A 70608-nucleotide genomic window follows, 5' to 3' on the forward strand; every position below is an offset into this window, starting at 1 on the left:
GTGTGTGCGTGAGGCACGGTGAGGGTGTTGCTTGCAAATGGTTTTGAACGGTGCCATTCCCCCTGAGGGTGCTGTGTGCCATGCCAGGCAATGGCCAGACCAGCTCTTCTGCATCGCTCTGCATTTCATCCCCTTGCCAGCCTGGCCCAGCTAGTCCCTTCAGAGACCAGAGCTGCCCGTCTGCTGTGTGTTCTGCTGAGTGGGCTGCACAGGACCCCACCATGGCAGAGCCTGGGGAGCTCAGCCCGGGCCTTACCTCATTTCCGATGTTTTCTTTCCAAGAGACAACTGAAGAATGTTCCTAACCCTAATGCTATGCCTGGATTCATCCCAGCAAGGCAGCACACAGCAAAACACCAGCCCCTGCTGAAGAACAACAAAGCCCTGGAATTAGAGATGTGCTTGGGAGTTTGTTTTAGCGCAAAAAAATAGAAGTCAGAAATATGTATTGTTTAGATAGGGATTTGTTGGGGATATTTAGATAAAATCCTGGCACAGACCCAGCCTGGAGAGAAACAAAGCAGCCCCCTTTCTTCTCCTGAAGGACCTGTTATAGGAGTCAAAGCATTTGGGTAGATGGGACTCCTCCTGCATCTAGGCACCCGGCTGACCTACCATGCTAATGGGAGACAGAGTGAGTGAAATGGCATTCAGAATACAGCTGAATGTATGTGTCCTCAAGGACTTGAAATGCCAGTGGGCTGCAGAGTGATGTCTCAGAGGATTTCCAAGACAATATATGGCCAGGAGTCAGCACCAGAACTGGGGCAGGGCTCACTTACCAGCTTCCACTAGCCACTGACCTTTTGAAGAGAAGTGGCTACCCAGGCCAATTGACTCAAGGTCCTGGGGCTAGTGCTGCAGGGCTAACAACAGTGTAGGCGTTCGGGATCAGAGTCCATCCCTCCGCACCAGGCCCCAGAGCCTGGGCTCCAGCAGGAGTGTCTATACTGCTAGTTTTAACCCCACAAGCTTGAGTCAGGTGACTGGGCTTGGCGACTCACTGTCGCGGGGGTGTTTTGCTGTGTGGGCGCACCCAGATCACCACTACAATTTTGCCTTCAAAAGCAGAGACAGGAAAGCGGATGGAGACAGTGTCAATGATCTGGTTCTTGTGCCCATCACAACAGTGTCGAAGCGTCAGTGATCAGACCAGGATGCCTGAGTATTCTTCCTGCACTGGGCCTTGTGGGGGCAAGTCTGCCACTATCCTCGTCTGACCTGCCTCCCAGGGCTGCCCTGAGGGGTGACTAGCGAATGCCTGAGAACGGTCTGACCTGCTGAGCCGAAAGGTGCTGTCGGGCACTGTGCCGGTACAATGCACAACGCTTTAGCACCTGTCCTGCCGAGCCTCACACGCGGCTTGCTAGGGAGTCGCTTCCAGGTTAACGGGAAGAGAGGCTTTCAGGCAAGGTTTAGAAAGGGAAAATCTCAGCATTTTTCAGTAGGTCAGCAGCTGCCATCTCCCCATTGAGCTGACCGTGTTTCTGCATTAAGTCTGGTGCGGATGTGGAACGACTCCAACAGGAAATGATATTTCAAACCATGCGTAAAGTCAGCTCTGCCTAGCTGGCCTTAGCGAGGTGATCTCTGTCGTGGGGATATATGCTTAGTTAAGCCTTCAGCCGCCCAGTGATGATGAGCACTGACTAATAGAATGAATATGGACATCAAACATATTTGCAAACAGTATCGTTGGCGGTGTAGGGCTGATCTGCCGAAAGGTCTGCAGAGCAGCAGGCACCAGCCTGAGCTGTATTGTGCAGCCTGGGTGTACAGCTCTGGCCAGGGACCATGGTGGGGTACCCCGAAAGCAGCACAACACACATGAGAGAGCAATGAAAGCAGTGCCCCCCCTTCTATTTTACACTGGTTGCCAATCCTCCAGCACGCAGGGTCTGGCATGTACACGGACACCAGCCTAGAGGTCAGGGCCTTTATCTGCTGAGGCACAGGCCTCTAGCACATGAGCTACAAGAGAACTTGCCTTGAAGATGTCATTTGTCACTGGCCTCCCGCCCACCCAATGGTAAAGACGCTGGCATGCTGTCTGGCAGAGGGCAGGAGCAGGGCTAGCACAGGACCAGCCAGGCAGCAGGCTGACATATGGATCCAGAGCAGCGGGGATAAGGGCATCTGTCTTTCAGTGAGCGCTGGCTATTGTGCTGAAAAGCAAATTGCTTGAAGTGCCTTGTGGACTTCCTGTCGTGCTGGAGAATCCCGGGCACTTCCTCCCCGAAGGACCAGGCTCATGTGGCATTTTAGTCACGTTTCTAGCACTCAGGGTCACCTACTGTGGGGAGCTCGGTCACAGGGGCTGGAACTAGTGGTGCTGGGGGAGATGCAGCACTCCGTTACTTGACGTGGTTTCCATCATACGCAGGGTTTACAGTTTGGTTCAATGGCTCTAAACACCCCCACTATATACACTGTTCCAGCCCCCCTGCTTGGTACCAACCCAGCTCTTCCTGACCCAGCCAGTCCTGCCCAGCAGTTTGCGCTGATCAAGCGGCTTCTTCCCTTGGCTTATTAGTGTTCCCCTTGTTTCACACGTGCTTGTAATTCTGCTTCAGCTGCCTTCTGAGCTGAAGCAGGTTGCTAATGCATGCACGCGCGCACACACACACACACACACGTCAGCCAGGACTCTGGTCTCTTTTCTTTTTCCAGATTAAAGGGAAATTAGATTTCCCCAGAAACAAAGTTTTGGATCCCAGCTGTTCCTCGTCATGTTGCAAATCAGATCTGGAAATGGCAAAACTCTTTTTCAGGAACACTGACTGAGGCAGCATGAATCCTGGCTCCACAGAACCTCTGGCACCGGAGAAGCCATCTGCCTTACGTATTTTCCTGTACATAGTGCATTTAGGAGATGTTAGGCCAGGACTGCAGACCGCTTTTCAGCCTTTCCAAATCTCCAGCTGCTGGCTGAGCCTTGACTGAATGTATCAGGCAGGCTGAGGAGAAGGAGGCTGCTTACAGTTTGAGTGGGTATTCCACTTGAAAGGGCTCCAGTTGGCAACTGGCAACTAGAGACCCAAGGGACAGGTTTGTTTGGCTTGGTGGGGCCCCCAAATGAGGCCAGCAGAGTCCAGTTGATGGATTTACCGGAATCTGCTGTAGACAGGGATGAAGCTGCTGCCTACACAGCAGTCCCTGGCAATCAGCAGCAAGGCCACACATGTTCAGTGCTCACCTTCAGGCATGCAGAGCATTGCCTGGCTCAGTGTTTACTGGGACAGCCCCTCAGTCACATCCTGGGGGAACAGGGCTCTTTACAAACCCTACCGGAGCTGGCAGCCCTCCCATGCTGCAGCGAGCTGCTGCCTTGTCTCCCAGCAGGCACGTGGGAGTTGCATTCCCCAGAGTACAGACCCTCTCTGATGGGGCGACAACCACATCTGATAGGTCTCTTCTCATTTAGAGGGTTTGATTGTGCAGTGCACAAAAGAGACTCCCCCAGGCACCGTGTGCTCTCCCACAAAACCTTGCCTGTCTTCAGGCAAAACAACAGCGGTTTGCTGTGCACAGCTGCCTCAGAGCGTTACCGCCATGGACTGGTTACACAACCCCGCTCTGTCTCTCAGTCTCGCCCTCTCTCTTCACTTCTCCTGCTAGTCACACTGATGTGCTGAGGTTTCTTTCGGAAGATGATCTGGTGACGCAATGAGGTCAAGCGTGGCAACGTGTCCTCTTAGTTTATGAGACCATGGCTTGGAAACAAGTGCTTTGCACTAAGCTGCAGAGAGGCCTGGCTGTCAGTGGGTTGTAACTAGAAGGGGGCTAAGGTTTGGATCCAAAGCTCCCCAGCGTTCAGGGGTGCTTGCGGCCGGACAATGGACAAATGCCGCACCTCCCACCAGGAGTGTCTGGCCACGGTGTCCAAATGCTCAGAGGGCAAACTAGCTACAGGGCCCAAGCGAGACTGTTGGTGTAACTTACCCTTTCCCTGGGCAGAGCAGTGTTTGACGTGCCGGGTGCCATGAGCAGGGAATGGCTTGTCCTGCCTCAAGGAGATGTCAGCCCCTCTCTGGAAACAGCTGAATTAGCCCTGTGGCAGGGAGCCCCAGCCCAGCTCATGAAGATCTTTTTGCAGGACTCGTTTGCGCTGTCTTTTGAGCGCATCACAGAGCAGTTATTGCCATGTCTCCCCACGCCCCTCCTTCCCGTACAATGGCTTTATCCGTCCTCCCGCACCAAACACCGACCAGGACAGAAACACCCAGGGAAATACCCTTCTCGAGCCCTGCGGCAGGGACAAGCTGAGAGCTGCCCAGACGGTATCTCACCCTGTATGCTGGCTGCACAGCCGTTTGCTTCCCTGGCAAGCCCGTGTCATTGCCTCATGCTCTGCCTGACCAAAGCATTTGAGGGTCTGAGCTCTCCGAACCTGGCCTGAATGGAAAGTGGAAGTGACAGGACCTTTGCACTCACCAGGCCAAACACGTGTGGCTACAAAGACCCACTCCTGCGAGGTGCCGAGTGCCTCCTTAGCCACAAGGATGCCAGCGGGAGAGGAGGGTGTTCCACACCTCAGCACCTGGCAGGATGAGGTCAGAGGGGAGGAAATGAGGGTGTTGCTGTCTGCCAGGGGCCCAGTAGCCTCCTGGCCTTACCCTTGGTGCTGAAATGGCTCCAGGCTGGCACTGTGGTGGTCTCTGCCAAGGGTGGGGTCATTAGCCTGGAATCCCTGCGACAGGCTGGGCACAGGAAGGAAATGCCAGGGGAGAGGAGCCGGACTGGCTGAGCTCTCACAGAGGCGTCAGAGAAGGGAGCCCTCTGCACCTTGCAGGTCTTGCGGAGAGGGCCAGGAGCACGGGGGAAATTGTAAAAAGCCAGGGACTGTGACGGTGCTGGTGGCAGGAACTCAAACAAATGCCCAGTGGACACATGATCAGCAGAGTCTGAGCAGTTTCTGGGGGGCGAAGAGGCAGGCACGGCACATGCCCTCCTAACTTCCACTTTCAGCCATTGGATCGTGTTTGACCTTTCACTGCTAAACGGCGGGGCCAGTATTCAATGTCTGTACCCCGGGTAGATACTTCTAGACTGTGATCATGTCACCCCCATTGTTACACTAAATAGACTGAGATCCTCCAGTCTATCCCTGTAAGCAGGTTTTCTTGTCCTTTAATCGCTCTCATGACTCTTCTGGAAACCCGCTCCAATTTATTCCTGTCCTGCTTGCAGTGTGGTGCCAGCGCTGGGCAAGGATTCCAGCAGAGGTTGCACCAGTGCCAAACACACAGTAAAAGAACCTCTTGACGCCTCCTCGAGATTCCCCTGTTGAGGCATCTGAGGATCACATTAGCCCTTCTGGCCGTTGTGCTGCACCGGGAGTGTATGGTCAGCAGTTCACCCACCACGGCCTCCCAGGTCTTTCTAGAGTCATTGCATCCCAGAACAGTGGCACCATCCTGTATGTATGGCCAGAATTCTTTGCTCCTGGACATGTACATTTACATTTAACCTTATTAAAAAGCATGTTGTTTGCTTGCCCCAAGCTTACCAAGGGATCCTGATCGCTCTGCACCAGTACCCTCTCTTCTTCGGTATTTACCACTCCCCCAAGTATTGTGTCATTTGCAAACTTTGTCAGCAATGATTTTACGTTTGCTTCCGGGTCACTGATAAACATGTTAGTGTGAAGACAAGACTGGCTCCTCACTGGAAACGGACCCACTCAGTGACAATTCCCCATTTACAGTTACCTTTTGAGACCTATCAGTCAGCCAGCTTTCAACTCACTGAATGTGTGCCAGTTTCAGTTGATCCCATTCTTGTTTTTCAATCAAAATGTCATGTGGTACCAAGTCAGGCGCTTCACACCAGTCAAAGCACATTATGTCACCACCGGTAGCATTATCACCCAAACACACAGCTGCAGCAAAAATGGGTGTCAAGGGCTCTAGCCTGCTGTAGGGCTCTGCGGAGGGCTTTGGGGGCTCTGGTGAAGTGCAGGGTGGCAGGCCCCTCCCACTGCAGCATGAGAATGGGCACATGCTGGAGAAGCCAGGGCCGGGGCCAGTGCAGGGAGTTGTGCTCCACGCTCGTGGCTGAGGGAATATATATTTTTAGAATGATTTTACAATTCAGTGAGCAGAGGGAGGCAGCCCAGGCTGGGGCGGGGCTGCGCTGGGCACGGAGGGGATTGTTTAAGCTCTGCGTGTTCTTTGGGGGGAGGTCCCAGGGGTGGGTGGGAATATGTCCTTGGGATCCAGTTCTCATGTGTTCACACCACGAGACTTTACTGTGCGTCTCCAACCAGCACCCTTGCCCTGGGCTCAAGCATTAGGCGGTTGACAATCCAGCCTGCAGCACATGAATGGCTCTGTAGTCCCTCTGTTCTTCCATTGACAGAAGCGCCTGCATTTGCAGCCACCTACTACAGACAGGCTGGGAGCAGGCATCGCAAGCCCCTCTCTGTCGGAAAACATGGCAAGGAGCTTGCAGCTCCCCTGTAGCTGGAGCGTTCCCGGATTTATTTAGAGTCAAGTTTCCCATTAACCATGGTGACTGAGCTGTGGCTGCAGGGTGACACCATCCCCACCAAATGGGCACTGAACCAGGAATATTGGGTGGGCCATACAGAAATGCCCTGTAAAGACCTTGTGTCCTAGTGGCAACAGGATCTGGAGATTCACCCCAAGGGCTGATGGCCCAGGCTGGGAATGAGCACAGGGTGTATTAGCTAATCAGAAGCCCAAAGACAGGTGAATGCAGCTCTTTGGCTGCTGTGTTAAGCTATGGGCACTGCTTGGGGGGGCAGGGTTGTAGACATGGGAATGCACAGCTCTCCAGGGGCAGAAGGTAGCTGGGACCCTGGGGCACAGGGCTCCCCAGCGGATCAGAGTCTGGACCTAGAGAACCCAAGCCGCTGCAGGGAGCTCTTATGAACCATTGTTCAGCTGCAGAGCTTGTCTTTGCAAGACTGGGCCAGCACTGACCAGGACATGCCGGTAGTGGGGTGGGTCCGCAGACCAATGCTCCTGGATGAAATGACAGACAGAAATTGGGTTTTTTATCGTGTTATTTTTTTAATATTGTTCACTTCTAAGAATGACTGGAAATCAAGCCAAGCACTCCCTGGTTCTAGCCCTCCCTCAATGGCTGGGAGCCTGTGAACGCAGCAAACACTGTCTGGCCAACGTACATGGCTTGCCATTTGCAGCCTTGTTCCCTTGCCAGGCGTCATTAATCTAAGTGGAGTTAACAGCCAGCACTGGGGAGCCTTCATTTGCCAGGTGAGTGTTGCTGCCCTGAGTGCACATCAGTGGTAAGCTAAGAAGCTGCAGAAAGCAGAGACAGCTTGATCACATCTTCTAAACTAGCAGTAGGTGGTTGCTGCTTATGCCAGGATGAAGTAACCCAAATGAAGCCCTCTTGCCGGAGCGCACTCAAACCCCTGCTCTTGGGGCATCAGAGTAAGGCCGATCTGCAGTACAGCAGCACCCGTAGTGGCATATTAAGGCACTTGTACGCATGGGCCGCTATGATATTAAAGGAAATGCATTTTGATGATGGTCCTAATGTGCTTGCTGTGGGACTCCAGGGGCAGCCTGGGCTGGAAGAGCTGCTGGAAAAACTCTTCCCCCTTGAGAGGTGCAAGGGGGCACTGGAAGGGGTGCCGCACACCCAGGAATGGTGGAGGTCACCTGCCTCTGTGATCGCAGCCCTCAGCTCTGAGCAGCCTCCCCATGCAACCAGCACGCCGATCCTCCACTTCCTCCTCATGGCCTTCCCCAGCACTGCTCTCTTCCCAGCCTCCACCTTTCCACTTTCCTGGGCACAGAGCTGCTCAGGGACATCCGGGGAAAGCTTGTGGCTGACAAGAGCTGCCAGAGACTCTGCTGCTGACTGACTCCAGCAGTGGGATGAGGCGACCTGGCAGCATCTCCCCCACCCAGGTGTCCTGGGGACGACCAGTGATGGGGGAAAGTTTAGCAGGGCTCGGGCAAAACCCTCAGAGATTGTCTGAGTGCCTGGCGCTGCTCCCACTCCCCTCAGTTGGAGTATCAGGCACAGGCTGTGAACTCAGACCTGTGCCAGGGAGAGCAGAGAGATTCAAACCAAACCCTGCTCTTTCGAATGGCCAGCAAAGAAAAACAGCCCGTGTTCCATGCTGGGAAGCACAGTGAACCTTCCCCTCGGGAAAGACATTTCTGTGCAAACCTCTGTGTTAGTACCAGGCCAACCCCATGCAAGATCAAAGCCATCTGTGTCAGAGACCAGTACTGTTTTAGGGGGTGGGAGTCAGTGCTAATGTCTGCCCTTCTTGCCTCTGCCAGCTTTGGCTTTATAACCTTCCCACGAGCTAGAACTAAAATGTAGCACCAGACGCAGAAGTCGAAAGTCTGTCTGGACCCTGCTGGTGAGCCTGGGCCTGGGAAATAGCTGAAGGTCCTGGGGCCCGGGCTGCGCGGGCCTCCCGGGCTTATGGCACAGAGAGGGCCAGCCGCTCGTGCCTGCACATGGCTGTCGAACACACTAGCAATGTCTGCTTAGTGCGCTTTGTTGTGGGGGAGGGCACATCAGTACCAAGCTCATCCCATGGACACCCAGCCACGGGGGATCACACGGATGGCCCAAAGCACACACTGCCTGCCGGGGCCAAGGGGAACTGGATGGGCATGTGGGGCTGCTCCCTCCATCTTGCTGAGTCGTGTTACGAGGCAGCTACACAGACACAAAATATTCTCCTGACCCCTGTTCCTGGGGAGTGCGCTGTGGTGCTGCTGCTGCGGAGGGGCACTCGGTGTGGGCTCCGGCAGAGGGGGCAGGGAGCACAGTGCTGTATGCAAGACCCTGAAAGGCCAGGTTGGCAAAGCCAGCTCTTACCCAACGTCCGCAAAGGCTCTGCCCTGGGCCAGTGACAGCCAGGTCTGAGGATGGAATGCTTGTAGGAAGTTTAATTGGTTGGGGGCACTGCCAGTCTACTCGCTGGGTGAAGTGCTGGACAGCTGGTTTGGGCTAGTCTCTAGCTTTGAGAGATTCTTCTGCTCCAGTAGCCGAATTCATCTAATTATCTGCTGTGTCTTTCATTCCCCTTTGGGGTCTCTACTGCAGGCAGCCATGTCACCAGAGGCCGACCACCAGCTGTTGCTGGGCTCGGGAGTAGACCATATATCTAACCATTCTCAGACAGGATTGAGGGACGGTAACCAAGACTTAGATCCTGTAAGGGGAAGGCAAACAGTGGGACCCTAGGGGATGTCCTGCTACAAAGAATGCTGATGTTGCAAATTTTATGCACATGAAATATCGTGAATGTGGCAGGCTCTGGGCAGAATGGGCACCATGCAGGCTCCATGGCAAGTGCTCTGGGCATGGGGCATGATGCCCATGTCACCAAGCCACTTTGAGACACGGCGCCTGCATTTCTGCTTGGAGGGCTGCAGCAGGTGCTGCTCACCCTGTGAACATAACAAAGCAACTGGCAGCAGAAAGGGGAAAACAGAAAAAGGATCCTAACTCCTGCTAGCAACCCAAGATGTTCAACCCTCTGGGGTTACAGCTGCAGTGCAGAGCCAGAGCAAACCCCTCCCCCCCCGCTGGGCGCTCAGAGATAGCTCAGTTCCTTCCAGATTTACATGCAATGAGAGCTCTGCTCACCCCACACTGGCTGGGGCAGTGGACAGATGTGGAGAAGGGAGCAACAACGCTCCAAAATCTGGCAATCGGCACCACAAGCTACAGCTTTGCACAGGAATACACGGGGTCACTATTTACAGGAGCCAATGCAGAGTATAGATCAGCGGCAGGATGGCTGATCATTTAAATAAGACCTTGCCTTATGTGGACGAGCCTGGAAATGTACTGGCACCCAGTTGCCAGCAAAGTTCCTATCCCTGGTGTCAGCACCAGGACTTACAGAAAGAGATCCCCTGGTCATTTAGGTGTGGTTACATGAGACAAGCGATTTCAGCAAATGCTGAGGTGGCTTTCAGGAATGAATCTAGGAGGCTGACCATTGAATGAAAAGGGCTTAAAGCCATCGGTTGGTGATGGAGGAGAATGGGTCCAATGCTTTGTAGGGACTGAGTGAATTAATACCACCATGGCTGTGCTTCTGCTGGAGGGTGTATGGGGAATTCTTCCCCCAGCCTCCAAGCTAGGGCTGGAATGTAAGGAAACGACGTCTCTGTTACCTCCACCCACCATGTAAAATCTGCATGTGCAATACTTTAGCACTGGACTTGGACAAGAAGGGTGGAAAGCTGAGCCCAAGATGCTGAGCAAATGGCTGGTGTTAGAAACCTAGGGAGAGATCCTATTTACACCTTCCCCCAGCTACCACCTGGCTCTGGAAGATCCAGGGAGAATGGCTAAGGCTGATTGTAGGAGGGGAATGAGATTTGGCTGGTTGGAGAGCTCTTTGGATCTGGTGCTGGGACAGCACCAAGGTCTTCTCCTGCAAGGCACTGATCATGGCCAAGGCCTGGCTGCACCAGGCCAGTTTGCCCGTTTTCTGGCAATGACTAACTCGCAAAGGCTGTTAAAGGTCCGTGGCAGTGGGTGGGCGAGTGTGTGGATTTGTTTGCAGCCCAAGTACAGAAGAGGTGTGAGGCACACGGAGGCGCCTTGCCCCTGGATACACAGCTAGAAGTGCTCAATGGGGTAGGACCAACATATGCCGAGACACATGGCCCACTGCTCAGACCACAAAGTGCAGCCTGTAGGTCAGTTGGTGGCCGTTGTCCCAGGCATAGAGGACCTTCTCCTTGGGGTTGTAGTCGATCTGTGTGGTGAAGGAGTACTCGTTGAGGAAGGGCAGCCTGAGGTTGGCCTCAGTGTCCGTGTGGGTGTCGTAGGCATAGGAGATCTGCCCATCCTTCTGGTTGTATACATCCACGGCATACAGGATGCCACAGACAATGAAGCAGTTCCCATAGGAGTTGCGCTTGAGGCTCGTCTTCCAGGTGGTTTCCTTCTTCACGGAGAGGTCGCTGGGGTCCAGCTTGCTCAGGACGATCACCTCCAGCTGGGAGTAGTCATAGTCCACTGAGGGGTAAATGACCCACAGTCCGCTCTCGTCCACTGCAAAGTCGATGTCCGAGTGGCCCCTCCACTTCCAGGGTGTGGTGTCCTCGTACATCACGTCATGAAGCAGGGCCCAGGCAGCCACGAAGCGCTGCTTCAGGTCGTACTTGATGATGTTCTTGGTGAAGGCACGGTTGTAGTAAAACGCCCCCTGGTAGACCACGTGGCCGGTCCCGATCCAGTTGTAAGGGAGCTTGTACAGGTTGCTCCAACGACCTGTGGTGAAAGTGAAAGCTCTTTAAGGCACAAAGACTAGGCACCTGAGCCAGGAAAGGCTCCTTACCTCCCACTGGCCACATTCCCTCCCCCACATCCCATTGGCCTCTTCTGCACATTCATTTTCTGCACTACCAGCTGACTGCTCCTACCAGACAGGCCTGAGATGCCAGCTTGCACCCACCTGGGCAGGGCCGGGAGGCAGAAATGGAAGCTGGGACTGAGGATGTGACTAGCTGCTGCTGCTCAGCAGAGGGTGACTAGAAAAGGATTCTAGGGAGAGCAAACTGCTTTTACCGAGTTCCAGACCCGGCCAGAGCATTCTATAAACCAAAGCCCATAAACCCGCTGGCAAAGTTCCAGCACAAGTTCCCGCCTGCCTAATAGGCATTAACTCTGGGAAGAGAATAAACCAGCTTCTGTTCAAGCCAGAAGAATCTCGTGTTTAGAGTTGTGAGCCGTGCAGCATTGATAAGGGCGGTAAGTCCTGCTACAGGTGCTAAGGAGAGACCTTCTGGGCAGGTGGGCCAGGTGGCCCCTGCTCTGACCCCAGGTGGTGAGTCCCATGGTCCTAATGGGAGAGATTCCCTCTGGCTACTGACTCCGGCCCTGGGCAGGCTCCGAAAGAGTCTGTTCTGTTGGTTCATCTCAGGCCACATCCGTGCTGGATGAACATGGACAGGTCTGGAGGCTGGGCTCAGAGAAGCCCCAGGATAGGTGAGGGATGGATAACAGGGAGGGAAGGCTTGGACTTTCTGACGGGTCACAAAGTGAGCTAAAGAGCCATACCCGTGAGTCTCTTCCTGAGTTGATCTGGGCTGATGAAAGCTCTGGGTTCAGTATGAGGCAGGTGCGGGGCTCAGACTGAGTCCCATTTGTACGGCTCCTACCGCAGCCCTGAAATGGGACGGGAGCTGCTTCTCTTGTTCAGCCCTGGGAAATCAGCCCCGTTTCTCTACATATCTGCAGCATCCAGGCCTCATTCCTGGGACGTTCTCCCCAGGACCCCAGGACTCCCCAGCCAAGTGAACTCGTATAACCCGACGTCCAGGTGCCAGGACCTGCCTGATTCCCCAGGCACTGCTCCAGTCTCCCAGGCCCTGTCCACGCCCCAGAACTTTGGAAAGCACCAGATTCTCTTTTATCTTGTTTCAACATGCAGATTATGTGTACGGCTCCCAGCAGCTCTGACCTCCCTGTGCCGCTGATGGCGCAGTCATGCCAGCCACCCTGATCCGCTTCCATAGGCTGGTTTCATCTGCTGTATGGGAAAAGCATTTCGGTGTCTGCCTTGGCACGCAAACACAGCTCTGGGGACGCGGGGTCTGTCGAGTGGCAGCAATCCAGACGCCGTCAGTGGGAAGAGGAATCCGATACATGGGGCACAGTTAATGTTTCCAGATGTGCTCTCTGCTCCGCGAGTCTTACTGCTGAGCCCTACCACAGGCCAGGTGCAGTTGGGAACAGCCCGAGGAAGTGAGGACAGCTCCCCTCCCCCAGTCCACCCCTGCCCCTCCCAAGCAGGGGGCGAGGGAAGCATGTCAGCCATTCTCCCATGGGTGATTAGAGGTGCTACATGAATTCACTGCAGCTCAGCCTTGCCCCCTTTGTGTGCGCTCCCTGCAGCTGCCCTCGCACTGGGGCTTTCAGGGGATGCCACATGCACAGTCACCAGCGCAAGGACCTTTGGGAAACATATTTTACATTCTCACGCCATTAGTAGTTATACTCATCCAATCAGGAGACAGAAACAGCACCGTGTGACCTATTGAGCGGCAGTGGGTCTAGCGGCTGGGGCTAGCCCCAGACCTGCCCCTGGCCTGCCGGATGACCTTGTGCAAGTCCCTCCCTGTCTCTACAGCTCTGCCTGCCCTCACTCCCCTGTCTTGCCCACTGAGGCTGTGAGCTCTTTGGGGCAGGGTCGGCCTCTCACTCTGGGGTGTGCAGCGCCTAGCGCAGCAGGGGCCTGAACTTGGCTGGGGCTCTGGGTGCTACCAGAATAAAACCGGAGTGAGAGCCAGTCTCTAAGAACCAAGCAGCACAGTGTGAATCCCCTAGTCACAATCCTCCATCTCCAAAAAACCAACCAACCTCCAACGTGCTGAGTAATTGGGGAGGCGAGGCTAACTAGGTACATCATTCCCTGCGGCTCTGGCGGGGAGCCCTCGCCTGGCAGGTGTCCCCAGAGCACCTCACCTTGCTTAAAGTTGTCGAGGCTCCTGAACTCCACCAGGTTGTTGCCATAGTAGTAATTGGTGACATAGATCCTGTCGTCTCTGGCCGCGGGGTCCTTCATCCACGCCCCCTCGTTACGCCCGTAGCTGTGGTGTTTCACGGGGGTTTCCACAGACTCGATGGTGCCCTCACACTGCATTTCTTTCACTGCCGAGCCAACAAGAGCAGCTAACTGCTATGCCCTGCTCCCCCAGCCAGTGTCCACAGCAGCCAGTCAGGCCCACCCTCAAGGAGACCTTTCCCCGCCCTTGGAGAGCCTCCCCTCTTTATCCTGCCAGCCGGCTTGTTTCAATGGGCCAGACAGAGGTTCAAAACCTCTGCTTCTAGGAGCTCCCCCGCCTCCTCAAGTCCAGAGATGTTGCCTTCTCCTCACCGTGTGACTGGATTTCGTGCCACCCGCCCGCTCCAGGGACTGAGCCACTCTAGCCACAGGACAGGTACAGCATGGACAGCTTCCCTGCCCACCCCCTACCTTCCCAGGGCCCCTCAGCCCCGCCTCGGAGGGACCACAGCTCCAGCAGTGTCACCAGGGCCCACTCAGCTACGTGCCAGTAGCGGCATGTCCACAGAGCAAGTCCTCCAGCCGCAGTCTGGGCCTGGCCCCACTTGCCCACCTGAGGGACTTGTGAGGTGCCCCCAACCCACCTTGGTTAGTCGCTTCCAGCCCCTCAGTGCCTTCAGCATTGTCCCCCATGGAGAGGACAGTGACCGGTGAGCTCCAGGTAGTGGTACTGGGGGTCCGGGTGGTGCTGGGGGTCCGGGTGGAGCGGGCAGTGGTGGTCTCTGACCGCTCGCCGACTCTCCCCTGGGCCTCTGCAGCAGCATAGGACTTGGGGTTCCTCTCCTCCGGTCGGTCCATCCGAGGGCTCCCCTTCCCGGGGCTTTCTGAGGAAAGAAGCAGAACCCTTACTGCCGTTCCCTTCTCTCAGCTTGGCGCTGTCAGACAAGGAGTGCCAGGAGGGTAGGCCAGGAGCTGTGCTGAGGAACAGGCCAGGGCTGTGGAGAGTCTGTCTCCCACTCCTCCACCCCACCCCCAGTCCCTACTCTCTGTCCTGTGCTGAGCATCTGACCCCCTCCCTTGCCCACCCCATCCTGCCCCCTCCAAGGCAGCGCATGTCCCACGCCGCTGGGGAGCTGACCGTGAAGGGGAGGAGATGCCGAGAGTCCCATCTCTTCCCTACTCCGCTGCTGTCTTGCTTCCACAGCACACTGGGGGGCAGGGGGGGCAGAGGCAAGGCAAGAGGGCAGGGGAAACAGGATGCAGGGCCTGGGCTCCCCAGGTTGGATTTCTGCAGCATTTAACTACATGCACCCTCCTTTCTACCTTCTTCATTAAACTAAACCAGCTGCCCCAGACCTAGGAAAACACTGTGGGGCTCAGAGAAGAGCTGGGCCTATGGGGCCCCACACCTGCCCAGGAGCTGTGTAAAAAAGGGGGCTGCTTCCTTCTGAAATCCCTCACTCATTCCACTAAGTGTGCAAACAGCTCCACTGAGTGTGCAGACACGGTGTTTGAGAGAAGCAGGGAGTGCAGCGCAGGCGGGGACAGGATCAGCATCCAGGGAATGGATTTACCCCGAGGCTGGAGGCCAGGAAACTTCCCAGCGGCTGAGTGTGGGATTTGCTTTTCAACCTTTTATGCCACTAAAGGTAGGGTTGCTCACCACAGCTTTCCTGATGCATTTTGGTCTTGTCCTGCAGCCCCCCATTTAACCCAGCCCTGGGCTCCTCGCTCTCACCCCCTCACCCACCCATCCACAGCTCTGCTGGTGGCCAGACCTGCAGCCCGTTATCCCATCCCTGGGTCCCCTTTGAGAAGAGCCCGTGCCTGTCTCGGTCGCTGAGGTGGTTTTGTGATGTGCCCAAATGCTGGAACTCACTTTCTCCTGTGCTCTAAGACCAGGCCTTGAAGCCAAATCCCAAGAGGTAAATGCTGAGTGCCTGGCCCCCTGCACTTCCCTGCCCCACAGGAGAGAGCGGGGGGGCACACAGGGGCTGGGTGCTCACAGCAGTGGTGGACCATGCAGATGGCTCTGAGGGGGAATACCATGGCGGACTGGTGGGGAAGGGTCTGAGGCTCCCCGAGGATGGGTTGGCAGGGCCTCCCAGATACACCCTCTGACTTCCCCAGCCAGCACAGTCCTGTCCCCTCAACCACATGCCACGCTGGGCCTGCTGAGGTGCTTGTGCCTGCTCCAAGGGGCCTGGGCACTTACCTCGGCTGCTGACCAGGCTCTCGGCCTCCTCCTGCTTGGCAGCCTTATAGTAGGTGATGCCCCGGATCACTGTTTGCTGGTGGACAGAGGGCTTGGGCTTGGGGGTGGGCTGCGATGCGCCCAGTCTGACCCTCAGAACCTCCTTCTTGGGCTTCTCCGTTTTCGGCAGCTTCTCCTTGGGGGCTCTCACAGCTGCTTTGTCCCCCAGGCTCTTGCGGGCACTGGGATACTTGCTCGCCTCCTTGCCTTTGGCCCTGGCCGTGTCCTAGGAGACAGAGCCAGGCTCAGAGGCACCTCTGTGGGCAGCAGTGGTGCCGTGTCTGGCCAGGCTCTTGCATCGTGTGGGGCCAATGGCTTGGGATCACAAAGCACCTGCTGCAAAAAGAGGGGCTCCAGGCAGCGCAGCCGGCAGGAATCCTGCTCTGAGGGGGCTCAGATACCATGGTGATGGGCATGAGATGAACTCTGAACAGAACAGAGGCTACCTGCAAGATGGCAGCAGCCAGGGCAGCGAAGACGGGACGGAAGAAAGACCAGAGTATGCAACAGGCCCACTGCATGCTGGGCTTGGCCCATGTCCAGGCCTGGGGGGCCCTGACTGACTCTATCAATGGGCCAAAGGGAGTTAATCATTTAGTACAGGTACTGCCACCCCAGCAGTGCCAGAACGCAGCAACGCAGCACCTCCTCTTGGCCCTCGCTCTGCCCAGCGTGCGGCCCCCTCAGCTCTGCAGCCGGCGCCAAAGGGATCAGGCTAGCACCTGCGAGCGTGTGCACGGTGATGAGGGCAGGGAGTTACCTGGGCCTTGCTCTCGGGGACGGCAGCAGCATCCTTCTGCAGCAGCTGGTAGCCGAGGTTGGAGATCTCTTTCTTGATGCTGACCATGATGTCGGAGTAGTTCTCATAGCGCTTCATCTGGTTGGCCAGGTGCATGACACTCTCCTTCATGAAGTCATTCTCCCTGCTCAGGTTGGTCTTGATGGTCTGAGCAAGTGGCGGGAAGGGAACAGGGCGTGAGTAGCTGAGCCCTGATGGGGCTTCCATCATCCTTTGGTTCAGGCAAAAGGTTTCACGTTTCTCTATAAACCAAGGGCATGAAGGAAGGAGGAAACCTATCCCACTTCCAGGGGATGACAACAATGTCTACTGGCTGGGGCAGGTGGGGCTGGGAACTAGGACTCCTGGGTTCTATTCCCAGCTCTGGGAGGGGGCTGGGAACAGGATGGACAGGGAAGTACTGTCCTGCTCAAGTCCCAGTGCCCAGGGCCCAATGCAAACAGCCTCTCAGCTGGGAGAGGGAGCCAGCGCTGCTAACCTGCTCAGGTGATGCCTGGTGGTGACTGGGAAGCATCACTTCTGCAGGTAGCTGAAGGATCTCTAGGTAGGCGATTCCTTTCTCTTACTCCCTGCTCAGTTACTCCCACCCGACACTCATAATAGCCCCCAGGCCTCAGCCTGTGTAATTGACCAGGCAGAGCACAACCCCCACCTGGGTCGTTACCCTGGTGCCTATCCCTTCCCCTGCCCTTGGCTGTGTTTGCGTCAGTTTCACTGTGATCTCTAGGGCAGGACCCACATTTCCCCCTGTGTTGGTGCAGTGCCCGTCCCCCTCCCCGCCATGGGCCATGGGAGTGGGGGGAGGTAAGGAACTGGCCTGAGGGGCAGCACAGCCAGGGTCCCCGACTCTCCAGATGACAGAGCCACAACGGCAGGTTACAACCTCTGCTGCCCTAGCCCTGCCCGCTGGCCCTCAGCCACTGGAGCGCTCACAGACCAGCTGTCACAGCACAGCAAGGCCCATCACTGCCCGGGAGTGGGGAGCTTAGAGCAGCTGACGCACAAGCCACTAGAACCAGCGCTGGGCGGGGCCAGGGTAAGAGTGAGCCACCCTCGCTCAATCTGGCAGGTGAGCGAGGCAGACTCCCATGAACTCGTTAGCTGCCCTGGGAAAGGACATGCTCTCACAATCACCGCATGGCCCAACACACCTGTGCTGGGCAGGGGCCAGTCCTGCAGGATCAGATTCATCCCCATGTGCAGACTGTCAATATGATCCTCTCAGCCCACCCCCTGACCAAAGCCCGGATGCCTGCACAACTGAAGTGTGAGGTGCCTGTAGCCAGCAGCTCAATGAAACAGTGAAACTTGGCTGTGTCACATCTGCCCTGGCAACGGTGAGGAGAGGCCAGGAGAGGGTTAACTCATCCAGTGGTTCTAATGGCCTCAGTGGAGATTTCCATCCCCAGCCAGAGGACAGGGAAGAAGGACGTTATCAGCGCTCGTTTCCTGCTAGCAGTCTCTGCATCCCATGGCAGAGTGGTCGCTGGGCAGCAGTAGCAGGTGCTGGCTTTTGTGTTTGCTCATCTGGCTGCACTGCTTTGGGATGGCTCTGAAACAGCAGTGCGCAGGATCTGCTCTTACCTCCTCCAGAGTATTCATCTGGGAGACCACTTTGTTGATGTATGAATGGACCTTCATCAAATCCATGCTGTACAGCGTTCCCTCCAGCAGGTCAACCATGGACTGCAGCTGTGAAGGAAAAACCTTGAAGCTGAATTCCAAGAGCAGCAGGTGACAGTGGGGGCTGCAGTAAACAGGGACCCCAGAAGGAAGGAAAATTCAACGTGGCTTCCTGCAGATCAAAATCACACAAGTGGGCAGAGCAATATAATGCAACAGGACTCAATGTTGGGAGCACCACGGGACTGCTACGGTCCCAGCACACGATGCCATAGATGCAAAATAGGTAGGCAGCAGCTTTGTGGGGCTGAGATGCTGTGTAGAATGCGAATCTGGTGCAGGAACCCACAGAGAGAGAATGATGCCCAGCTACCATATCCTCTGGGATTTCTCACTACCAATAATCCCAACCCTGATTTTAATTTCATGCCACTTTTCTGTCTGTCCCTGTGCCTCCACCCTGCCCACATACACACACTTCCAGAGAAAGGGCCCCACCCACCCGGGCCCCACCCACCCCAGAGCCTTACGGAACCGAGGCAGACTTAAGGAAGGGGAAACGGGGGCTGAGGAATGATAGAGGGAGGGGACACCACAGGCACTAACTCCGCTGAGTCTATAGTACCTCGGCCCGCTGGGAGCTGGGATCAGTCGTGTGCCTTGCAGTGCAGCTGCATAGGAGCCGGAAGCATTAAAGGTGAAATGTATCCTTGGGTGGGGATGAGCCCAGGCCTGGAAACTGCCCGAGGTGACTCAGATCCTCACTGAGTGACCCTACGGCGTGGACCCTCTTTGGCCTTGGTCTGTCGGACCTTGCCCATGGGGTGCAGGGCAGCCCATGCCCCTCCCTGGCCACTCCTTTGACGCAGTGCCCGGTGGGCCGAGCCGGCGGCCTTCACAGCTGCATGGAGGGAGTGAGCAAGGCACACACTGCCTATTGTTAGCTGGTGACATTTAGCCACCAGAAGCTCTCGACCCTGCGCCATCTCTCACGCACAAAGGCCAACAGAGCTGCAGCCTCCCGGGAAGCCTGCAGGCCCCAGCACAGATCTGCTCTTGTCAGGGAGTCAGCGCTGCTGGGAGAATCTGCTGTCTGGTCTCTGGGGAGCAGGGATTCCTGCACTGTGGAGTCACGGCCAGCTGTCGGCTCTCCCTCCCTCACCCCAGACCTCACTGATGCCACACGGCCCAGCTCTTCCCGCCTGACGTGCCCCAGCGGGGCTGGGCGTGAAGGGCCCTTTGTGCCGTGCTGCGGACGTGATCAGCCCATGATGGGTCTGGCTGGGACTGGGAGTCAGTCTCTTTTCTTCCCAGCCCCTAAGAAATGGCCTTTTCTCATCAGGGCACTGCATGAGCCTCTAGAGCAGGAGTGCTGGAACCAGCCTCTGGTGCTGGGGTACGAAGGGTGCAAGGGAGGGGGTGGGAGCTCATGCGTCCATGCACCCAGGGCTGGACGCAGCGTTCAGGGCCCAGGTCAGCGTGTGGGAGCGAGCCGTGAGGTGGAGGCTGAGGCTGAGGCTGGTGTGCAAGACCTGCCTGAACCCAGGTACCTTGAAGAGTTCCGGCGCCTGCTTCTTCAGCTTCTCCATCTTCCACTCGTTCTCGCAGGGGTTGAGCGAGGAGGGCGGGGCCGTGCAGGAGCACTTGCAGTCGGCCCCCGAGCTCACTGTCTCCACCGTGTAGAAATCCTCCACCCGCATGCTGCCATCCTTGATGCGGCTGCAGGCATCCTTACTGAGAGGCCGCAGGATGCACTTGCAGCGGCAGTCAGAGCCCTCGGACGTCATCCGCACTTGGTCCATGTCGCCAAACACCTGGGCAAGGGCAAGAGGTGGCGTGTAAGGACAGGTGGGACTTGGCCTGTCCTGGGTCACACCTTAGGCTCTGGGGTGCATGGGAGACACTGGGGGAGGGGTCAGGAAGGAATTCCTGCCAGTGTCCCAACACCTTTGGGGTTCACCTTCCACCAAAGAGCCACCCCACAGCCAGGTGCCCTGCATATCCCTTGTGTCCCCGGGCTGGGGCTCCCCCAGGAAAGTCTCTGCTCTCTGGTGCATCAACATGGAGTCCTAAAGACCCCACCCACAAGCACGAACGAAGGGCCAAACCCCCAGCTGGAAGAGTTGCCATAACCAAACCCTCGGCCATTGCCAGGGACGGACCCTGGCTCCTCTAGAGCCCAGGTACGAGCTCTACAGCCTGAGCTAACGGACTAGCCACCCTATGTCCATTCCGGGGCCCGTGTTATCCCGGAGTAGAGAATCTCCTTCCCCAGCTGGCGTCTCTGGGAGGTGGGTTTCATTGGAATGCCCATTCTGTCACAGCACGTTCCCAGGGGTGCAGGGAGCCAGTTCGTTACTCTCACCTGCTCAGCTCAGCCCATTTCCTTGTATTTGTTAAACGCTGATGGGTTGGGGGGCAGAGGAGCACAAGGGAGCTTGCACCTCTCCTTCCCCTTCTGACACCCTCCAGGGCCTTCCTCCTCCTCCAACAGATGCCAGGGTGGCTGGCTGGCTGGGAGTGGGGCCCTCCTCCTCTGACTGATATCAGGGCACCTGCTGGGCATGAGGAACAGGGATTTTCAAAGTGGCCTAACTCCCAATCTGGGCACCTAAGTCCCTTAGGCTCCATCAGAACCCCCAGCCTTGGCCCTGAATGTTCAGGAGCAGGGCCAAGGGAGGTGGCCGACACCTGGTCAGTGAGCAAGCAAGCAGTCAGCCTTGTGCAGGGTGGAGAGGACTCGTTCCTAGGCAGCTGCTCAGAGCTAAGGAGCATTATTCATTATTGCTGCTCAGCTCTGCGCAAGACACAAATACCTAGTCCCTGCCTGGAGGCTCCAGCCTAGGAGACTGACAAATAAGCCGCTGGGAGGCTCTGAGCAAGGAGTAAATGGTTAATTCCCCTCCCCCATCTCCTCTGCTGGGGTGTTTCAAAGGCCCCAAAGCAGTGCCTGGGAGGACTGCTGGGCGAGCTCAGAAAGCACGAAGAGGAGACGGAGGACTGTAAGACCAGAAAGGACCCCAGCTGATCATCTAATCTGCCCTCCTGCCCAGCACAGGTCACTGGTGCCCCTCAGCTCCCGGCCACCATTGGCAGCAGCTTGTTTTTATTTATGAGGGACTAAGGACAGCAGCAATTCCTTGTGTTTATAAAGCATCCCCTGCAAAAGCACTCGGGCTGCTGCCCAGCAATCCTAAACCAATGGCTCATGAAGTAACCCACACGCAGCGGAAGCAGCTCATTTATACTTCTCAGAAAAGCCACCGAGAGGCTCATCCGGCCAGAAGAGCCGGTCTGAATGGGTTTCTTTTCAAACCACTCTCTATGGGTCTCCAAAAAGGCCAGTTCATTCTGGTCCCTGGCTGCCCATCCACTGGGGGCTGGGCACGGCACATCTGGTACATTTCAGGGGCTCGAGCTGCTGTTCTGGAGAAAGGGAAAAAACGTTTGCACTCTAGGGCACGAAGGTCTCGTCATCTCCCAGGAAGGAGCCCTGTGTGAAATGCCCCCTGTGCACCAGGCCAGGGGGAATGGGGAGCTCAGACTGGCAGCCTGAGCTCCTCCCAGCACTTGAGTGCTGTACCTATTGGCATACAAATGTACGTCCCCTTCTGAATTAGAGGCCAGTGCCCTCTCCCCAGAGCCTGCCTGTGTCTCAGCCATGGCTGAGCCCCGCTGCACTGCAGGAACTCCTGCCTTTGACAGCTCATCCTTACCCTGCAGCCACAGCCGGTGGGTGGCCCTTGGCTCTGAAGACCTTGCTTTGGCCAACTCTGCTTCACTAGCTGTGGCCATGTTCCTCTCTTGTTCCCATGCCAGCAGACATCACTTCTCGCAGTGTAATCCTGGCCGTGTGTGCGGCTGTCGTAGAAACGATTCCCACACACCGTGATCTAAAGCAAGGACCTTTAATCTCCCCTGATGCCCTGGATCTCACAAGATGTGGCCCTCTCTCTGCTTAGCCTGGCTGACAACATGGCACATCATCTCTGACCCGGACAGGGAAATCCACCTGCCCCAGCATGCCAGCTCCATGGGTCACAGCAGTTAAAACCACACAGCACCACCACTTGCGGCTGTGTGTGCAATTTGTGGTTAGCATTTATTTGACCTACTTCTGTGAAGCTTTTTCTAGCCTACTCTGGATTTAGCTAACGGGGCAGCGTGTGCAGAAAGCGCCTGTGTGCCCAGATATAAGGATACCGAGCTTCCGTTTCTGTAGCACCTTTCCTAGGGAATGATTCCAAAGCCTTGACAAACTTAAGCCAACACCAGCTAGACACAGGGAACTTTATTTGCCACTAAAATGCAACCACCACTGGGATGGAAATCAGCTCCTGTTTGAGAGCGAACAGCTTCACGCTACCGTTTTAAGGCAGGAAGTCAAAGATCATACTGTTTCCAGCCAAGTCCCGACTGATTCTGTTCAATGAAGTTCTCAGAGACTTTTTGGCCAGATTCTCTCTGATTTCCCCAGCTATTTCAATTGGAAACAATATTCATCATCACTTCCTGTCCTAAACTATAGTATAGGGCTGTGTGCTGCTGAACAGCTGCTATGTTTCACCCCAGAGGTGGCTGCATTTCAGTGGTGGCAAAATGATTCCAGTATGCATCTTCGCCATTCTATATGATTTGTAAAGCAATCGGGAGGTTTGGGAGTTAGCAGGTGCTTTAGAGACGTTAGGGGATATTACTGCCTTTGGAGAGATCCAGCTCTGACACTCATTACTCCCAGTTCCCTGTCTGTAATTTGCTTTAGGAAATGGACATTCAGTATTCGTCACCTGTTAATTATTAGCACTAAACTGTGTGTCCTCTACATTCCTCACCCCCCTGCCACTTGCATGGGAATGGAGACTTCAAAGGCTTCCAATGTGGCACCTCTCTGAGGAGCATGCGGAGCCCACAGACCTCTGTTTTCTGTCAGATCCCTCTCCTCTTCCTTGGTTCCAGCCTTGCCTCCCAAGCTGAAGACCTGAGCTGGTGCCAGTAATTGAGAGTGATGTGTGCGCACACACCAATCACACAGGGCTTGGGGCCTAATCAGTCACATTCAAGCTTCTCCCAATTACTGGCCTGGAAAAGCTACTCAAATCATCTGTAGGAGGTGGGACAAGCTGCTGCTCTCACTGGCTAGCTGATGAGGTGTGACACTGGCAGAGGATTTAGAGCTGGCGGTTTAGCTTTAAAGCATTCAGTGCACCCAGACCATGTTTAAAGTCTGGTTCTGCTCAAGCCAGTGATTCAGAAAAAATGGCATGTCAGTGCCCCACGTTTATCCCCCATCAGCGGCCTCTCAGCTTCAGACAGGTATTCCCAGCTGCTGGCTCAGCCCGAGCGGTGGAGCCTCGACTGACCTAACCCCTCCGCTGAACCCTGTGGGCCCAGCTGGAAGGGTTCAGGAGGCAGCAGGGAGCTGCATACCCGAGGCAGAACAGAATCCAAGTGTCTTTTCCATGGCTAGGCCTGCACTGCAGGGCCAGCAGGAACAAAAACTACTGGCCATATTTTCAAAAGAGCTCAGCACCCAGCAGATCCCACTAGGGGTCCTGGAGAACGACTCCACCTCCAAAGGGAGAACAATGGGAGTTGCTGGGAGCTGAGTGCTTTTGCACTGGAGAAAATTCAGACCTGGCGCATTGATATCAATGGAGCTGCACTAGTCCCCACCCATTCATACAGGGGCTCATTTTTCAGTGGGAACCCCATTGCAGGACAGTGGCATTTCAGGCTCCAGCGCTGTAGGGAGTAGGCATGATTGCTAAAGGCCTGTTTTCAGACTGCTGTGTAACTCTCAAAGCCAGCTAGGCAGCAGGCCAGGCCCAGCAAAGGGCCCTGCACCTTCGAAAGGGCTTGCTAGTCTCAGGGGACACCAGGGTCCCAGGCCTGGTCAGCAGAACTGGCTTCCCAGTTTAGGCGAGGCAGACTGAAAGCTTAAGGGCTGTCCCAGGCCTACAGTGTCTGCTGATGCCTGAAGAAGAGTGGATTCCTTCACAATTGCACAGAAGCCATTGGGAGCAGAAGAGGGTATGGAGGCTGCTGCACATTGCGTTCATTCCTGTAGCACAAGGCTGCCCTGCAGACAGCTATTTATAGAGAATACTGTTCAGTGACAAGAGATACCAGAGCAAAGGCTGCTAGAGAAACGTCACGGACCAGCACAGGGGCAGGAGGTAGTTGGAATATTTCTGCGTTCCTCAATATCATCTCAATTCACACACAGCTCTGGGTTGGCACCAAGGTAATTTTCACAACTGTGAATGAGTAAATCCCAGCCAAGGACAGAGACCTGCCTCTTCACATTGTGTTCTCATGGCCTGGAGGAGGATCTCCCCAGTTGTAAGCAGGTTCTCAGCTGGGGTAAACGGGTGCAGCTCCATGGAAGTTGATGGAGCTGGGCCCACTGTGGCAACACAGGATCTTGCCATAGGTTTGAGGGGAGAGGAGTTAAGGGGGTATAAAAGTTTCCATACCTTCAACCTTCATTATTTTTCTTTATCGCAATTATGGCCTGCTTACAAAAGGGTGAGTGACAGACAATTTCCCCAAGAGATGCATGTGTGTGTGTGTTTTGTGGGGGTGGGGATTAGAATTCCTTTCCTTGTCAGTTTTGAAGCTGCTGTGGGAATGCAGCACAAGGGCCGATCCTCTGAAAAAGGGATCTGGGTCCATTACAGCTGCTCTTCTTGCAAACCGTCCATGCACAGCCAGAGAGTGTTTTCCTCATATCCTTGTTAGGTTTCCCCAAGCCACTAATCACACCTCGTGCTACATAAAACTTGACATTTTTCATGAGTTATGTATGTAACAAGCCGCTTGACTCATGCTGGAATCAACAAAATCATGGAGCAGCCGGAGTGAGGTCCATCCCTTTCAGATAATAAAGAAGCAAGGCTCAGTAATTAGTAGATTTCCTTACTGACCTTTGAAGAGCTCACTGGAACTCCCACCTCCTAATCCCCAAGTGACCTGCATTTCCTGGGAACCAGGCCTCATATGGCCTTTAAACAATGCTGTATTTCCTGACACTTCCCCACCTCACTGAAGCTAACAGGCCAGACCTAAAAGGTGCAAGTCTCCAGGAGTGCTGAGCTATGATGCTGACATAATTCCATGCAGCGAACTGATGTGCTTCAGTGGAGTATCACTGCCAGGGGATTGGAAACAGATGTGCACATCTTCTATCCAGAGTCATGGGAAAACTCAGGCCTGCCAGATACTGGAACTGCCTGGTGGGCAGCAGAAACAGCAGCGACTGAGCTGCCATATGGGAATATCCAGAGAAGTGCCAAGAGACCACAAGGAAAGCAGAAATACCAGTGTGGGACAAGCAAGTCACCAATAGGGTCATTCAGAGTAACCCTGTCTAAGCCACTCCAGAGGAGAAAGCCCAGACTTAGTAACCCGTAGCTCTATCCTGCGCTTTTGGTAAAGGATCATGTGGAATGGGGGGACAGTGGGAAAAAGCCTCAGGCAAATAACTCACAAGCAAAGCCCAACTCCGACTGGATGGCATTTGTGACCCTTTTGTATTTGCTTCCCACAAACAGAGGGGCTGTCAGGCACTGCAGCACAAAGGCTCAGGCTAAGGTCAACTGCTCGGATATTCATGAAGGCTGCCTAGAGTCAGCACAAGGTCTAGGTATCACCAATGTCCCACTACACCCCAAAGTGCCTAGGCCTCGTGGGATTTTAGCAGCATCCCAGCTGTGATCTGTCCCCCGACCCAGCGCTGAATTCCACTCAGATTCTGAGCTGCAGATCTGACTGTGACATTACACCACTGACAATCGAGCTGCACCAAGTCCAACATCCAAGCTCAAACTTCAAACACTGCCCCCAACCCATTGGGGGGGGCAAGTCCCCAAACCATGAGAAGAATTTTCCTATCAGTTCACGAACAAAAGAAGGTGAATATTTTGCTCATCTGTCCTCCCAGCTCCTGAGCAAGGCCAGTGTCAGAGGGGGGCTTGGGCTCAGCATTCCCTGGCTGGGAACAACAAACCCAGGACAGAGTTCCAAGGCTGCAGCTGGCTGTGCTTCCCCTGTGACAGATGTCTCTATACCATGTCCTTTGCCTGAGAGGTCACCCTCATTGGGCTAGATTCAGCCATGGATCTCAGTGGTATTATGGCAGTTTGCAGGGGGGCTAGATAGAGCCCTTCAAAGAATAATAGAATATCAGGGTTGGAAGGGACCTCAGGAGGTATCTAGTCCAATCCCCTGCTCAAAGCAGGACCAATCCCCAGGCAGATTTTTACCCCAGTTCCCTAACTGGCCCCCTCAAGGATTGAACTCACAGCCCTGAGTTTAGCAGGCCAATGCTCAAACCACTGAGCTATCCCTCCGCCTTCATCTTATACATGAAGCAGCCTGTCAAGTCAAGATGAAATTCAATAAAGAAAATTATAAAAGCACTTCGCTTTGGAAGGAAAGTCAAATGTACAAGATGGGGAATAACTGGCTAGGCAGCAGTACTGCGGAAAGAGTCTGGGGCTTATAGTGGATTCCAAACTGAATACGAGTCAGCAATGTGATGTGGTTGTGAAAAAGGCGAACATCATTGTAGGGTGCATTAACAGGAATGTGGTAAGCGAGACTCAGGCGGTAACTGTCCTGCTCTGCTCAGCACTGGTGAGGTCTCAGCTGGGGCACTGTGTCCAAGCCTGGGTGCTACACTTTAAGAAAGATGTGGACAAACTGGAGATAGTCCAGAGGAGAGCAACAAAAATGATCAAAGGATGAGAAAACCTGACCCATGAGGAAAGGTTAAAAAATTGGACATGTTTAGTCTTGAGAAAAAAAAACCTGAAAGGGGACCTGAAAACAGTTTTCAAATATGTTAAGGTCTGCAATAAAGAGGACCGTGATCAGTTGTTCTCCATGTGCACTGAAGTTAGGAAAAGAAGCAACGGGCTTAATCTGCAGCAAGGGAAATTAGGTGATATTAGGAAAAACTCTCTAACTCTAGAGGGAGCTAAGCTCTGGAACAGGCTTCCAAGGGAGGTTGTGGAATCCCTGTCACTGGAGGTTTTTAAGACCAGTCTGGACAAACACCCGTCAGGGATGGACTAGGTTTACTTGGTCCTGCCTCAGCACAGGTGGCTGGACTAGATGACTTTTTGAGGTCCCTTCCAGTCGAACATTTCTCTGACTGTGAGGACTCTGTCCTGGCTCACTCTGGCTCATCCTAGAGCAGTGGTCTCCAACCGTTTCCGGGTGGCGGGCGCTGGACGACGAGCCACCAAGGACCGTGGCCGGCAGACAAGCATCCACCAAAATGCTACCGAAAAGCGGCGTCATCAAGAGGCATCGCTGCTGCAATAGCGTCATCAAGAGGCGTCGCTGCCAAAATGCCGCCAAAAATCAGCAGCGTTTTGGCGACAGCGCCTGTTGGTGATGCTGCTTTTCGGTGGCATTTCGGCAGCGATGCCTCTTGGTGATGCTGATTTTCGGTGGCATTTCAGCAGATGCTAGTCCGCCAGCCACTACGCGGGCACATATAGATGCCCTGGCGGGTGCCACTGCACCCATAGGCACCGCATTGGGGACCACTGTCCTAGAGCAACATCTCTGGCTTGGTTAACCTTAGTGGAGAATCTCTTTCAGCTGATAGCAGGAGCAGAGCTTAGAGCCTCCCGCCAGCGGTGAGCAAGACTTGGATGCTTTGGCCAAGGAGGGGACATACATATGAGTGCCCAGGCATGAAGCGCTAGCTGTCCCCAGCACAGCCCACATGTGGAGTACAGGTGGCACCAGCAGGAGCATGCTGAACTGCAGCAGACAGGAGAGAGAGGTGCCAGCTTGTAACTGGGTGCCAGCATGCGGACTTGCTCTGGATCTGAGGAGCTATGGCTGCCCAGAGCAGCAGATCTACGACAAGCATCGGTATTATCAGTGCTAAGTAGAGATGGACCTGAACTTCCGGGGAATTTGGGTTTGGATCCAAATGTCATAGCTGGCCCGAGTCCATGACCCTTTCTAGCAGAGAGATTAAGCAGTGCAGCATAGTAAGTGCGGAGCCACTTCCTGCCAAGTCTGGCAAACTAACTTAAAAGTCTTGTCCTCAGAAGAGAGAGAAACCCCTCAGTAAACAGCTGGAATCTGTGTGGAGCCCAGTTGGAACCATTTGTCACCCACTCTGATCCTCATCTGCTGGACAAAGCTTGCTGAAGTGGTGCCATAGCAACAGCCCTTCTGAACGGCACTGCTCAGCAGAAAGGAAATGCACCAACCTTTTATCTCAGTCTCTGGCACGCCGATCCCAAACCCACCCTGCCCAGGAGCAGGCCAGTCTCCTAGCAGCTGTTGGGATTTTCATGCCCTTGCCATGCCACTGAGGGTATGGCTACATCTGGAATTTCAAAGCGCTGCCCCGGCAGCGCTGCGGGAGCGCTGCCGCGGCAGCGCTTTGAAGTGTGAGTGTAGTCAGAGCAGCAGCGCTGGGAGAGAGCTCTCCCAGCGCTGCATGTAAACCACATCCCTTACGGGTGTAGCGTGCAGCGCTGGGAGCCGCGCTCCCAGCGCTGCTGCCCTGATTACACTGACGCTTTGCAGCACTGTATCTTGCAGCGCCCAGGGGGGTGTTTTTTCACACCCCAGTTGCAGCGCTGTAAAGTGTGAGTGTAGCCAAGGCCTGAATGTTCCTGCAGAGAATCTTTAAGAACGACGACAGAGTGTTTCAGGGAGGAGGGTAAATATTCCTCAGCTTTTAAAATGTATTTTATTTTTACAAAAGATCAGGTGGACAATTGATGGCATGTGTAGTGTGTGTGTGCACGTGTGTGTGTTTCAGTGTGGGGAAGTTAATGCTGGTGTTTGAGTGAGGCCCTGTGTGTGTCTGTGCAGGCCTCAATCAGCAAGTACTTTTGTGTGCAGCTGGCAGTGTGTGCAGAACTGTGTGTAGCTGGCAGTGTGTTGGAGGGTGGATGTGTGTGCTCTGCAGGGAGGCTGATGCAGCTGTGCATGTGCAAACATTGTTTAAAGCCAGGGCTTCATGGAAAGGGGCTGAGCTGAGCTTGTCTGCACAGACCCAGCAGCTGGGGCCTTTCAGATTGACCGTGTCTAGTGCACTGGGCGGCACTGCAGGGCACTCACCAGTGAGATGGGAGCCAAGTGTGGAAAGGCAGAAGTGCATCTGCTTGAAAATCTTACAAAGAGACTGGAGCCAAAGCAGTGCACCGAAGAGCAAACAAGGGGCGGATCATGCAGCAGAGTCTGAGACCTGGGAAGGCAGAGATGGTGCCCAGGCTGGGGGAGCAATACTCTTTTTAAAACGTGGACATGAGAAGTGGACATAATATTCCAGGACTGGTCTCATCAATGTTGTAAACAGGTAAATCCCCTGAGATGAGGAGGGGAGGGGACCCTGGGCTGGGAGACAGAGATAAGGAGCTATGGGTGGCAGCGAGGGAAACTGGGACTGGGATGAGGATCTGAGGCTGCTTGAGTTTGAAACCTTTTAACGCAGTTTTTTGTATGTAATATATAACAACTTTACAAACACGCACATGGTGACCAATAAAGCTACCTGCTGGGCTCAATCCATCCCCAGAGTAACTGCACAGAAGCCAACGGAGTTAATTCGATGACCAATCTAGCCATACTCCACCTTCTTTGGTAGCTAGCCATGGCTTTTTGGCCCCCTCTCCTCTGCTAGCCGCCATTGACAGCCGTCCAGTTACCTCTTCCACTGAATTAAAAGAGCCAACCCACCATTGTTTGGCTAGTGCACTGAGCACCCAGTCCTGCACCCCTGCTTGGCTGAGCACCCCAACAGCAGTGCTGTGGCAGTGGGATGATGGTTGGTACAGGCCCCTACGGGCAGCGGAGCAAAGCCACAATGTTCCACTGCTGCCCTTGAAATGAATGTACATTGTGCCCAGCGTCCATGTGCCGCTTGTTTTCCTCTTGTCACTGGGCATTGGGTGTCTTAAGGTGACTGAAGTGATGTCTCCCTCACTGGGCAGCACCCAAGGGCAAACAACGGCTGGATAACGAAGTGCCTGGGTGCTGAGCAAAGACACCTGTCAGCACCTTCTCATCAGCGTCTTCAGTCAGCTGTGCCCACATGAGACACTGGGATTGGGGCTGGAGCAGGTTGCCTGCCCCAGCCATTGTTCCATTTCCGGGGGACAGCCCAGGGAGGGTTTGCCGCCGTTTCACACACAAGCCCTGGGGGCATCACATCCACCAGACAGCGCCAAGGAGCTGCTTCCCTCTAATCTCCCATTATGTGAAACTGCTCTAGGGTGTGACTCCAAGCACTCTGTTTGCTTAACTGATTTAAACTCCTGAGGCAGTAAAGCCAGGACACAGTGCTGGAGACGACACTGCAACAACAGGGTCACCATGAAGGCGGCTCCATTGTCCCTTATTACAAGTGACTAAAACCTACAGATGTGTATCCAGCTTCCACCAGTGCCACGAGACCTTAATACAGGAGAGAACATTTACAGGAAGACTCACACTGGGTCAGGGAGAGCATCGGTGACCAAACGAGAGCTTTGCTAGGGGCTTTGCTCAGAAAGACGCCTGACCTGAATCTTACGTAGCAACTCGGCAGTGCTGGCTCTTTGACCAGGGAGCTGTAACCACGAGGGTATGGCTCCTTAGGGGAGCAAAACCACAACTCACCCAGCAGGAGTTATTCTTCTCTAATGCCTGACTGAGAAAACAGCGAAAGCCGGTACATCCTGCTGCTCTCACTGGTGCTGAGCAAAGGGAGGGTGGATCACACTGGTAATAAGAACTGAGCTCACCCAGGGGACAGGAATTTTAAGGGGTGAATATAAGGTAGTAGGAGCCTGTTCCAAGACATTAATTATCACCGAGAGGCCTCAGCCAAGCTCAGGCCCCATTGTGTAAGGCCCTGTACACACACCCAGGCCCTGCTGTGAAGAGTTTACAGTCTATAGAGACTAGCAAGACAAAGGGTGGGGGAAAAGGTGCATTATTATCCCCATGCTACTGATGGGAAACTGAGGCACAGAGCGATTAAATGACCTGCACAGGGTCTCACAGGGAGTCTGTGTCAGATCTGGGAACTGACCTGGGGTCCCAAGTCCCAGTATAGGCCCTTCACCCCAAGACCCCCCTTCCTTCCATCAGACCCCCTCTCCCTTGTGAACGTCTGCAGACCACGCGGGCAGGAGATGGGTGTTTGGAAGTTCTCCAGATTTCTGGACCCACCCGTAGCAGGTGATGTGGTGCTGACAGAGGCAGATCCATGAACAATATACAAACCTCAGACTCACTGGAACTATTTCAGCCTATCTCCAGGCAGGACTCATTACAACAGCCAGAGCAGGGCTCAGATCCTAAGTAGGCACAGGCCTTATTGCGATGACTCATATGTAAAGCCCTTCCCTATTTCCATGCCAATCTCACCATGTTTACACTACCACTGAGATCACCATGGCCAAGAAATTGTAACCCAGGGATTACTTTCCCCTGTGTGGTTGGGTCTTCCAGTGCAGCACAGAAAACATCTGCAAGATTCCCACAATCTCTAGTAAACAATTTGCAGTGCCAGGAGCTTTCATTCATTAAACAGAGGCAAAATGTTTCCCATGTTTTGCATTTCAAACAAGCCTCCCCCTTTCCATCTGGAATCCCCAGAAAAGAGGAGAAGAGTGGGGGACATGTCACTAGACAGAATGAAACCAGCGGGGAGAGCTGTACATTTTAACAAGCTCTAATAAGCCCTTGCCAGGAGTGTAGCAGGAGGAGACAATGGCAGGGGGGAGAGACGGGAGAACGCAGCTGGTCAATGGGATTCTTTTACACAAACACAACTTCTCAAGGTTCCAATATTTTCCTTGTGCATGGCCCTCTGCCCTCCCCATGGCAATGGGGTCTGTTTATACAAACAGCCACGACGATTCATAATCCCGCAGAGGGCCGTTTCGTCCTTCCTGGCACAAACAGCAGTGCTCCTTCCACTCTCTCAGAGGTTATTTATTTTTGCTTTAATCAACGTTGTCCATCATCTCACAAGGGGGCTTGACTAACGTGGATCAGTTTGCGTGTGCAATTCAGCCGGGGGCCAGCTTCCCTCCCAGCTCTACACATTCAGTGCCGACTGGGTACGTTGGGAGCTCCAGGTTTTCTTGCTTAGAGACCATGTTTCCAATGACGAACAAAGCTGAAATTAATGAAGTGCAACAAAAATACCCCTGGAACATCTGAATCGGATCCCGTCCCTTGTCGGGGTGGATGTGGTGTCTCAATTAACATCTCCAGGGAGGAATGACTCCAGCTTCCTGTACTAAAGCCACCCACTCTCAGTGGAGGAATTGAGCAGCAGCTCTTGGCTCTCGCTGCTGGGCTGGGCTGCCCTTGTTTGCCACTAGAGCTCCTTGGCAGCTTTGTCCTTCGAGGGTGAAATTCACCCCCGGACGGAGAGCCGGACCAGCCATCGCACTTCAGTGGGCCCTAAGTGGGGCACAGGCCTTCTGCTGGCCGCCCTGCCCAGGAGTGAGTTTAGTGAGTTATTACTTGCATTACAAGAGCACCAGAGGACCCAGCTGAGATCAGGGCCCCATCATGCTAGAGACGGCCCTACCCAACAGATCATTGCCAGCAGATGTCTGTAGCGTACAGCTGGCCACAGCCATCACACCTAGTGCTTTTAAATCTGTATTTGAGCAAATCACTCCCTGGATCGGGGGCCCCAGGTTCTCTTCGGCTGAGACACACAAGGGCCACTTGCCAGGAGCCCAAGGGCTGCAGCCCTTCCTATCATACCTTAGCACAGGCAGTGGACAACACTGTTCAGCTCACATCAAGATGGAGTCTGGCACATTGGGCCCTGTAGCTTCTGCTGGCCGTACCTCTGGCAAAGGGGGACTGCAAGCAGTGCCAAAGACCCTCGTAGGCTGCCTCTGGCTGCACTTTGCCCCCTCTACCTTTGCTGTGTAAACTGCTTCTGGGTAGGGAATCGGGGCATTCTGCTTTCCTTTACATAGAAACCAAGGCTTTGCCTTTTAAACAGCTTCCTTCAACCGGAACCATGTGTTCTATTTATACAACAATGCCTCCCTATAAACAAGGAAGCCTTAAAAAAAACCTCTCTCTGAAGTTTATTCCATAAAGGTCACTCAGCTGCAGTGCATTGCACCCACCCAAGAATCCATCTCTTGAGCACAGCCCCCTCCTGGTCACATCACCTGCTCAGAGGTGTCTGGAAGGCTGCAGCGGGCAAATGCAGAGGGGCTGAGCTCAGCTGATAGCACTGTAAACCCAAACCCTATGTTCAGATGGTTGTATTAAAGGACCCCCTCTTCCTGATAACATGCAGATAGGTCATTAAACCATAAGGGCCCTGACATAAGCAGATGCCATTTCTGCTGAAGCTAGTGGGCGCTGAACCCAACTGCACAAAAGATAAATTTGGCCCAACTTTTTTCAACAACAAACGTCTGGGGAGTAAGCAGTGCCGCTGTTGGGCCCAAACCATTCCTTCTGGGAGCCAGCTGCAGATGGCTTATTTCCTGTGCAACCAGCACATACGACTGAAAAGAACTGAGCCAGGCAGCAAGTCTGGGGAGCCACAGACATGAGGAGTAGGATATTCTCCCACGCCATTTACTCAAAATGACTTGGGTGGTTAATGGGAAAGACTAAGGTGTCCTGCACTGGTGCAGGTGGTTTTTTCAGCCAGCTGTCATCCCTGGTGGCAAGGGAATCCCAGGCTGGATTTTTGTGCCCAAGAACAGAAAAAAACAATACTCCAATTCAGATTGAAACAGAAGAAAGGAGAGTGTGCTCTGGGCTGGGTTCCCTTGATGGGAAGGTGGAGCACTTGCAAAGTCAAGCTGTTCAAATTGACAGTGAAGAAAGAGAAGCAACTCAGCTCTGTCCCCTGCATATTGCTCACTTGGCTGCTTGTATTATTTGCTGAGGAAAACTTAGCAGACAATGTAGCTGTGTTGAAAGAAACCTTTCTGCAATGCCTCTCACTGCAAAGCCACAAAGAATGGGCAGTCAGAAAGGTCTCCTGGGTGTGCAAGGGGTCTGTAGATAGGACAGTATCCAACTAATTTTAGTGAGAAGTTCTCATCCTTTTTGATCCCTGCACTTCACTATCGCCCCATTCCCTCCCCCACACCCCAACGAGATACATCTTTGTGGCTTGCTTATTCCTGAACGGAGATGCTCCCACAGTAACAGTGGTATCACATGAGACATGGGTAAGAGCCTGGGTAAGAACAATGCTTTGTCCTGTGTCCTCTAGACATGAGAATTTGGGGGCTTTCGGCAGATTTTTGTTACGTGGTATGTAAATTCTCACATCTTGTGTAAGTGTAAGAGTAATGCAGCTGGAAGTGGATCCAACTAATCAGTGCCCACTCTTTACTTTGTGTCACTCATTGCTCCAGATACCTACAACGTTGCCTTCTTCAGCAGAAGACCAGATGCCCCTCACTCTGGAGAAGTTACAGGTGGGGAACGTCACTGTAGTTAGTGCTCTCCCCTTTCTACTGCAGGACTCTAGTGACTTAGCCAAGTGGTGTTTAGGTTCTGCAGCCTTTTAGCATCAGTCCTCTGCATGAACATCTAAGAGACGCCATTATTTTGAGAGGCACCCTTAGAAATGAAATCTCCCCCAGTTTCTTTTATTCCGCAGGCAGGGGACTGCCTGAAAGGAACAAACACTTTTGTCAACACTTCTGCAACACAAAGACAAGCAGCTGTACTCCCATCCCATGCAGCTGGGGGCTGCTGGAAGGATGTTCTCATCAAGTGGTGGAAACTGTGTAATTCTCCCCTTCCACTTCCACCTCCTACCCTGCATTCATAGGCAGGCTTGGCACAAACTGTTCAACACCATGTCGTCATGGCCCACCAGGGTCTATGAGAGAGACTACGTGCAACAGAGGTAGGCTCAATGACATCAGAAGTGGCAGCAGCACCACCTTAATCTGCATGGTGTCCTCAGGTGCAGAGCATCTGGAAAGCTCAGCCCTTTTCTCACCATGAGGGCAAGACCCTCCAGACTCACTCCATCTGCCTACCTTGGAGAAGAATCCCTCTTTTGTGCTGCGCATAAGGAAGCCAAATGTTACAGAGCAAGAGAATCTACTACGTACAGCCAACTTTGAGTGCCTGGATTCCTTAAAGAGGAATCTGGAAAACTTCTCAGTTTATACACCTGCCATCTTTTGACTTATGCCTCAGAGGATGAAGTACCCAGGAGATAGCTTGGACAACTAAATTTATTCCTGAAGCCTGGACTAAATCCTGACTATCTGCGAAACGTCTGTAAGTAACACATCTGGTTACCAGCTGGCTAGCCAGCAAAATACTGCACAAGCTGAAACACCTGAGTGCAAGACAGGCAAAGTAGTGCGTGCACTGCTATACAGCCCTCTGCAAAGCCTATCACAGGCTAACGTGCTCCTTGCACGAGCGGGCCAGGCTGTTTCTCTTGTGGGCACTTGGGTAAGGACAATATTTAAATCTTAACCCATCTCTCATGTGGGTGGCCAATGACTGACTCTTATTAAAATCACATGAGAAGAATATTCTCATGGCTGCAGTTTTCAGCTTAATTAACTTCATGTGAAAAGCAACTGAAGTCCTTAATAAACAGCAGGATGGGATTTTCAAAGGCATCTTTGGCAGTTAGGTGCACACTTCAGCAAGGTGTGGGTGGATTCTTTTGAAAATCTCATCCAAAGTCCCTATTCCCCCTTAAATAACCCCCGCAAGCCCATGTTAGCGATGTTCCAGTCACCTCAGAAAGAACAGATGCCAGTACTAGCTGTGCTTTAGCTTGATGACATTAATTGTTCTAGGGCCTTTGGCTTTTGTAATTCTCCTCAGCTGTGCTGGCATTCAGTCATTCCTGTAATGACTGCTGCTTTGCACAGCTTCTTGTGGTGTAATTGTTACAGCTCAGTCCTGGGCAGTGGATTGGAGCAGCATTACTGTACAACACCAGCTCCTTATGAGTGACAGGCAGTGGGAAATCCAGAGAACAGCGTGCCTGGTATTGCGTCTGGTTCCTCTCCACACAGAGCTTTCCCATCCCCAGGGCTCTCCCCTCCCCCAAGTGGAAGTGTCTTAGGATGTAGGCCATTCTATTTTGACATTAAAAGGGTCTAATAACAGAGCTTACAACTGCAGACCCCACTACTGAGGCAGGGCTTCTCAAGCTTCGTTGCACCGTGAGCCCCTTCTGACAACAAAAATTACTACAAGATCCCAGGAGTGTAGACCGAAGCCTGAGATTACCCTGGGGGAAGAGGAGGACAAAGCCTGACCCCACCACTGGGGGGGCTCAAAGCTGAAGCCCAAGGGGGCCTGTAACCTGAGCCATACTGCACAGGGCTGAAGCCCTAAGCTTGGGCTTCAGCCCAGGGCGGTGGGGCTCAGGCTCTGGCCCCAGCAGGTCTAAGCCAGCCCTGGCGACCCCATTAAAACAGGGTCGTGACCCACTTTGGGGTCCTGACCCACAGTTTGAGAACCACTGTACTAAGGGATCCTGGTACTTTCCAACCCAACAAACATCCCCCATTTAACGACCAGCATGTCAGTCTTTTTCTACATCTTTGCACCACGTGCAAACTGAGTAGCCACTATCTCCAATTAGCCAAATACACACTTGAAAAACAAGCAGGCACTATTCTGATTCTTACTCTGTTTGGAATTTGGTCTCACACCAAACATTCAACTCCACAGTCTGTCCTCTGTGGATGTTGGGATGCTTACACACTTGCTCACACTCCTTTCATTCAAGCTTGTGCTGGTGGCAGTAGGATTAAACGTTTGCTAGGGCGAAATCACTGCAACAAAGAGTTCAGCTCACAATTCTGCACAACCAGCAGCCGGCATGTTTTGATAGCGGGATTATTTTCTTGTAGTTCAATTCCACGCACAGTTTGTTTAAGCAGCTTCCAACATTTCTCTCCCCCCCCCACCGGAAAACTTTGCGTGAGCAGGGGGTGTTGTTTCACAATCAAAGAAAGCTCATTCCTCACTGCCTGGGCTTGCTGTGTATGGGACTTGTGAGCGCTTCACACAGCCACAGGGTTTCACTTAAACTAAAGCAGAATGACTAGCCTCCACAATGCTATTTTTTCAGAGGAAGATGGGGGTTCTACAGGTCAAGCGCAGGGATCAGGGATGGATGCACTGTATTTCTCCGTGAAAGGCCTTGTGTGGGGCTCCCACTTCCAAGGACGGCTGAACAGCTCCAGAACTTATATTTGCAAATCCAGAACTAGTGGCCACTCATGAGCCATAAGAAGTCCCAAGATGTGAATCAAGGTTTTCCTTCCCCACAAGGGGCTGAGCCTATGAGTTTTCCTTCGCAGCACAATTAAGGTCATCAAGCTAAAGCACAGCCAAGATTTGCTTTTATTCTTTTTGAAGTGAGTGGAACATCCTCACTCAGGATTCCCCACATGCGTTTTAGGAGTCAACAGATCACGTGTGCGCAACTGGTTGCCTGTCCTGAGCTTACTCTGGACTCTCTTGCACTGGGCAGCCAGAAACCTGCACCCTGCACTCCCTGAGTGGATGGAGCGTTAGTGACTCCAGAGCACCCCTTAAGTGTTGTGTGTCTGAACATCCCTCCAGCATCACAGCTGCTCTCTGAGCTGGGGCAGCAGGAGCTGCCGTGCAGATATAAAGGGAGAAGGTCTGCTGGGCTGGTGTGGGTCTCAGCACAAACCCAGGACAGAATGAATACAGAATGCCTCAAAGCGCAGCTCAGGACAGTCAAGCAAGCCTGATGCAACACCATTCAGACGAAAGAGCATTGAATGAATCCTGCCAATGGGAGAATCTGATTCCCAGTGATAGGGCACAGGAGCAAGTCATGCTTCATGTGAACATGCTCATGTGGGTGCCCAAGTTGGGATGAAAAGCAGTGGAATTGCTGTGATTCTGCTGCTTAGGAGAAGGCCACATAGGGGCATTTTATGCCAGGGCATAGGCTTTCCTGCAGCTCTTTCTGGGGCAGCGCAGGGAATGGGGAGAGTGGGAACACTGGGGCTACAAACTATGTGGTGCCATTAACCCAAACCGCAGCATGACAGCAAACCACAACCGCTCTCACTGGGCTCACAGCTGTCTATGGCAAGGCAACTAATAAATCCCAATGGAATTCACTGGTCCCAGATCTGCACTTTGGTGACTCAGTCTGAATAGACTGAGAACTGAAACGTGAAAATGGCCTGGCATGAACACGGGGCCTCTCAGCCAGTGAAGGGGGTCTGGGGGGGTGACGCTAGCCCTGAGGACCATGATAACATCGCAGACTCTTCATTAGGGTCTCAGCTCTCCTGGTTTAAGCAGGGAAGCACAAAATACCTAGCCCAGAGGGATGAGAAGTAAAGTCAGAGCTGTGGTGGGACAGCAAGAAGAGCCTTTCCGGCATCGTTGTGTGAATGATAATGAACATCTGTCTGTGAAGCACAGACCCCCTGTGTTTATTCAGGGGTTCCTGGCCTGGCTTCCCCTCTTGTTCTGTGCTTGCACTGGCCTGTCCCCTAACACGCAGCACAGCAGGGCTCTTCCGCACTGCACCCCTCCCCAAACCCACTAGCCCCAAGGAGCAGCGCCACCCTCGCGGGTCCCACTTCTCAGCCGCACCAGGCAGCGACCCACTTGCCACGGCCCGCGGGCCAGCCCCGGGGCGCCTCCGCCTGGGAGAACCAGGCCCCCCCCGCGAGGCGCGGTTGGCCCGATCCCCAAATGCACCTTCGCTGCAGCCGGGCCACGCCTGAGGGTCCCTCGCCGGGGCCGCGGGCGCAGGGAGCCCCGTGTGGACACGCCGGGGCCCCGCCCCGCCAGCAGCCAGCGGGACGTCGGGGCTTTGCCCCCGCCAGGCGCCTCGCCCGCCCGGGGCACCGGCCGCAGCTGCCCGCCCGCCCGCGGAGCCCGATCCCGGCGAGCCCCGCCGCCTTACCTGGCCGGCGGCCTGCGCGGCGGCGGCGAGCAGCGAGAGGCGCAGCACGGCCAGGCCGAGCGCCCCCATGGCCGCGGGGAGGTGCGGGGCCGGCCCGGCCGCAGAGCCCGTCGCTCACGGCCGCCTCGTGGGCTCTGCGCCGCCCGGCCCCTTCCAGGCGGCTCGGCCGGGGGCAGCGGGAGGCGGAGCCACGAGTGACAGCCCAGGGTCCGCCGCCCCCGCAGGGCTCCTGGCCCGGGGCCCGCCCGTCCGCCCGCCGCTCCGCAGAGCTCGGGGCCCCCGCACGCGGCGCCCTGGGCAGCCTCTGTCCCAGCGCCCTGCCCCCTGCACCTCGTGTCCTCTGTACCCCCTGTCCCCAGTGTCCCCTGTGCCCCCTGTGTCCTCTGTACCCCCTGTGCCCTGCCCTCTGCACCTTGTGTCCTCTGTACCCCATGTCCCCAGTGTCCCCTGTGCCCCCTGTATCCCATGTCCCCAGTGTCCCCTGTGCCCTGTGCCCCCTGTGTCCTCTGTACCCCCTGCGCCCTGCCCCCTGCACCTCGTGTCCTCTGTACCCCATGTCCCCAGTGTCCCCTGCGCCCCCTGTGTCCTCTGTACCCCCTGTCCCCAGTGCCCCCTGTGTCCTCTGTACCCCCTGTCCCCAGTGTCCCCTGTGCCCTGTGCCCCCTGTGTCCTCTGTACCCCCTGTCCCCAGTGTCCCCTGTGCCCCCTGTGTCCTCTGTACCCCCTGCGCCCTGCCCCCTGCACCTCGTGTCCTCTGTACCCCGTGTCCCCAGTGTCCCCTGCGCCCCCTGTGTCCTCTGTACCCTCTGCGCACTGTGCCCCTATGCCCTGTGTCCTCTGTACCCCGTGTCCCCTGTGCCCCCTGTGTCCCCTGTGTCCTCTGTACCCCCTGTGCCCTGCCCCCTGCACCTCGTGTCCTCTGTACCCCATGTTCCCAGTGCCCCTAGTGCCCCCTGTGTCCTCTGTACCCCCTGTGCCCTGTGCCCCCTGCACCTTGTGTCCTCTGTACCCCCTGCACCCTGCCCCCTGCACCTCGTGTCCTCTGTACCCCGTGTCCCCAGTGTCCCCTGTGCCCCCTGTGTCCTCTGTACCCCCTGCGCCCTGCACCCTGCACCTCGTGTCCTCTGTACCCCATGTCCCCAGTGTCCCCTGCGCCCCCTGTCCTCTGTACCCCCTGTCCCCAGTGTCCCCTGTGCCCCCTGTGTCCTCTGTACCCCCTGTCCCCAGTGCCCCCTGTGTCCTCTGTACCCCCTGTGTCCTCTGTACCCCCTGCGCCCTGCCCCCTGCACCTTGTGTCCTCTGTACCCCATGTCCCCAGTGTCCCCTGTGCCCCCTGTGTCCTCTGTACCCCCTGCGCCCTGCACCCTGCACCTCGTGTCCTCTGTACCCCGTGTCCCCAGTGTCCCCTGTGCCCTGTGCCCCCTGTGTCCTCTGTACCCCCTGCGCCCTGCACCCTGCACCTCGTGTCCTCTGTACCCCGTGTCCCCAGTGTCCCCTGTGCCCTCTGTGTCCTCTGTACCCCCTGCGCCCTGCACCTCGTGTCCTCTGTACCCCATGTCCCCAGTGTCCCCTGTGCCCCCTGTATCCCATGTCCCCAGTGTCCCCTGCGCCCTGTGCCCCCTGTGTCCTCTGTACCCCATGTCCCCAGTGTCCCCTGTGCCCTGTGCCCCTTGTGTCCTCTGTACCCCCTGCGCCCTGCCCCCTGCACCTCGTGTCCTCTGTACCCCCTGTCCCCAGTGTCCCCTGTGCCCCCTGTATCCCATGTCCCCAGTGTCCCCTGTGCCCTGTGCCCCCTGTGTCCTCTGTACCCCATGTCCCCAGTGTCCCCTGCGCCCCCTGTGTCCTCTGTACCCTCTGCGCACTGTGCCCCTATGCCCTGTGTCCTCTGTACCCCATGTCCCCAGTGTCCCCTGTGCCCCCTGTATCCCAAGTCCCCAGTGTCCCCTGTGCCCTGTGCCCCCTGTGTCCTCTGTACCCCCTGTGCCCTGCCCCCTGCACCTCGTGTCCTCTGTACCCCCTGTCCCCAGTGTCCCCTGTGCCCTGTGCCCCCTGTGTCCCCTGTACCCCCTGTCCCCAGTGTCCCCTGTGCCCTGTGCCCCCTGTGTCCTCTGTACCCCATGTCCCCAGTGTCCCCTGCGCCCCCTGTGTCCTCTGTACCCCCTGTCCCCAGTGTCCCCTGTGCCCCCTGTATCCCATGTCCCCAGTGTCCCCTGTGCCCTGTGCCCCCTGTGTCCTCTGTACCCCCTGTCCCCAGTGTCCCCTGTGCCCCTTGTGTCCTCTGTACCCCCTGCGCCCTGCCCCCTGCACCTCGTGTCCTCTGTACCCCATGTCCCCAGTGTCCCCTGCGCCCCCTGTGTCCTCTGTACCCCCTGTCCCCAGTGTCCCCTGTGCCCCCTGTGTCCTCTGTACCCCCTGTCCCCAGTGCCCCCTGTGTCCTCTGTACCCCCTGTCCCCAGTGTACCCTGTGCCCCCTGTGTCCTCAGTACCCCATGTCCCCAGTGTCCCCTGTGCCCCCTGTATCCCATGTCCCCAGTGTCCCCTGCGCCCTGTGCCCCCTGTGTCCTCTGTACCCCATGTCCCCAGTGTCCCCTGCGCCCTGTGCCCCCTGTGCCCTCTGTACCCCCTGCGCCCTGCACCCTGCACCTCGTGTCCTCTGTACCCCATGTCCCCAGTGTCCCCTGTGCCCCCTGTGTCCTCTGTGCGCCCTGCCCCCTGCACCTTGTGTCCTCTGTACCCCCTGTCCCGTGTCCCCTGTGTCCCCTGTATCCCATGTCCCCAGTGTCCCCTGTGCCCTGTGCCCCCTGTGTCCTCTGTACCCCCTGCGCCCTGCCCCCTGCACCTCGTGTCCTCTGTACCCCCTGTCCCCAGTGTCCCCTGTGCCCTGTGCCCCTTGTGTCCTCTGTACCCCCTGTCCCCAGTGTCCCCTGTGCCCCCTGTGTCCTCTGTACCCCCTGCGCCCTGCACCCTGCACCTCGTGTCCTCTGTACCCCCTGTCCCCAGTGTCCCCTGTGCCCTGTGCCCCTTGTGTCCTCTGTACCCCCTGTCCCCAGTGTCCCCTGTGCCCCCTGTATCCCATGTCCCCAGTGTCCCCTGTGCCCTGTGCCCCCTGTGTCCTCTGTACCCCATGTCCCCAGTGTCCCCTGCGCCCCCTGTGTCCTCTGTACCCTCTGCGCACTGTGCCCCTATGCCCTGTGTCCTCTGTACCCCATGTCCCCAGTGTCCCCTGTGCCCCCTGTGTCCTCTGTACCCCCTGTGCCCTGCCCCCTGCACCTTGTGTCCTCTGTACCCCATGTTCCCAGTGCCCCTAGTGCCCCCTGTGTCCTCTGTACCCCCTGTGCCCTGTGCCCCCTGTGTCCTCTGTACCCCCTGCCCCCTGCACCTTGTGTCCTCTGTACCCCCTGCACCCTGCCCCCTGCACCTTGTGTCCTCTGTACCCCCTGTCCCCAGTGTCCCCTGTGCCCCCTGTATCCCATGTCCCCAGTGTCCCCTGTGCCCTGTGCCCCCTGTGTCCTCTGTACCCCATTTCCCCAGTGTCCCCTGCGCCCCCTGTGTCCTCTGTACCCTCTGCGCACTGTGCCCCTATGCCCTGTGTCCTCTGTACCCCATGTCCCCAGTGTCCCCTGTGCCCCCTGTATCCCGTGTCCCCAGTGTCCCCTGTGCCCTGTGCCCCCTGTGTCCTCTGTACCCCCTGTGCCCTGCCCCCTGCACCTCGTGTCCTCTGTACCCCCTGTCCCCAGTGTCCCCTGCGCCCTGTGCCCCCTGTGTCCTCTGTACCCCCTGCCCCCTGCACCTCGTGTCCTCTGTACCCCCTGTCCCCAGTGTCCCCTGTGCCCCCTGTATCCCGTGTCCCCAGTGTCCCCTGTGCCCTGTGCCCCCCGTGTCCTCTGTACCCCCTGCGCCCTGCCCCCTGCACCTCGTGTCCTCTGTACCCCCTGTCCCCAGTGTCCCCTGCGCCCTGTGCCCCTTGTGTCCTCTGTACCCCCTGCGCCCTGCCCCCTGCACCTCGTGTCCTCTGTCCCCCCTGTCCCCAGTGTCCCCTGCGCCCTGTGCCCCCTGTGTCCTCTGTACCCCCTGCCCCCTGCACCTTGTGTCCTCTGTACCCCCTGTCCCCAGTGTCCCCTGTGCCCCCTGTATCCCGTGTCCCCAGTGTCCCCTGTGCCCTGTGCCCCCCGTGTCCTCTGTACCCCCTGCGCCCTGCACCCTGCACCTTGTGTCCTCTGTACCCCCTGTCCCCAGTGTCCCCTGTGCCCCCTGTATCCCATGTCCCCAGTGTCCCCTGTGCCCTGTGCCCCCTGTGTCCTCTGTACCCCATGTCCCCAGTGTCCCCTGCGCCCCCTGTGTCCTCTGTACCCTCTGCGCACTGTGCCCCTATGCCCTGTGTCCTCTGTACCCCATGTCCCCAGTGTCCCCTGTGCCCCCTGTGTCCTCTGTACCCCCTGTGCCCGGCCCCCTGCACCTTGTGTCCTCTGTACCCCATGTTCCCAGTGCCCCTAGTGCCCCCTGTGTCCTCTGTACCCCCTGTGCCCTGTGCCCCCTGTGTCCTCTGTACCCCCTGCCCCCTGCACCTTGTGTCCTCTGTACCCCCTGTCCCCAGTGTCCCCTGTGCCCCCTGTATCCCATGTCCCCAGTGTCCCCTGTGCCCTGTGCCCCCTGTGTCCTCTGTACCCCATGTCCCCAGTGTCCCCTGCGCCCCCTGTGTCCTCTGTACCCTCTGCGCACTGTGCCCCTATGCCCTGTGTCCTCTGTACCCCATGTCCCCAGTGTCCCCTGTGCCCCCTGTATCCCATGTCCCCAGTGTCCCCTGTGCCCTGTGCCCCCTGTGTCCTCTGTACCCCCTGTGCCCTGCCCCCTGCACCTCGTGTCCTCTGTACCCCCTGTCCCCAGTGTCCCCTGCGCCCTGTGCCCCCTGTGTCCTCTGTACCCCCTGTGCCCTGCCCCCTGCACCTCGTGTCCTCTGTACCCCCTGTCCCCAGTGTCCCCTGCGCCCTGTGCCCCCTGTGTCCTCTGTACCCCCTGCCCCCTGCACCTCGTGTCCTCTGTACCCCCTGTCCCCAGTGTCCCCTGTGCCCCCTGTATCCCGTGTCCCCAGTGTCCCCTGTGCCCTGTGCCCCCCGTGTCCTCTGTACCCCCTGCGCCCTGCCCCCTGCACCTCGTGTCCTCTGTACCCCCTGTCCCCAGTGTCCCCTGCGCCCTGTGCCCCTTGTGTCCTCTGTACCCCCTGCGCCCTGCCCCCTGCACCTCATGTCCTCTGTACCCCCTGTCCCCAGTGTCCCCTGCGCCCTGTGCCCCCTGTGTCCTCTGTACCCCCTGCCCCCTGCACCTTGTGTCCTCTGTACCCCCTGTCCCCAGTGTCCCCTGTGCCCCCTGTATCCCGTGTCCCCAGTGTCCCCTGTGCCCTGTGCCCCCCGTGTCCTCTGTACCCCCTGCGCCCTGCACCCTGCACCTTGTGTCCTCTGTACCCCCTGTCCCCAGTGTCCCCTGTGCCCCCTGTATCCCATGTCCCCAGTGTCCCCTGTGCCCTGTGCCCCCTGTGTCCTCTGTACCCCCTGCGCCCTGCCCCCTGCACCTTGTGTCCTCTGTACCCCATGTCCCCAGTGTCCCCTGCGCCCCCTGTGTCCTCTGTACCCTCTGCGCACTGTGCCCCTATGCCCTGTGTCCTCTGTACCCCATGTCCCCAGTGTCCCCTGCGCCCTGTGCCCCCTGTGTCCTCTGTACCCCCTGCGCCCTGCACCCTGCACGTCGTGTCCTCTGTACCCCATGTCCCCAGTGTCCCCTGTGCCCCTTGTGTCCTCTGTACTCCCTGCGCCCTGCCCCCTGCACCTCGTGTCCTCTGTACCCCATGTCCCCAGTGTCCCCTGCGCCCTGTGCCCCCTGTGTCCTCTGTACCCCCTGCGCCCTGCCCCCTGCACCTTGTGTCCTCTGTACCCCATGTCTCCAGTGTCCCCTGCGCCCCCTGTGTCCTCTGTACCCTCTGCGCACTGTGCCCCTATGCCCTGTGTCCTCTGTACCCCATGTCCCCAGTGTCCCCTGTGCCCCTTGTGTCCTCTGTACCCCCTGCGCCCTGCACCCTGCACCTTGTGTCCTCTGTACCCCATGTCCCCAGTGTCCCCTGTGCCCTGTGCCCCCTGTGTCCTCTGTACCCCCTGCGCCCTGCCCCCTGCACCTTGTGTCTTCTCTACCCCATGTCCCCAGTGTCCCCTGCGCCCTGTGCCCCCTGTGTCCTCTGTACTCCCTGCGCACTGTGCCCCTATGCCCTGTGTCCTCTGTACCCCATGTCCCCAGTGTCCCCTGCGCCCTGTGCCCCCTGTGTCCTCTGTACCCCCTGTGCACTGTGCCCCTATGCCCTGTGTCCTCTGTACCCCATGTCCCCAGTGTCCCCTGCGCCCCTTGTGTCCTCTATACCCCCTGCGCCCTGCACCCTGCACCTTGTGTCCTCTGTACCCCATGTTCCCAGTGCCCCTAGTGCCCCCTTGCTCCCTGTGCCCCTATGTCCTCTGTACCCATGTCCCCAGTGTCTCCTGTGCCCCTTGTGTCCCCTGCAACCTGTGCCCTCTGCACCCATGTCCCCAGTGTCCCCTGCGCCCCGTGCCCCGTGTCCTCTGTACCCCCTGCACCCTATGTCCCCTGTACCCATGTCTCCTGCGCCCCCTATGCCCCTTCACCTTGTGTCCTCTGTACCCCATGTCCCCAGTGTCCCCTGCACCCTGTGTCCCCTGTGCCCTGTGTCCTCTGCAGCCATGTCCCCAGTGACCCCTGCGCCCTGTGCCCCGTATCCTCTGTATCCCCTGTGTCCTGTGCCCCGTGTCCTCTGCACCCATGTCCCCAGTGCCCCTAGTGCCCCCTGCTCCCTGTGCCCCCGTGTCCTCTGCACCCGTGTCCCCTGTGCCCCCTGTGCCTTGTGTCCTCTGTACCCCATGTCCCCAGTGTCCCCTGCACCCTGTGTGCCCTGTGTCCTCTGTACCCATCTCCCCAGTGCCCCTAGTGCACCCTGCTCCTCGTGCCTCTGCACCCTGTGTCCTCTGAACCCCATGTCCCCAGTGCCCCTTGTGTCCCCTGCGCCCTGTGCCCACAGGGCCCTGTGTCCTCTGTACCCTATGTCCCCCAAGCCCTCTGTGTCCTCTGTATCCATCTCCCCAGTGCCCCTAGTGCCCCCGTGCCTTGTGCCCCCAGTACCCTGTGTCCTCTGTACCCATGTCCCCAGTGCCCACAGTGCACCATACACCCTTTGTCCCCTGTGCCCCCTGCACCCCATGTCCCCAGTGCCCTCTGCACCTTGTGCCTGCTGTGTCCCCTGCACCCAATGTGCCCTGAACCCAGGCCCCCATGCCCCATGTCCCCTGCACCCAGTGCACAGGGTCCAGCCAAGCACTCCAGGAATGGGCAGCTCTGGGCTTTGTACCAGAGGTACAGACACACACACAGGGAACTAGGCCCCCAAGCTGAGAACCTCTTGTGTGCAGTAGCCCGAATGGAGGCCCAGTCTGCCCAGAGCTCCCCTGGAGGGTAGGGTGGGGGGGCCTCTGCATGGGAGGTTATGCTGGGGAATCCCCACAGCCAGGCAAGTTTCGAGAAAGCCTCCCTATGGGGCAGGGCATTCAACCAGCAAAGCTGCTTCCAAAGGCATCGCCCAGGTGGCAATGCCCACAGGACTGTGCCCTGCTGCTACCTTCATGGGGCCAATGCTGGTGCCACTTTTGGTTCCAAGAATAAGAGCTGAGGCAGTGGGTGGTTCTACGCCTGCTACATTGGCAGCCTGTGTGTCTGTCAGACTAGGCGAACAGGCTTTTGACCACCCAAGCCAGAGGGATAATTCGGGAGAGGGGCAGGCTCGTAATAGGATGGCTTCCCAACCTTGACTGCAAATTTCCTGCCCCAAACTCTGATGTCATTAAAATGCTATTGGCTCCCTACGGAGCATACTAGGCCTGCAGGAAGGAGCCTTTCTCCTGGGGAGCTTGTAAAGTCTGCAGGAGCAAGAACCTCTGGGTGGAAATGTTCTTGCTAGGAAAGTTTTCTGCATTGAACCTTTCCTGTATAGCTCCAATAGAAATGTTGTGCCCCAGGGACGGTCCTAGTGGGAAGGGCTTTGGGTTTGAGCTTGGTACCCCAGGTAAGCCCTATGCATGAGCCACACCCCATTGCTGGCATGATTGTTAGTGTGTATGTTAGGGTTAGAGGCTAACCAGGTCTCTTGCCAACAGGGGGTGTGGCCGGAGATGCAGAGGATAAGTCTCAATTTTTCATCAGTTAGGGAAAGCTGTTCTGTTGACTTTCCCTTGGTCCTCCGCATGTCTCTGTCCCCATCCCGGGTGCCAAGCAGGGAGAGGGATGCATTGCTGTGGTGTTCCCATCGTCCCCTAACAGACATGTTGCATTTCAAGCCAGATGTTATTACTAACAGGACAGTCCCACATGCAGTGAAGAAAATGACGTTTGTAGCAACTGTATGCGGAAAGCCACACAGAACATCAGCTAGGAGGAGGTGGGAGACCAACCTGAGCGTGAGAGGGAGGCGGTAGGGCACCAGTCTTATAAGAAGAATCTCTGGCAATGGTCACTGATGTGACCATATGGTCACTCTATGAAGCAAGGATTAAGAGGAACCATCCGTAACTAGCTAGATGCTAGTGGAGCCAGAGGTGGTTGGGATGAACTCATCAGGCCAGAGCAACTTGACAGAATTATGAAATCAGCTATTCATGGGACTGTGGTGGATATTATCTCCCAGGTGTAAAAAGGCAGTGATACAATTTTGTCTGAGAACTGCATGCAGTGCTTCAGCAGTGACCCAGCTGAGTGCTGTCACATGGAAGGAAAACTGACTCAAGGATGAGAAACAAAGGGTGACTGAAGCCCAGCCTCGCATCTGGACCCAGGGGTTCAGACATTGATGTTTTATTATGAACCAAACATTTTAACCGAGTGCAGCCAATCCATCTGCTTCCTAGAATGGGAAGGGACACATTTGTCACACATGCTTCGCTTTCACAGATTCTTGCCATAGGCTGAGTGTATGTCACAGCCATATAGCTATGGGCTTTTTCACACCAGCAGACCTGCTTCTGAACAAGGCTCTGCCAGGAATTGTCACAAATGTGGCTTTTTGCAACTCCAGGTATTTTTTTGAACAGTTATGTCCCTGATTCAGTAAGGTACTTAATGCAGGTGGCTAACTTCAACCCTGACTACACATATGCTCCAAGTGAATAGCGTTGCTGAAATCAACTTACTTAGATCTACTTACTGCGGTGTCTTCTTTACGGTAAGTCGACAGCTGACGCTCTCCCGTTGACTGTGCTTGCGCTCCTCGTTCTGGAGTCAATGGGAGAGCGCTAGGCTAGACGCGATAAATGGTCCACCGCTGGATTGATCGCTGCCCGCTGATCCGGGGGGTAGTGTAGACAAGCCCGAGACACCTGTTTTAAGTACCATGCTGACTGAGGCCTTAAAGTATCAATTGACTGGTACGGGATGATTTTAGGCAATTTATTTTTTTTTCATGACAGACAACTTAGTATTTATTGCAATATATTGTGCCATGCTTTTTTGTTTAGCTAATATTGGGACTTTTGCATTTTTGCCATGATTTTGAATTTTTTCTCACTGCAGACAACCAGCCTTGGTAGTGCTAAACAGCAGTGTATAGAAGAAGAACAGATTGATAATACTTTGCATGTATCTACCACTTCATCCACAGGGTGCTGTAATGATTGGCAATAGGTCTAGTTTTATTAACATCCTCATTAATGACATAGTAGAGGGGGCAAATGGTGCTTTAATTAAATTATAGTCAACATTGCTCATGACAAGTAACTTGTGGTTTTAGGTAAAATCAGGAAATGAATATTCTAAAAGATTTAGACTGCCATCTAGTGACTCCTTCACTTATTTATACTTCACCTTGTAATTTTTTGGTCTGGCCAACAATTTTTGATATTTTTTGGAGAGTAGGGGTTAGAAAACTGACCATTTTTCAAAACTGAAATTTTGGGGGAGGAGGGAAATTAAAAATGTTCTAGTTTTCAATGAAACCCCCAAATGAAAAATATTTTAATTTTTCCCCACCTATCCTATCTCCCTTCTTCCGGGGCAAAATAGAAAATGAAAAAAAGGGAAGAAGGGGAAATTGGAAAAACAAAAAGCCATTTTTGAAACTGCAGATTTTCAATACACATTTTGAGTGAGTGACAAAGCACTCCTTTTTGAAACCTGCAGATTTAAACAAAAAATCCCATTTATTTTGCAAAAACTCCCATTTTTTGACCAGCTACAGTAAAGTTGCTTATAAGTTTTTCCTTTTCCAGAATGGTATGTGGGTTTAACTAAGAAACCACTGGTTCTGCCTTTTCAAATGTGTAATTGGGAGGTTGGAGATAAGATGGTAAAAATCAGGCTGAAATTAAAACGAGGCTTCCTTATGCATTTTGTTGCACCTTCTTCTAGTCTGACCTCCAGAGAAGACATTGATGTTTTATTATGAACCAAACATTTTAACCGAGTGCAGTCAATCCGTCTGCTTCCCAGAATGGGAAGGGACACATTTGTCACACATGCTTCACTTGGCAATTAGAAGTATACATTTTACTATTAAAAATGTGTGTGGCTAAAATGTAAAAGAGAGAAGTCACTGATTTTTAAAATCTCTAAATGCCATTTGAGACCTTCACATTCAATACTAACACAAAGTTGTTTGATTTTATTGTATTTTAAGTGGCTTGCTTTGGGAAGTAGCTATTTTGGAAACATCTAACTAAAATCACCAGTGAACCCTGTTCTAATTTAACAATTTATTGTCTGGGTTCTTGGAGGCTGGCTGCAGCTGGCCCTGTACATTTCAGCCTGCTTTACATTTTAGCCAAGAAAATACCATCAGAGAATGAGTTCTCCATGTATTGGTTGTAAAAGCAAAAACAGAATTTCCACCAAATTTTGTAGCACAATAGAACATGAAGTGCTGAGTGCAAGAAAGGACCCCCTCCTGCTTTTTACAATCAAGTGCATTTGGGAAGGATTTTTTTTCTTACATTATTTTGCAGAAAAATAAAACTCATGTCACACTTCAGGGCTTCCCAGGGATCCTTCCCCTTCTTCCCTGCGGAGGGATTTATCTCCTCGTAGCATTGCTTTGTAACTTTTAAAAACAGATGTAGTGTTCCACACCAGAGATGGATGCATTTCAGTAGTGGGTGAAGTGATTCCTGCCTTATGTAGCGTGTGAAATCCTTTGGGATAAAAAGTGCTTTACAAATGTAAGATTTGTTTATGTATTTATTTAGGAGACCTCTTCAAGAAATGGGATGAGCAATCCCCTTCTCAGAGAAGCAAAAGACACCTGATCAGCAATGGGGGCACCTGGTAATTTAATACCCAGTGGAGGTAACATCCAGGCGATGTTGTGAAGGCTACAAGTATAACTGGGCTCAAAAAGGAATTAGGTAAGTTCATGGAGAATAGGTCCATCAATGGCGATTAGGAGCTGGGACTGGCTGACGGGATGGATCACTAGAAATTGCCCTGTCCTGCTCATTCCCTCTGAAATGTCTGGCGCTGGCCACTTTCAGACGACAAGACCTGTGAGACTGGGTCAGTATCCTATGGTCTCTAGTGGAAGAACCGCAACTGACAGTAGACTCTGGAGGATCTTGTGCCTAAGGAAGAGAGTACTTCAGTTCTTTATTTGCTTCTCTAGTCGTACCAGAGTTTACAGTGTTTTGGGTCTCACAATACCAAATCGGTTCTGTTCCAGTTGGGAGTGTGCCATCTAGTGGCTTTTGTGCAGAACAGTCAAAGAACAGACAAATCAAACGGCAGAACCGCATACATAAGGAATAAAAAGATACTAAGATCATCTAGCTAATCCTCTTCAACCACTGTAGGATTGTTTCCTACTGTATGTTATCCAGTCCAGTATTTAATCACTGAGCAGTGGGGAATCCACCACTCCCTTTGGAAAACCACTCCACAGCCTAGTAAATCTTGCTGTTGAGAAATTGGTCCTGGTATTTAATGGACAGTGTTCTGTAGTTATCTGCTACTCCAGCCCCACCTTATTCACTGTTTGCAAAGTTATACATATTTGTTCCTTTTAATGTTTCCTTATCAGTCATTCCCTCACCCCATTTAATAATTTGTTCTCCTTTTTCTGGATCCTGTCCAACTGCTGGTATTAAAGTGCCCAGCAGTGAATAACTTACTTTTCTTCAACCTTACTCAGGGCCAGCCCTAGACCACGCGAGGTGTGTCTTTGGTGCCCTCCCATTTGTTAAATGTTTGAATACCTTAATTTTTATTGCATTTGTAGCCCATTTCACAACTTTGATGCACAACTTGCATGCATGATTTATCCCTGTCATATAAGACTATAAATTTGCCTGCTAGGAACTGTAAATCCGTATTTATTCATGTCATATATAAGCAAATAAAAAACTGTTTCCTCTAAGCTTATAGAAGCTTTTTAATTTTAAGAATAACTGAAATGTCCCAACATCAAGAAATTGACCAGTATTAATAGTGTTTCCTATACTGAGCTCCTGAAGGCTTCTTTGGGGGCATCTTTTATTTTCTATGAGGGAAAACAAACAGTATTAGGGAGAGGAAAATCTTTGTTCCTCAGTCCTAGAAAGTCATCAAACATTATGTGTTAATCATAGCAAAAGAAGTAACAGTATTTCTTTTATATCGTTTGGAGTTTGATAGATATCTATGGCATCTCATTAAATATGTCCTTTATTAGTCGCTACTTACACTCTTCATATCTTAAAACACATGTACACTTTCACAATTACACAATAAATCAAGGTTCACAATATTGCAGCTGGGCTCTCACTTCACTTCCATTTGTTTTTATATCTCACTGACTGACTGGCGATGCCCCGCTCCTTATTTACCCACAAGGGCATGGCAGACAACATTTTAGGGGAGGTTCAAGGAAAAGGTAGTTCTCAGAAAGTCTGGAAAGTTCCACGAGATTCTACAAAGATCCAGAACATTCTAGGAGGTTAGTGAACAATGCATCCACCTACAGAATACCTAAAACATTTTACTTCAAACATTCTATTTTCTCTTTTGTTGCTGACAACAAAAACAATGCCCCCGAGCCCAGTGCCCCCCCCCCCCCCAAGCTGGGTACGCCAGGTGGTTGCCTGAGTCTCCTGTCCCTAAATCTGGCCCTGGCCTCACTAATGCCTTGTAGAAATAGACTCTGACCTCCCTGGTGTGTGCTGTGATAAAAATGACTTTTCTAGCCACCATAAGGCCTTGCAAGTTTATAACTAATTTGGCAGCTCTATCAGTCTGTCTCTTTCACTGTTAGGCCCCCATCCTGCAAATATTTATGCACATTCTTAATTTTAGGAATGTGAGTAATCCCATTTAAACCAAAATTTTAACTTATGTGTAATATTTGTACGATGTTTTCCAAGTATTTCCCTCTGGTTTGGGGTGGTTTGTCCCTGAGTGTATTAGTGTCATTCCTCAATTTATTTCCTGCCCATATTTCTGACTTTGCCTTTTTATAGTTCTCTGTCTCACCATGGTTCAGAACCCTTCATGCTTATTATCCTAAGCAAATTAAGCTATCATGCTATTTACCCTCCTCTCCTATATCATTAAGGAAGATTTTAATTAAGATGAAATTTAACATAAATCTATGTGGTGGTATCACATTGTACGCATATCCCATCTGCATACATTGCTATTCATCATTACACTTTTCTTCTGGATTTTTGTACTACTTAATTTTGTACCATGGTGACTGTTATGTAACAATCTAAAATAGATTGTGAGATGTATGTTGTTTCAGCTAATTTTGAGTCCATGTGACAGTCTTCTCTCTCCTTTACCATCACCCCCCCACCCACAAAAAATCCTGCCATGCATTCTTTTGTCTAACTGTGATTTCTCAGGTTTAGACATGTAGCAAGACAGCAATCTATATATACCCATCAGCACACACTCCCTAATGGATCACTCTACGCATACAGTTAGTTACTAGCGGAAGTTGCCAGCAAAGAGGTAATAGAGCAGATTAATCTGAGTTTATCCTTAAGCTGCCGGGCTGAGAACATGTGAACTGCAATGTAGAACATGCCAGGAAGGTTGACAATAGATGCACTGAGGCAGTTAGTGGACAAATGTAGAGAAAGAAGGAAAGAATAGTCACATGGTGTTCACTGATCTGGAACAGGCAGTGATGGAGTTCCAAGAGAAGTCATCTGGCAGTTTATGGGGGAGAAAATGGTTCCGGAGATTTGTGTGTGTCTTGCTCAAGGTGCAATGTCAACAGTCAGAACTTCTAGTGGTGAAGCACAAACTGTCAGTAGAGGTGGGAGTGCATCAGAGATCACTGCTGAGCCCTTTTCTTGTTTATCTTTACCCTGCAAACCCCCCTAAGGAAGATACAGAAGGAGGCACCTTGGGCCTGCTGTTTACAGATGCCACCGTTCCATGCACTGGGGAGAAAGGTAGTCTAGAAGAAGATCTTGATAAAGGGAGAGATGTGCTGAAGGGACATGGGTTCAAAATGAGCAGAAGGAAAGCAATGTTTGTGGAATGCAATTTCAGTAATGGGAACTCTGAAGACTTAGCCTTGAATCTAAATGGGCAGACGGTACCAACATTACAAAGTGTCAAGTTTCTGAGTTCCAGAGTCCAGGAAAAGGTGGAAATGGAGAACAAAACTAGAGCTAGGATAAATACCTGGCTGAAATGGCGAGAGATAAGTGGTGTAGTATGTGACAGGAAGATTATCAGGAAAAGTCTATAAAATAGTGATCTATCTAGTTTTAATGTGTGGCAGTGTATGTTGGACAACAAAGAAGAAACATGAACAAATGATCTATTTCACAGAAATGAGAATGTGGAGGTGTATGAGTGGTATAAGCAAGAAAGAACACATAAGGGATACGTATGAAAGAGATATGCTCAAAGTAACACCCATAAGAAAGAAAATGAGGGAGTGCAGGCTCAGATGGTTTGGTCACATAAAATGCAGTCCTGATAACTGCGCCAGTCAGAGAGTTCAACAGATTAAGAGTGAAGTAAAAAGAGAGAGAGAGAGCCAAGAAGTGGTGGGATGTCATAAAGGAAGACGTTAGCATGTGTAAAGGAGGACATAGCATTGAACAGAGAAGTCCTTTGGAGGGAGAGGAGTTATAGAGGGGACCCCAATCCATGGGATTAACACAAAGCTAAAGAAGAATGTATTTAGTTAATTCACAAAATTCCCTCTGGCAACTCTCAGGACGACGATGGGAGAGAGTCTCTGGCCTCTCACTTCTTGTGCCTGCCTCCCACCAAAACTGGCACAGTATCATAGAACTGTAGGACTGAAAAGGATCTTGAAAGGTCTCTAGTTCAGTCCCCTGCACTCCTGCGAGACTAAGCACTGCCAAGACCATCCCTGACAGGTGTTTGTCTAACAATCTCCAATGATTCCACAACCTCCCTAAGCAATTTATTCTAGCGCTTAACCACTGTGACAGGCAGTTTTTCCTCATGTCCAACCTCAACTGCCCTTGCTGCAATTAAAGCCTATTGCTTCTTGCCTGACCCTCCCAGGTTAAAGAGCACAACTTTTCTCCCTCCCCCTTGTAACAACGTTTTATGTCTGGTCCGAAACTGGATAACGCAGCAATAAAACACTCTGTAGACATGCTAAATGCCCAGTGAAGGTGACTCTGGGCATCAGCTCCATTGCACAGTCACCAGCTGGTTGTGTTTATTCATAAACTCTATTGTATATTCATAATCTATTAGCTGTGCCTATGGGCACGTGGGTCCCCAGGTTCTGCCCTTGAGGAGGGGCATCCTGGAACAATCCATTGCGCTACAAGCGTGGGGGGGTCCCTGAGGCTCACAACCACAAAAGAGGCTTTTTGGTGTCCCCCATAGGGTGGCCCTACCGCCCTTTGGGATATAGCGTGCCCCTTATGCCCAATCATGGCCCGTGCTTGGCTGGCGCAGAAGCAAGTTTGGGTGGCAGTGGGGTCTTCTCTTCCCCCTGTCCCCAGATCCCAAGTGGTGCCTCCCTGCCAAGCCTGGGGACTACATTTCCCGGCATGCCCTGGGCCAGCGTGGCTGTGCGTGGTGGGGGCGGGGCTCCGCCGCCGGGCTCCCAGTCAGCGCTGCCTGCGGCTGCCGGGCTGGCTGACAGGAGCGCCCCGGAGGGAGCGATGGGGGAGCGGGGCCGCCGGGGCCCCTGAGACCCCGGCCTCCGCCATGGAGCTGGAGCAGCCCGGGGAGCGCCCGGAGCCGCGCGCCGCCGCCGGGGGCAAGGGGTCGCCCCGCAACGGTAGGTGTCGCCGAGACCCCCCTGCCGGGGTCCCGGGGCTGCCGCTCCGCGGGGCCCGGCGCGGGGGGTGCGGCGGGCAGGCTGCGAGCGGAGCCCCCCACCCCGGCGGGACGGGCACCAGGCGGGTCCCGCGGGCGAGCTCGGGCCGGGACCCGCGCGGGGGCGAGGCCGGGGGGGTCATGGCTCCGCGGCCTTTGTTGGGGGGGCGGGGGTTGAACTTTTGAACTGGGGGCGGGCGGGCCGGGCTGTGTCCGGCAGGCGCGGCTCTGCCGCGGGGCGCTTGGGCAGGGCGGGGCAGCCTCCCCCCCCCCGGCCGGGAAGCAGTAGCGGGGGCGAAGCGCGGGGGGCTTGGGGGGCTCCCCAGCTCGCGGGACTTTGTTTCCCAGACATTCAGGGGAGCGGGGGCCGGGCGCCGCCCGCAGAGCCTGGCTTGTTATGTCAGTTTCACTGGCTTCCTATGCCTTTGTACCCCTCATTCAGCGCTGGGTTTTAAAGAACACCAATAATGGTGATTTTTGACTCCTAACCACATTCCCAGTTCTCTTTGAATGCTTCCTTCTGCTACTTCCTCCCCCGGCCAGAACCAGCTTGAGATGTCAGTGATCAATCTCATGTGTAAATAGTATTTGAATATTTTATAACTGTAGAGTTCAGTGGTGTTCCCTCTTGTTAAACCGTGAATCAATAAACTCTATACAAATGCAACCTTATATTGTTATGTGAAACTTGACAAAGAAACCTGTAGTAACAAATGCAAAAATCATGGGCTCTTTCTGCACGTGTGCTCAATTCTTGCATGGTAAAATTCCTTGTGGCTTATTTTGCAACAAGTTTCCTTTTATACAGAGCTCTATTATCACTGTCAGGTTGTAATACAACTCAAACTGGAGTTTAACAAGAGATACTAATCTTGGTGACCTTTTAAAAGATAATAACTTGGTTAGGTAACTCAAATCAGTAAAGTTCATGGAACATTGTAAGCGCTTGAGGTAAAGAGAATGTGACTTGTAGAAATGTGGGTGAAGTTTACTGACTTTCTTCTCTGATGAAGAAGAATGTCTAGATATTAATTCCCTCCAAAAATAAATCAGTTGGTTTTATGCAGCTGTTTCTAAACCATACTGAAGGGGTAGGAGTATAACGTATATTTGTTAAAAATGCAAAAGAGGAAACACTTTTATAAACCCTGAAATGTTTCACAATTTTACTTTGGGCAAAGCTCTCTGATTGATTGGTTTTTATCCCTCTTAAAGGGAAAAAATAGTGTTGGGGTTTTTTTGGGTTTGTTCTACTGTACCTCTATATATGCTATATCTGGTCTGGTTCAAAATTTTCTCCTTTGAAATTTCTGAATTTCTAGGCTGCACAGAATTGTTCTTTGATCATGTTGGATGCTTTTTCTTCCTGGCTGTGCTGTTCATCTTTTGATTTTCAAAGGCACAGTTTTGGACATTGTTCAATTTCCAATATTCATTTTTTTGAGGAAAGACTTGTTGGAAAATATTCTAACTACTTCAACTTGAAATCTGTTCAGTTTAAAAAAAAAAAAAAAAAAAAAAAAAAGCTAAAAGTAGCAGGTACCAAATCTGCATGTGAATTCCCTTACCAATTTTTGTGGTTTGCAATCAATTTTTTTTTAAAAGAAAGTATATCTTCCCAATGTCTGTGAAGGACCCACACAAATAAGAGAAGCTGACTATACAGAGGAAACAGTTGATACTAACCAGACACACATTGCAGTAAAATGCATAAAGAAAATAATTTAAAAAAGAAACCATTTCTCTGATTTTTGTAATAGTAATGTAGATGTTTATTTGTAACAGTTTTTATAACAATTCAGTGTTTATTTTAAATAGAGTACTCCTTCTTAAAGCTGCTAAAAACAAATCTTTCTCTTAAGGAAATACTGAATTGTATCAAATATATATTACACCTTTAATACTTTGCCACTTCTCTAAATTAGACTTGACTTTTTTTATTCTGTTTTGGGAAATGTCTATTGCTGTATGTGTGCATCCTCAGTAGTACAACAGTGTTCAAAAATGTTTTTCCTGTGAACAAATGTTTGCCCTTAAGCAATGCACATTTTGAATAACCTTGTTTATTACAGACTACTAAAATAGTTTAATTGTTTTATTTAAGGATCAGAATTGCTTATTTAAGTGTAGTAGTCTTCTTAACTGCAGCCACAGCTAGTGAGCTTACCATATTAGAAGTGTTTTGAATGGATGATATTAAAGAAAAAAAGTAATAGACTGTTATAAAATGTGAAATGCTGGCATAGTATTGAGACATTGCTTAACCTTCAGTCTTTCTAAATCCTACAGCAGGAGTGGGAGGAGAAGGTGATTATTGACTTGTCACTTTGTAAACTGAAAAAATCAATAAACAATATTGAAAATATTGAGAATCTGGATATTTTATTGCCTAAGAAAGATTGATATCGTTAGCTTGATTAATTCCTTGAGGTACAATATTCTGATTGTTTTAATTGCATTTTCTATAAAAATGGATTCAAGAAATTTACAGTTTCTAATATTTCATACTGGGTGAAACACTAAAAATATTTTAAATGAGATTGCATTATTGGTGGCTTTGGCATGTTTAGAGAAATAAGCTTTGTGTAGTTTGTTACTGTGGTAACCTATAAAAACTTGCATCGTCATTTGATTAACATTTTTCATGAGTAAAGCCTTGTTAGCATATGGATGTGCAGTTGTATAACTTCAGTTAAGCAGTTAAAGTTACAACTCTTTAAAGAATATTTTGCATATTTCAAAACTTAAGACAAATGGTGACTTTTTTCCCTACCCTTTAGAGAACACGTTCTTGCCATTGTAAAACTGAGTAGAGAAACATAGGTAAAATTGATTTATCTTCACAACTTGTTTAAGTGCCAGAACACGAACTATGTAAGAGAACTTAACAATCATACAGGGCTTTGACCAAGTACCTTTATGATTACAATTGATTTTAGAAAATTGGTTTAGGGCATTATATTGTGGCATGCGTTCCTTCTGAACTAATGAAAAAAGGCTGTTGAAAAATCACTCCTAAAAACCATTTTAAAAAAGTGATTTCAACTAGCATTGTTTGTCATCACTGAGGGGCAATGTATAATATAATTAAAACAGTTTGTGAAAACCATTATGCCCTGCCTGTATTAATGATAAAATCTGCTAGCTGAAATTGATTTTAAAACTGTTTTAAAATGATTTCTGAATGTTATCCGTTGTAGGGTGAATAAGATCTCTAAAAACCTTTACTTCTTGATTATAGTTCTAAAACAGAAGTATTTATATATTAGAAAAGTGTCAAATTTTGAATAAAACAAAGGAATTTGTTGACAAACTTATTTGAATGAAGCTTAGCGTGGGGAAAAAAGGAGACTAACGAATGTGTGTGTAGGATTTTCAATAACACTTTATTTTTTAGTTCTTTAGCTTTCCTGGAAACTTTACATATACAACAACACATTCTTTCTGCAAATTCTCAGCTTTTGACTATTTTTTCATCTGAGAGAAAGCATTCAATAAACAAAGACAAATTTGTTGAGGTGTAGTAAGATCTTAATTTACTTACTCTACAACTTCTCTTTGAAGTTTTAAAAAAATGAAGCTGGTAAGTTGTACAGTGGCAGTGCTATCTTCAATGTCTCTGAATAAACAAAAGTTACTATGTTGTTCTAAACAGATCAGATTTGCTTGTTGAATGTGGGTGGTTCTTTTTTGAGAAAGCAGACCCAATAACAGAACATTGGAGTGAAAGCTGGGAATGGTATGAGAAATATGTAAGTTATTACTAGTCATTAGACAATATTTAACTCGTAATTTGATTTGAGGATATAAAAATGGACAGAATTGCTCAGGGAAAATGAAGTTAAACTTCTTGATTTTTTTTTTTAAATACTGTAATCAAGAAAATGATTATTAGGTGTATTCTATGAATGAATTTAACAATAAATTAAGGTAGCAGTGTACATTCAGCAGAGGTACAATGTCAGCTGTAACTGTATAGTTTGAAAAACCTTGTATTGCTGATACCCTATGAAGTGCTCCAAAGTTGCAAAGTGATGAGAAAATGAGGGAAAACTTTCAGTTATGCTTTCTTAATGATAGGGAAGTAACTTCATTTTCAAAATGAATTTATGGATTATCTTAAAACTATATTGTGCATCCACAAAATATCAACTTCTGAATTGTTATTAAATGCCTTAACCATGTAAGTGTGTGTTGTCATGATGTAAACCAGAAACTCATTTATAACAGCATTCACCAAGAATGAGAACAGAGTTTATCCTGTTGATAAACTGATTATTTAAATAAAGCCTTTAGCAGTGTAATCTGGTAATTCTAAATAACAGGCATTTACATAAAAGACTGGCTCAGGGTTCCATCAGATGGTTGCTGGTGAGCCAAAGTGCATTCTTTCCCTCCAGCTGTATTAAACTAGCCTTTTGATCCTTCTTTTGAGCCTGTAAGCTATAGTGGTTATCACTTTGGAAAGTTAAATGAGGAGAGAAATTAGTTTTGGGGGAGGAGCCCTGTCAGGTCAGTTTTCAATCTTAATATTTTCAGTTTTTCAAATAAGAATTTCAGAGGTTTTTAATGAAGAAATGACTTCCAGTGATGCCTTTTAAAAGAAAAATGTGCTGCTGACTCATTAGGTAGAATCAAGAGCTTTAATTTACCCCACTCTATAAATAACTCTAATCCCTCGCCTGATATGAAAACAATATATTGTTGACCATAGAATTGTCTTGGAAATAAGCTTAAATTTCAGAATCTCCAAAAAGTTAGGCTGGGATTTGAAAAGGTGGAATGCCCTAGTTCTGTTGAAATGCAGTGCAAGTTGAACACCTAACTCCCTTAGCCACCTTGTGAAAATGTCAACTATTTATTTCTATAGAAATGGTGAACTGATAGTTGCTTAAATGATACATTTCTAGTTAATGCTTTGTATCAATACTCATTTTGTAGGGAGATGGGCACCTTAGGTTGACACTTTAGACCCTTTTCCTCCTTAAGCATGCTGAAAAACAGACCAATTTTCTTATGTCAGACTGAGGATGAGTTGCTGTGGTGCACTTTTCTTGGTAAGTTTATCTTGTAGAATATACATGGAGTATTTTACAATATCTTGTAAATATATCCTAGAATTGCCCAGCTCTTGGGACCTAATCACAACAAATTCTCCTGTTATATTGAATCACAGAAGCTGTTCAAGGAGAAACCGCAGATGGCAGTAGTAGTATATATTTGTCCTAGTAGAGTCTGAGATTGTATTCAGGTTAGTGTGAGGCATTCCTTATGCACTGTTGATTAATCAGCTGGCAGGTGTAATATTGAAAAAATGCTCAGCATCGGGGTGGCTTTTTAAAATTGTGGATGTTTTTGCTAAGTTCCATTGAGTTTGCATTTAGTGTTTCAAGTGACAGTGTTTCCTGAGTTCACAAGAATTACAATAAAGTTGTGATATTGTGTTCTTTAAAACTGCCCTTCCTGGAGCTAAGTGACTACATGAGGCTCTAAACTTTAAAAAAAAAAACGAATTGTAACCTTCATGGTGCTGTGAAAAGTTGAATATATGACTGGAGTTCCCCTAAAATGCTCAGGAACCTAAACTTTATTTTCTAAAAATCTCTTGTTTAAGCCAATCTTGTGATTGAGGGTAGGGGCTCATGATTTTTTTTTTCATATTTGGGGTTGGCAGTGCTTAGTAACAGGCTTACTAATTTTGTTGTACAAAATAGCTTCTTCACCTTTGAATTAGTTAGTTGGCTGACTTGAATAATATATTGCAGAAAGTTAAAAGTAGTTAAAAGCATTCAGTGCATAGCCTTATTCTGTAAAATGTATGAGATAGGGACACTTCTTTTTTTTTTTTTTTTTTGGATCCATGGGTAGCTTCATTTGATGTAGTATCAAATGACTTATAAAAAAATAATGCAATGTCCTTGATTTCATTTATCTGTAAGAAATGTAGTGAGCTAATTCCAGTTTTTGTGCATTAATGCTATTCTGTTGCAAATCAGTTTGTTTGCTGAAAATTATAAGGATAACTTTCATTTACAGGGCTAAGGATTTAGGTGCAAACTTGGGATGAGAATAATCCATAACGCCTGCTTTGGTTCCTGAATCCTTAATTTACTGATGGGGCTTGATCTTGCAAACTCACTTCTTATTATACTTTATTCAGCTGGTATTGCTGCAGACTGAATTGGGACTACTTGTATAACTAAATTTGCAGGATCTGTACACTGATGAACAAATAACTAGAAAGAAGGGCTGTCGATTTAATCACAGTTAACACAAATTAATTGTGGTTAAAAATTGTGATTAATCAGTTTTAATCACACTGTTAAAGAATAGAATACCAGTTTAACTATATTAAATATTTTGGACATTCTTCTGCATTTTCATATATATTGTGTTTGGTGTTGTAATTGAAATCTAAGTATATATTTTTTATTAAAAATGTACACTGTAAAAATGATAAATGAGTATTTTTCAATTCGCCTCATACAAGTATTGTAGTGCAATCTTTGTTAAAGTGCAATTTACAAATTAGATTTTTTTTGTTACATAACTGCACTCAAAAACAAAACAATGTAAAACTTCAGAGCCTACAAGTCCACTCTGTCCTACTTCTTGTTCAGCCAATGGGAGAGGGATAGCTCAATGGTTTGAGCATTGGCCTGCTAAACCCAGGGTTGTGAGTTCAATTCTTGAAGGGGTAACTTAGGGATCTGGAGTAAAAATCAGTACTTGGTCCTGCTACTGAAGGCAGGGGGCTCTACTCGATGACCTTTTGGGGTCTCTTTCACTTCTATGAGATAGGTATATCTCCAATTGCTAAGACAAACAAGTTTGTTTACGTTTACAGGCCCTCTTCTTATTTACAGTGTCACCAGAAAGTGAGAACAGGCATTTTCATGGCATTTTTGTAGCCAGCATTGTAAGGTATTTACGTGCCAGATATGCTAAACAATCGTATGTCCCTTCATGCTTTGGTCACCATTCCAGAGGACATGCTTCCATGCTGATGACACTCGTTTTTTTTAAAAAAACAAAAAAAAAACAAACAAACTTGTAACTGAACTCCTTGGGGGAAAATTGTATGTTGCTTGCTCTTTTTTTTTACTCGCAGTCTGCCATATATTTTATGTCATAGCTTTCTCGAATGATGACCCAACATATGTTAATTTTAAGAACACTTTCACTGCAGATTTGACAAAACACAAAGATTGTGAGATTTCTAAAGATAGCTACAGCACTTGACCCAAGGTTTAAGAATCTGAAGTGCCTTCCAAAATCTGAGAAGGATGAGGTATGTAGGAGCATGCTTTCAGAAGTCTTAAGAGAGCAACACTCCGATGTAGAAACTACAGAACCCAAACCACCAAAAAAGAAAATCAACCTTCTGCTGGTGGCACCTAACCCGGATAATGAAAATGAGCGTGCATCAGTCCGCACTGCTTTGGATTGTTGTTGAGCAGAACCCATCATCAGCATGGATGCATGTCCCCTGGAATGGTGGTTGAAGCATGGAGGGACATATGACTCTTTAGCGCATCTGGCACGTAAATATCTTGCAACGCTGGCTACAACAGTGCTATGAGAGAGCCTGTTCTCACTTCCGGGTGACCTTGTGAACAACAAGCAGGCAGCATTATCTCCTGCAAATGTAACCAGACTTGTTTGTCTGAGCGATTGGCTGAACAAGAAGTAGGACTGAGTGGACTTGCATTTGTAAGTTCAACTTTCATGATAAAGAGCTTGCACTACAGTACTTGTATTAGGTGAACTGAAAAATACTATTTTTGTTTTTTACAGTGCAAATACTTGTAATCAAAATTAAATTGAATGTTGTACACTTCGTATTCTGTATTGTAATTGAAATCAATATATTTTAAAATGTAGAAAATATCCTATGATTGTTTAACAGTGTGTGATTAATTGGGATTAATTTCTTAATCGCTTGACAGCCCTAATTGAAACACATGAAAGTTTGTTTTAAAATCAAAATTCTATTACCAAAATGTAAACTTTATCTAATTCAGTCATTATGTGAACCCTTATTTTCCCCTTGAAATATTAAACCAACCCACAATCATTTGCGTCTCTTAGAAGTACAGTGGTGATTTCCAGAAATGTGGAAGTGCTAATGCCAGGGTCCAGGTTGATTTCAATTGGAGTAATACGATTCTGTCTCCCTGAATTGTTGCATCAGTTGGATAATATACTCTTCAGTAGTTTATTTTAAGCAATTGTGTAGTATTGCTGTCAGATGTTCCAGTGGCTTTTGTGTTGCACTCCAGAAGCCATTGTATTTTGGTGCTATGTTGAGGTTTTGTAAATCTGTAAACATTTTAAAAAATTAATAGTTTTAGAATGTTCCCCCTCTTACAATTTATCTATATTTATCAATAGTTTTAGCTTTTAATTATATTTGCTCAATCAGGCAGGTTGTACTAAAGGTAATTATTTCCTTTACTAGACTAATCTTGATTTTACTGGCTGACCCCTTTAGTCATCCTGCTTCCCTTTCACAAGTTAAAATTGGAAGTGACTCTCAAGTGGTGTGAATAGCAATTCTCAGGCCTAAGATAAAAAGAGATGGGTCATCTAGCAGAAGCTGTACTCCAAGCTACCCTCTGTACTCTTTTGTCATGTCATCCAAATACCAGAAGCAGTTTAGTCTTTGCAATAGAAAGGGTGATTGCAGAGGTTTGGGATGGAGAAGTCTGACTTTCGAGTAACTAACTAAGAAAGATCCTTATTACCTATTCCTCATTTTTAACTGCATATTTTAGTGAGAACAGTTAAATGTTTTTTGTTGCAGAGCTTTACTGAGAACAAATTTAAATGTGCAACACTTCTGAATTACATATTCCTCTGCCCCAGTGTTAAACTGTTCAGTTCCCTGCCACAGAAAACCTCATTACGCACTTCACATGTGAGAATTCTCAGTTATAACACCACCTGTTAACATAAAGGGTAGAGTTACAGTTGGGGAAGAATGAGTCTTTGAAAATGAAGCGAACTTTCTATATTAAATATGTTTTTTTTATTCTAACTTTAGAAGAAAATGTTAGCTTTTTGTTTTATATTAGGTAGTGAATATATTTTCATCCTGTCTTTCTCTCTCATAATTTAAAATTAGTATTTTTAATAACTCAATTATTTTAAAATATAACTTCTCACTATGACAGTAATTATAAATCATTTTTCAGTGAAATAAAGTAATATAAAACTCAACTTGCAGACTGCACTGAAAATGTTACTTTACCACTTCTGAGAATATATTTTTATAGTGAGAATAAGGTGTTAGGTACAAGTCAATTACTCTGTTGTTAAGGAGTTAAAGATTATTCTACACAATAGTTGCTAGGTAGAAGTCATTCCACAGTAAAGTAGCTAACTGATCTAATGTCACATCATTGTTATTTAGATTAACAGTTACAAGATCAGTCTAAAACTGTGTGGTGAAAAGACTACAGTGTCTTAACCAAAGTTTGCTTATAGAGTCACTGGCATCATGATTAAGATTGAGTTTCTTTTATAGATCATCAAAATAGTACCTTTTTGTGTGTGCTGTGTACATACTTTCTGAGAATAGGCTGATTACCAAAAATCACCTGGATCTTTGGTGTTCAGATTCTCTTAGGTATAAAGAGAAGAACCAAGTTTATTTTTGCTTGATACCATTTTTTTTCTTTTCCTTTTTCTGGGGTAAAGGGAGGGCACTTTTTTTTCTTCTGTACATAATCACTAGGCCATAAAGCTTGAATTTTTCCCTTACCACACCTGTCTCTGACGGGACAGATAATGCTGATGGAAATCCTTAGTACCCTAAGGGCAGGGGTTCTTAACCTTTTTCTTTCCAAGGCATTCTACCTCCCTCGTCCCCCCCACCCCACCCCCAGCCAACATGCTGTAAAAACTCCATGGTCCACCTGTGCCACAATAACTGGTTTTCTGCATATAAAAATCAGGGCCAGTGTTAGCGGGTAGGAAGCAAGGCAATTGCCTGACCCCTGCCCGCCCTCCCTCCCCCAGGCCATAGGGGCCCACATAAGGTTACATTGCTTAGGTTTTGGCTTCAGCTTCAGCCCTGGGTGACAGGGCACAGAATCCTGGGCTTCAGTCCCAAGCAGTCAGGCTTCGGCTTTCTACTCTGGGCCTCAGCGAGTCTAATACTGGCCCTGCTGGGTGGTCCCCCAAAACATGCTCGCAGCCTCCCAGGGGGCCCTGGATTTTTGGTTGAGAATCACCTACGGTGTAAATATAATAATGCTTTAGTCTTCTACACAGACAGCAACGAAGACCTAGAAACAGCGATGAACAATTCTTCCCTGTCTTGAGGATAAACTTGTTGACATAGGTATCAGATGGTCGAGACCTATGCTTGTGATTCTTTCTATATATAATGCACCCATTTATGGAAAGACTAATTTTGCCTATTTTTCTAAAGTCAGTTTTTCTGCCTTTGGACAAGAAGTAGTTGAAACTTTCTTTGAATCACTTTAAAGTTAGTTTTATGTGATAGCAGCATAGTAGTTAGAGCTCTGATATTCATTTAAACAGGGACCTTTCCTTGAAAGTTTGAGGAGTGAGTGAGCTGATGTCTGTAGCAAATTCACAAAACTCTTTGACCGGCCTATGCAGATGACACTGATTCTGTATGGAAACAAGGAAGTCATTGCACAGAGGCACAGTATAGTAACTCCTTTGCCCTCAGGAACGCAGTACTAATTCAGTGCTTATCAAATGGAACAAAGGGAATGTTACTTTGGAATCTACTTCATAATAAATGTTTAATGTGTCATTTAAATAGTCTTATAAAATGTCAGTGGCCAACATCATGACAGTGTTTCATAGAGCTGCGGAAAAAAATCCAGGGCAGTAATCAGGAGACATCTATTTGGCAAAACTGGTGTATTGTAATACTTGGGTGAACTATTGGGAAGTTAATAAAGAGAATCAGCATAAAGTCTCTTGTGTTGTCGTCTTTTAGCTTTTTATAAAGAACGTGCATTTTTTCCTAAAATGAGATGTTTTGCAATTAAGTACAAAAGTTAACTTGCAATCTGGGTTGAGATTATTGGACTTCATGGAATGATGCAGTTATAGTTTGAGCACTGAATGTAATCTCAGCCCTGTATCTGTACACATGGAGATGGGACTGCTGCCTTAAGGATCTTTGTAATCACGCTTTGTACCTCACTGTTGCTCGATGATTTATGAAGTTAAGTCCATTTTCATCTTTTTGTTTATCTGGTATCTACTGTATCAGTTTGTCACCATCTTTGGCTTGGTTTTAGGATTCTCCGTTCATTTTGATGTGTGCAGAGGCTTTATATGTTGAGCTTTCCATATCCTAAAGAGATGATTACACATTGTGCATCTTAAAGGTTAAGTCAAAACTCTGCATGTATTAAAGAGAACTGCTTAACAGAAAAAACCTTCAGGTCTGTTTTCTGGCAAGTAAAAGGGACGACCCAGCAGGAAGAGGGGGCCCACATCTTGAAATATTAATCAATCATTTTCCTGGCACCAGGAAACAAATCAGTCTTTTAGTGGGTAGAACATGATCAGTCATGTAATATAGGAAATTACAATCATTTGCCCTACCCAAAATGATGTCGTCATGCTGATAGTGAGTCAGAAAGGTAGCTGTCTTGGTGCTTATTGAGAACTAAAGACTTGCATATAGCTCTTGGGGTAAAGGATTTTTTAATGAATAGATTTATTTAGCATTCCGTATATAAAACTTGCGTTAAATTAAGAACTTCGACATCTTTAGAACAGGTTTTAGTGTGATCCAGAGTTTATTCTCCCTGTAGAACTCTGTTGCTGATATGTGATATATTTGCATTTTCCTGCAATATAAAATGTTTGGATTTTTTTGGTTGTTTTTTTCGTGTGTGTGTGTGTGTTTTATTGCATCTAACTTTCAATATACATGTGCTTCTTCTTGTCATAAGAGAACGGAGAATTCTACTCCTGTTTCAACACCATGCAGTGGGGGTTCTTATGACTTATGAATAATTATTCATATCTCAATGTATATTGGCAACAGTAAGGCAGAACTGGACTCCAGCACTTGTATTTTCTTGTTTATAGCTAGAATATAGTCTTAAAAAATCAAGATTGTTATACAAGTTTTAATGACTGAGTGTCTTATAGTTTTTGTCTACAATAAACACTGACAGGAATGTGACACTGGTATTTACTACTAGAAATAATTGCCTAGTCAATTACTAGAATTCATTGGTTGGAGAAATGAGTTCCTGGGGTCTCTGCAGAGTGTGCTGTTCAGCAAGTTTTGTTTGCAAGGAAACTTTGAGGCTACTGGGCCTAATTCAACCATGTTTATGGAGTTACACCTGTTCATTCTGGGTCTGAATTTGGCCCAGTGAGTTTAAATGGTGGCAGAGAGAAGGGCTTCAGTTGACAGTTCGCCTGTAGAGATGAGGGGTTTCTTGGTGTTTAGGCCTATAGTAAGGATTCGGTGCTGTTCTCTGGTTGAAGGTGTATTTAGTTTGAATATTAGTACTACACTAAGTGAATAGTTTTGGCTACTCAGAATGATGTGTTGGTACCCTTTTTATTATAACTCGTTTTCCTTCCACTACATCACTCTTGAGTATTCTTAAAAAGGGGGTGGGTGTCGGGGGAGAAATGTAGTAGCCATTCTGAAAGGACCTCTGCCCAGACTAGGGCACTAAATGGTCAGGAAAATGACAGATTTTTCATTTGGTGGGTGGCCCGGTGAGGAGAAGGAAATGGTCTAAGCCTACATGTGTAGGTGCCTTTTGTTCCTCTTTTTCTTTTCCTCCCTGCCACCTCTCCACACTTGCAGTAGTGGTAGCAGAGCCTTTCTTCCAGTTGGGAGAGCAGAACACATGGGCTGCTCTGAGGTTGCTCTTTCTCTCTGTGTAGTGTCAAGTAGTGGATGATAAGGACAAGAGATTATTATTATTATTATTATTATTTATTATTTATTATTTTTTGGTCTGGCAGCCTGGAGAACAGGAGACCTCAACTGACTTCATACTCAAGCTTCTCTCTTGGCAGATAGCAGCAGCTGCTGCCACTGGGCTTGCAAAAAAACGCACTGTGCAGTCTTTGTGGAAAAGATGAGCATAGTTTTCTTTTTTTGGCAATTGAAGTAGGACATTGAATGCATTTGCCTAGCATACAGTGTTCTGGGCTCACTTCTGTTCACTACCATAAAACACCCAAGGGCATAGTCATAGTCAAATATACTCAAGGCACCTGTACCCCGATATAACTCGACCCAATATAACACAAATTTTGATACAATGCAGTAAAGCAGCCCTCCGGGGGGCAGGGCTACGCACTCTGGTGGATCAAAGCAAGTTCGATATAATGCAGTTTCACCTATAACACGGTAAGATTTTTTTGGCTCCCGAGGACAGTGTTCTGTTGGGGTAGAGGTGTATTAGTTGGGGAGGAATGTGATTTTTTGTAATAAAGACATTAGAAGCTGTCACAGGGTATTTTCTCTTTATTAAAGAGTCTTACTTTAGCAATGCATACTTGTAAGAGGAAAGCTTAATTAAAAAATACAGGATGTTAATAGACTAAACTGCAGAACTCTGGCAGATCTTCAGACTGCAGTCTAAGACTGTTTTACACATGTAGATATCTAGTTAATATCCTAAACAGCAGTGTCTGCGCATATAGTTGACAATATTTTAGTCAACTATGTAAAAAGGAATAACAGTTAAAAGCTGCAACTCCTGTTTCCTACTAAAAATGACTGTCCTTGGATGTTGCCAGTGCAGATATTTAACATACTTAATAGTGAGCAAGCCAGCTGTTTTCTTTCAAAATACTGAGGGCAAAATCCCAAATCCTAGTTAGTAATTAAAAGCCTTAAAATGACCTTGAATCGAACCAAACTACAAAAGCTGTCTTGAAGTAAATTTATGGTTTTTGTTCATTGCAGAAGAGGTTAGTAGAATTATGTACTACACTGTTTGCTAAAATATTAAGTGGTAGCCTTGGGTGAACACTGAAGATCAGAAATAATTAATAAGACATTCCATTAAAGCACAAAAGAGCAGCACAGTGTGATTGCAAGCCATGTCTTTTAAAATGACTGGAAAAGTAGAATAGTTTGTGTGGAATTCAGAACCAAAGATTGTAAAATTGCTTGTTCCAGTCTTACCTGACTGGAAATAAATTCCCTTGTAAAAATTTACTTTTAAAAATGAGAAATAGTAAGTTTGCATTCAGGGAGGAACCAGTCAGTTTTAATAGACTTTTTAAAATAGAAAGTTAACTCAATTTTTCTAGTCAAAAAAACTACCATGATAGTGATGAATATTTAAATAGTATTTGTATGTATGAAAACCATATGCACTTGTCTTAGCTTGAAATGCTATAGCGTCACAGTTGCATTGCTTCAGTATAGATACCACTTGTGTTGAAGGGAGGGGCTCTCCCATCACCTACCGGTAAGTAATTCACCTCCCCAAGAGGCAGTCGCTAGGTCTTCCGTCAACCAAGGACTGTCTTTGCTGAGGGTTAGGTCGGTTTAATTACACCACTCGGGGTGTGGATTTTTCACACCCTTGAGTGACGTACATAAGTGGATTTAATTTTCTAGCATAGATAGTGTTCTTAGACCTGATCTGTTACTCTGAAAACCAAACTGTCCCAGTTCTGTGGCTTTCTTCTATACTTTGGAATGTTTATTTGCAGAAGCTGATTTTTCCCTCGCATGCCACCCACCCCCCAGTTTAAAATCACTTCTGTTTCATACTAAAGGAAGCAAATAGGTAAAGAGCATTACATCTGTTTAATGTTTGTATTGGATCCCGCACTTCATTGTTCAGGCAGAGCCTTGAACTATTATCTTACTGATGATTAGGAGTCTTCAGATTGTCTCTGTAAGAACTAGGCTTGTCTGTCAATAGAGGAGATAACCCTTGTCCCACAGCATCATAAAGATGATCAACTGCTGAAGGATGAGCTAGAAAGCACATAGTGTAATACATGTATATGTTAAATACATACATGGCTAGATTAGCTGTTAAGATGGATATTAAGTATACAGAATAAGAATATTTTTGGCATATGTGCACGTACAGTTCTAACTGAGTAATGTGTCATGAGAATGCAATTATGAAAGGATGGACGGGACTTAGACAATTGAACTTGAATTTCAAGATTAATATATCATAGCTTAG

At 50.5% G+C, this 70608-nt stretch overlaps 2 protein-coding genes across 6 annotated transcripts in view; one reads left to right on the top strand and one right to left on the bottom strand.

Moving 5' to 3' along the window:
* Nucleotides 1-7012: 7012 nt before the first annotated feature.
* On the bottom strand, nt 7013-39205 carry OLFML2A (olfactomedin like 2A). Its single transcript, XM_050926255.1, has 8 exons — nt 39092-39205; nt 19719-19982; nt 18130-18237; nt 16507-16692; nt 15708-15972; nt 14137-14376; nt 13453-13638; nt 7013-11256 (listed from the first exon to the last, which is right to left on the bottom strand). Exons 1-8 carry the CDS (start codon nt 39158-39160, stop codon nt 10655-10657), a joined length of 1920 nt encoding a protein of 639 aa, XP_050782212.1. The 5' UTR covers nt 39161-39205; the 3' UTR covers nt 7013-10654.
* A 16037-nt stretch (nt 39206-55242) lies between these two features.
* NR6A1 (nuclear receptor subfamily 6 group A member 1) overlaps nt 55243-70608 on the top strand; it is a 418534-nt gene continuing 403168 nt past the window's right edge. For all 5 annotated transcript variants that reach the window (XR_007769973.1, XM_050926256.1, XM_050926257.1 and 2 more), the window contains exon 1: nt 55243-55382. Coding sequence is in view for 4 of the 5 variants with exons in the window: in XM_050926256.1 (XP_050782213.1) it covers nt 55310-55382 (73 nt within the window). In the remaining variant the exon portion in view is untranslated. The remainder of the gene's footprint in view (nt 55383-70608) is intronic.

Source organism: Gopherus flavomarginatus, chromosome 17, assembly GCF_025201925.1.
Source record: "Gopherus flavomarginatus isolate rGopFla2 chromosome 17, rGopFla2.mat.asm, whole genome shotgun sequence".
Lineage (NCBI taxonomy): Eukaryota > Metazoa > Chordata > Testudines > Testudinidae > Gopherus > Gopherus flavomarginatus.

Coding starts and splice junctions, on each gene's coding strand:
- OLFML2A (XM_050926255.1), bottom strand. CDS start 39,160: ATGGGGGCGCTCGGCCTGGCCGTGCTGCGCCTCTCGCTGCTCGCCGCC. Junction 15,973..16,506: donor TCCCCGAGAGCAAGGCCCAG/GTAACTCCCTGC, acceptor TCTGTCTCCTAG/GACACGGCCAGGGCCAAAGG. Junction 14,377..15,707: donor GAGCCTGGTCAGCAGCCGAG/GTAAGTGCCCAG, acceptor TTCTTTCCTCAG/AAAGCCCCGGGAAGGGGAGC.